Genomic DNA, 61,716 nt, shown 5'->3' on the forward strand with positions numbered 1-61,716 from the left:
ACTGATTTTCATTGTTACTTAAGTAACCATTTATTTTAGCATCGTTGCTATATCTACGTTTATTTATATAACATTTATTTTGGCTGTTTTAAACTTAATATTAAGGATTTTTATAAGTTTTTGTTTAAAAAAAAAGCATTTTTAATACAAGTTTTTTTCTGCTGACTGTACTTGAATTGTTATCATATACGAATTTTCAAGTTGGTACTATTAACCATTGAGGAGTTCCCTCCTGCGGCGGACGATCCTGGCAGGACCAACAAGAATGTCACTGCCAGATTATTGTATGTCACTAAATTTACATAAGTACGCCAAAAATTCAAGTCGATCGGACTACTGAAAATAGGTCAAATTAGCTTCCAAGATTTTGACCCAAAGAATCAAATAAATAAATAAACAAACAGGGGAATCTTTAAAAAGCTTGTAGTTTATTTATTATTGTGGAATCCTGGATCTTTACGGGTATGCCAACTTAAACGCACGCACTTTGTGATTCAGTTACAGTCACAAACCCAAATTCCGACGTTACAAGGCGTTTTTGAACGCAATACCTACTCGTTTTCTTTATATTTCTTTTGACGTTCCCCTACTAAATTGTGATAGTGACTGAACTATAAATGTGGAAATAATGGGAAACAAGGGCGAAAGGATCTTTCAGGTTACATTTTTCGTCGTAAACATAAACATAGTGTACAGTTACCAGCACCAATATCTGCACACAACAATGCGTGTGTTATATTTTAAGATTATATAATGTATTTATTGGTCAAATATAGTTAATGATCAACAGCAACAACTTTTATTTATTTATATTGTTACGTTCGTGGGGTGGGTTCGTGATTGAAAAGCACTTTTAACCACCGATGAATAAGAGTAGGATTTATTTCACACTGTTACTTTAACTTTACAAAACACTTAAAAAACAGTTCACAGTAATTTCGCACTCTAAAACTCACACAAGTCGCTTTGATTCTCTTCGATGTTTATCGCTCGGTATCGCATTCGAAAAACTGTCCTCCGCCCGTAACCTCACCCGGCTTATATACCCCCGGTGAATCGGTCCAACAAAGTTCGAGAACAGTCCAGCTAGGACGTCATACCTACATCTCGAATGTTCCGGAAACGAGTAGAGTGTCTGTCTCTTTCATGTGCTATCTCTCTCACACTGTTACTAGAAAATTCCGGAAACAGGATCATCAGTCTGTTTCTCTCACACATATAGGCTATCCTTGTCACACACCTTCTCGAATGTTCTCAGTATAGCTGTCTCTTTCTAATCGTGCTATCTCTTTCACTCCTATGGAAAAATTTCGCCATATACTGAAATGTACCTTAGAGGCCATAAGGGGTCCTGAAAACGCCTGAAAACGGGTTTTCAGGTTATGGCGTCATCGGATAGAGGGTGGCCTGAAACGGAACTGAAAACATGTTTCAGGCGCCTGAAAACAACGGCAACTTGGGTGAAATTTTGATAAACTAATATGTGATAGAGCATCCTCTGAAACGGCCTGAAACAGTATATTTCAGCCTGCTGAAAACGGCCTCCAAGGGGTCGAAAAACACGATCAAAGTGTAGCACCTAACCCACCGTCGTAACAATATCATACATACTTGTTACTGTTGTTGTATATGTGAACATGATCTATAAATTTACAGATCTTATAAAATCAACCTTGCGTGTACTTAGTGTACCTACCTACAGGCACAAATAGACTAAATTAAGTACTTAGATAACTTAGCATTGGAATGATGTTGGTAATTTTGTTCTTAAAATGAAAACAACATACCTATTACGGGTGATTTATTGACAAATACGACACACATACGATAACTCAATTTACTTTTGACAAACTATGTAAGAATTAAATAACACTTTCATGAGGCCAAAATATCATAGTAAATATTAATATGTACAGTCACCAGCATTAATATCTGCCACAGCCTAGAAATCCCGGCCCTAGAAATAGAGCTGTGTCAGATATTTATGCACGCTTGTATCAGATATTAGTGCTGGTGACTGTACGTATAGATAGGTGCCTATTTTAAACATAATGCTTTATTAAAATTATTAAAATTATAATTTAAATAGAACAATATAATATTAAAATGTAACAGGTATAAGGAAAATTGTAGAAGTCTGTACTTAACTTTATCAGATCCGTACTGCTCGGCTCTCAGCCCGAGAATGATCCCCGTACTGAGTGCCGGGCGGCTTTTATAGACCATCCTCACTCTCACTTCTTAATAACAAAGTTTTACGAAATATGTTATAACACGTACTTATTTTAACTGATAAAATCAACAAAGAATAATACATGAATTTTCAATTTATAATATGACTTAACTTATGTATGACTAATAGCAATATCAGAAAGACACGTAGTCTTACAATCAATTATCCATTATAACACAACATATTCTAATAATTTATAAACAATAAACAACTACTTTGCTCGCCCGCGACTTTACGATGGCTACATCTAATCTAACGTCTGGTATAATAAGGAACGATTGTGTCGCTTTGATGTGGAACTCTGGTTAAGTTCGAAATGCGTCAATGTAATGTGTTGATTCAGCTTGTGTGTTCTTACAGGTGGAGGAGTTGCACGAACTCACATTTTATTGCATAGACGTATCGTATCTTAAGGTAAATTAATTGTTTATAGTTCATTGATATGGACCTCGGCAAAGTAACGCCTAATTCAACAACTTTGGAGATACCCAAACATGTTTTCTTTGCAGGTACATTTTGCTTGTGCAACATTAAATCCTGTCCCTTGTTTTTGTGATGACATGCCGGTGGTACTCGTTGTACCAGGGTGCCAGAACTAGCAGGGGTTGGCACGGGGCCAACGATACAACTGCTAGCGACGTATCAACTGGCGCGGCGACGTGCGATCTTGAAATCGAATGCGATGGATGTTGTATGGTATCACGTTCGATTTATTGTTCATATTTTTAGGTTTTCCTTCGAGTGCTTTCAAAACCTTTCTATTCTTTAATTTTATTGCATGTCACTTTTTAAGTACTGTCAACTACAAAGAAATGGATACGGCCAAAGTTACAAAAATATGTATATGTCGGCGGCCGATATAAAAATCCGCCAGATCACGAAATTCCTAGGCATATCGTGAAATGCCGCCATTTCATGAATTGGCTAAGGGACATCCGCCATATCGTTCAAAACTCAACGTTTAACGCCGTGGTTCTTATTAGGTACAATGTCATTAATGTCTAATTTTGACAAAATAACGCGTCTTCGTGGATGGCACTAGGTATAATAAGTAAGTAATACATTACGCGCAATACAAAGATTATTCAAATTCCATTTAATAATTTCCACGTTGGGGTAATCCGTCACTTCATATGCTGGTAATCTCTCGTTAGAGATAAATCCTGCTTCGTCTAAAATTGAGATTAAGGAATTCTTGGCGTAGGATCTCATTCGTGACAGAAGCAGGAATATTTAAGTATTCAGTCGTTATTATTAGACCACTGATTTTTGTGGCAGTGACGTCACAATAGGGTAGTTTGGGGAGTAAATGGAACGGTTTTTAAATTTAATACCTATGTAAAAAATATATTACAAGTAATTACAACAAATCAAAAATTTCGTTAGTTTTAAGAAACCCGTTTTGGTTTTTGTGTCCGCTCGCTTGTTGTTGATGTTTTTTTTAACGTAGATGTTTTTGGACGGTGTGGTGGTCTTTGGGACCGTCTTCACACTCACATCATCAGCATCATCATCATTTACACAGCCGTATTAATTAACACCGTTCCATACCCTATTATGACGTCATTGCCACAAAAATCCGGGTCTAGTTATTGTACAATACGATATTTGACAATTTATTACTTACTAGCCGTTACCCGCGACTCACTATCCCGCTGGAACAATGCAAGCTTCCGCGATAAAACTATCCTATGTCCTTCACCGCAAACTATCTGTATACTGCATTTCATCTAAATCAGTTGAGCGGTATGTAGACATGATGAAGTAACAAACAAACAGACTTAGAAACTGTTGTATATATAACATTAGTGGGATTTTGTGGAGGACAATTTTGAAGGTGGCCATATCTCGCTTAGGGCAGTCCTTAAATCTGAGCAAAGGTCTCCCGACGTTTCTGTTAGAAAATTGACCACCTTGGCTGGGAAAAGCTAGCGGAAAATCGCACTGATTGGCGCAAACGTGTATTGGAGGGTCGCAAATCTTGCGATGAACTGGCTCAAGACACTTGCTCACAAGAGACAAAAACGACACCAAGGCGGGTCTGCACCAACCTCCGCAAACTTCTCTTGTCTGGCCTGTGGACGAACATGTCGCTCTCGCATCGGTCTAGTCAGCTACCAAGGATGTTGTGCACAGGCAACACGCCAAAAATTCGTCTGGGATAGACGCGTAGGCCTGGTCCCTTTACTACAAAAATTACGTGTTATTTATTTATGTATTTGGGTACAAACGGTACAATAAAACTTACATTATAAACAATGACATCTAACATTGATCAACAAAGTTGCCACAGGTTATTAGTTCCCAATAATAAAGTATAAAACGGGTATAAAAGTAACAAACACACAAAGAAAAGAAAAAGGCTACGACTTGCAAAAAAAAAAGAATGGCTATAACCGTATCCAAAAAATGGCATACACAACGACTTTACTTACTACTACTGAAAGAAGAAAGAAAGAAAGAAAGAAATATTTTATTCGGACCTCGCACATTACATAAAAAGCATAATTGAAATACATTAAAAAAAGAAAAAAGTAAAATAAAAAAGAAAAAACAACAATAATATTAAAATTAAAAGAAGTATTATGCATATGCCAGATCGCGAAGCGGCCCCAGCTCAGCATAGTGTTGGCCGTACCTACAGGCCAACGCTGGTCTTCCGCTGTGACCGCTTGGCGAATTCACGGATGGCGAATAAAAAAAAATTGAAAAAAAGACAACTGACAGTCTTATATTTACTTAGAGAAATGCTAAATATATCAATGTCAGAGAATTTGCTGTTATACATTTTACAAACTCGTTTAATGAATGAGTTCGCAGCATATTTGCGATGGGTAAAAGGTACATGAAGCATACAATTAAAATTTCTCGAATTCAGGCAAAATTGACAATGTTCTCTTAGTAAAATGTTACAATTTTGTTGAATTGTCGCACTTGTAACTTTTGTGGTACAGGGGGCTGATTGATTGTGGGAGAGAGGCTACAATATAGAAAATACAATAGAGAGATCACACGCGATGTAGGACTCCATCGGAGTTTTTATATTACGCTCACTAAATGGCGCTATGAGTCGATATAATTTGATAACAAAACACTGCTAAAATGGATATTTTACGGTTATATATAAGGTAGACAAAATTCATCAACAATATCATCATATTGGCCGTAGGACGACCACTGTTGTACACAGGCCTTCCTCAATAGACCTCCAGTTCCTTTTGGAAGCGACCTTTAACCAAACCATCCATCCCTCTCGTTACGACAGAAACAAATAGAAAAAAATAAAATCACCGGTGAGTTATGGCTGTCATTTTTTTTTGCTAGGTCTTATTCTGATCATGTTTTCAGAATCATTCTGTATAGGTAGTGAGATAAAGTGCGCATGTACTCGTAGTAAAGGGAAAAAATCCCCTTACGACATCGATTGCTGACCACGCGTTCGTATTCATAACAGTGAGTAAAACCCCACTTATTCCGTTCAAGTCCGAAGTGGCTCAGCCACAAAGCAATTATCACTGGAATTACCTACCTTTAGCTTATCTTTGACCATCATTTTTAGGGTTCTGTACCTACCTAAATATCTGTCCGTATGTCACACAGGTTATACAGCGAAACTGATAGAGCTAGTCTTGAAATTTTCACGGTATAAAATTTGCTGACTCAAAGCTTCCAAAAATTGCCAAAAAAAAATTTAAAAGGTCTCATACAGTTAAAGGGAAAGTGCGGATTTTTTCCCATCAAATAGAGTAATGTTGTTTAGAGCTCATTAAGTAAATAAATAATATTCTTTTAAAAAAATGGATAACGAAAAGGGAACAACCACCAAAGTCAGAACTTTTTACAAAATATTGTACTGACTTTTCTGACTTCCCATTAACCTTTTAATAATTACAGTAGCTTTTAAACTAACTTTCATTCAGCTTTTTAATTTTAAGGCTAACAAAATTCCCCTACTGTCGCCCCATATTTTCACCTCTTTTGGGGTTGACTTTACATAATCACAGAGACAATTTGCGATAATTTGAAAATAACACATTGACAACTTCTTAAATAGCCTCAGCACCAAATGGCGGTATTTTTGCTAGAGCGAAACCGCGTTTCATTCATCTCCTGTCATAAATACTTCGTGGTCTCTGTAGAAAAATGAAATAAATGCGCCTATCCCGCTCTAAAACCGGGACATTACTCACGCTCATCCCGGGATTTGCCGCTGCGGCCGGGAATCCCGTTACATCCCCGCTGAATTGTTTTTTACGAGAAAATAAATATTATAAGAACTCTCGACGGGTTCCTTGAGATTTGGCATTATTAAATTGGGATTGAATAGTAAACGAAAGCACTGCTGAAGTTTTTTTGTAATTTTACTTACTCATTTGGATTGAGATAACATTTTTGTTAATAAGTGGCAATATCAAAACTTACATCCAGGTTGAAAAAAAAATGAGATCTGGAAGGAAAATGCCTTAAATTTTTCAGTTAGCTCATTTTACTTAAAGGAAACATTATTTTATTTTTTGAAAGAAACACTACTGCATTCAAAGATTTTCTGAATTAGCTTGTTGAGACAACCGTTTTGCTTGTTGGGAACCGAGCCTGCTGAAATTTCGAAAAATGCACATTCACTATTTTATCATAATTCGATAGAATTATTGTTCAGGACACAATTCCTGTAATAAAAATTTGGTATTTAATATAAACACAACGTAAAATCTTTCATTAATTTATAAAAAAAATCTTTATATTAATTTATAAGCCAATATTTGTAACTGAACCCTAAAAAGTGCTTGTGTATTTACGAATCACGTTGACGACTAAGCTAAAGATAATACTGCGGTTTTTTCATATTTAGGTACTCTTATTTTAGTTATTTACATCATCATCATTCCAGCCTATATACGTCCCACTGCTGGGCACAGGCCTCCTCTCAGAACAAGAGAGCTTGGGCCGTAGTTCCCACGCGGGCCCAGTGCGGATTGGGAACTTCACACGCACCATTGAATTGCTTCGCAGGTTTGTGCAGGTTTCCTCACGATGTTTTCCTTCACCGCAAAGCTCGTGGTAAATTTCAAATGTAATTCCGCACATGAATTTGGAAAAACTCAGAGGTGCGAGCCGGGGTTTGAACCCACGACCCTCTGTTTGAGAGGCGATAGGTCAAACCACTAGGCCACCACGGCTTTATATTTACATACGTGCATGTTATACATACATTTTCGTGACAACTTGCAGTAAATGCGATCTTATTGTGCATGCCTTGCATTATTTTAACTTGACATTTTTATTCAAGAAGAAGGTAGTAAATAAACTGGCATACAAAAAACATAAAAGAAAAAATTTGAGTATTGAATACATGTTTATGTATGATGGTCTATTTTACTCTTTAATTTTACCTTAAAAGAGTTTTTAGTCAATGAGATTTCATTAATTTTTAATGATTTTTTAACGGTATGTCATACAGTAATTCTCGGTTTTCAAATACTTATTGTAAATGGCTTCTTTATAAGAGACCAATTAACCCCTTTTCTGCTTTACGGGTATTTTTGTTACACCGTGTAGACCTAATATTATATAGGGCAAACCTATGGCTTATCGGTGACGTGTGGTAATTCGGTAATACTAATTAACCTAACAGTGAGCTCACAATGGTGAAATGCAAGATATAAAATCGATGGCTGCTGTCACTTTTGATGCTTGCAATCGAGTCCGCAGTGATTTAATTGCTTGTATTTCACCAGGGTGAACTCAGCGTAAGATTATAACGCAGTATCACCGGAATTAACAAGTATCATCAATAAGCCATGTTTGCCTTGCTCGCTTAATAGGAAAGTAAACCACTGAAAAAAGCACAGCAACATTCGAATCGGCGAGCTCCCGTAGCACGTAGACCTGAAATTGCAATCAGCCTCCAAAGCTCGGACCCTGGACCGCGGCCAAAAGCTTTTGCCAATTCTAAAAGTCCATCTTTACTTATACTCGTAAGTAGGATATATAATTAATTTCGGAGTATGCCGCACTCGTATCGGTTTTTGCAGCTCGCAAAATTAAAAATAATACGAGTAGAAATGTGACCACAATTTTCTCCCACGTGCAATGTCGTCATTTTTCGCCTCTTCCGCTGTCAATAGACACGTTTTCGCGTGTTTTCAAAGGTTAGTAGATCACTACTTCATCCCAGCCTATATACGTCCCTAACGTAACGTAACGTAAGCTGAGATTTGAGGTGCATAGGGAAATTCGTGTCGGTACCGTTGACCATCAGTGGTGTAGCGGTATAGCACGCGGTACGGATTACCGAGGACCTGGGTTCGATTCCCAGTGATGGTCTTATTTTTCTGTTTTTTCTGTGCATCTATGTTTCAGTTTGTATTTTCAATTTCGGTTTTACGGGATGACCGTAAAAGTAAAAATTTGGAATTGAAATAAAAAATACAAAAAGATCCCAAAAAACCAATCTTATATACGTCCCACTGCTGGGCACAAGCCTCCTCTCAGAATGAGAGGGCTTGGACCGCAGTTCCCACGCGGGCCCAGTGCGGATTGGAAACTTCACACGTACACCATCGAATTGGTTCGCAGGTTTGTGTAGGTTCCCCAGGTTTGAAATGTAATTTCGCACATGAATTCTGAAAAACTTAAGAGGTGCGAGCCGGGGTTTGAACCCACGATCCTCTGCTTGAGAGGCCAAAGGTCAAACCACTCGGCCACCACGTTTTCTTGATGACCTCGATGATCACTTACCAATGATAAATTTAGTAAAAAAAACGAATAATAATTTTCTTATTTTTTAATCAATTTCACTGATTCTTGTATGTACATACGTTCCATATTTTCTTTAGTTTTGCCTTTGATTAGTAGTTTTATTTCGATTAATGTGTTGTAATGTTAAGCTTTTGAGTACTCTTAAGTAATTTATACGTTTCGTGTGCTCTGCCTACCACATTTGGGAATACAGGCGTGATGTTTGTGTGTGTGTTGTGTGTGTGTAAGTAATTTATTAGATTAAAGAATGATAAAACTACAACATTTAAAACTTAGAACATACCTAGCCTCACGTAAAATAAACTAGGTAAAACCGAACGGTATGAACAACATAAGAGCATATAAACCCGTTCAAGCTACTTACAGAATGCAGTGACTGCCTTCACATTAAATTGGTGCTCACGGCGTGTTTACAATTTACTTACCCTTTGGGATCTCTTTCAGAATGTAGCGTAGTATACAAGAATTAAGTTACAAAGGCTTGTGCAAAGCAAAAGCTTGTGCAAAAAATACTTCAAGTGCATTAAGTAAAATATTCGTCTAAGACCAAGGCAATTAGACGCCAAGAGCCACGAACAATAAGTTTGTTTATAAAATAAAGTTTTTTTTTTTTTGCCTCAACCTAATGTTTTAAAGGGTCTACAGAAATAGCAATGCATGAAAAATAAAAGGTCTTAAATAAACTTTTATTTGCACTGTTGATATTTAATTTCCTCATAGTCCAATTGAAAAGCAGAGTGTATAACTTGTTCATAAAACCTATTTTACCCTCGACTTATTTATGAACCTTCTCTTGCGGTTTGGTTGGACATAAATGGCTCAAGTAAAATGGCACGTTTGATGCACTGATTTTACAATCTACTATTTTTGTATAATTTAATCGAATTTTAACCAATGTGTGTTGCCAGTGATGACATATGGATCCGAGACGTGATGCTTTACTTTAGGCCTTATAAATAGGCTCAGAGTTGCTCAGCGAGCTATGGAGAGAGCTATGCTTGGGGTTTCTCTACGGGACCGAATCAGAAATGAGGAGATACGTAGAAGAACAAGGGTCACCGACATAGCCCAGCGAATAAGCTCGCTGAAGTGGCAATGGGCGGGCCATATAGCACGGAGAACGGATGGCCGTTGGGGCCGAAAAGTTCTCGAGTGGAGGCCGCGGATCGGCAAGCGCAGCGTAGGACGTCCACCAACAAGATGGACGGATGACCTGGTTAAAGCCGCAGTTCACGGTGGATGCAGGCCGCTGCCAACCAAAGCAACTGGAGGTCTGTGGGGGAGGCCTATGTCCAACAGTAGACGTCCTACGGCTGAGATGATGATGATGATGATGATGAATCGAATTTTATTTTTATAGCGTTTAAAATACCGGCTAAATGTGTAAGTACAAGTAGGAATCGCGCACTGAGGTTTCTTTATTAATTTTAAATTACACTTTGAAATTTTGCCATTAGACAGTTCTAACGGTGGTTTAGCACCTTCCACGCGCCAGTCTGATTCACATTAATTGATCTATTTTACAATTCGTCACCTATTAGTTTATCTTGACTACATTTAACTACATTTAACTGACTGTTAATTTATTTTAGAACCGCTTTATCCCACGGGACGGTGATTAGTGCAGTTTTAATGCAGTTCATAAGAAACTGCAAACTACGTATTTTTACTTGGCACGGGAAAGCCGGTAGTTAATAAATTATGGTACTAGGTATCAAAGTGAACTTTTCTTTTTACACAGAAAAAAGGTTCATTGATTACTTATCATCTCATCTCGGCTTATTATTATCCCCTACTGCTGGGTATAGGCACATGTTGAAAATGAGAGTGCTTGACTGCAGATGCTAGTTTTAATTTTTAAAGTTTAAAAATTATAGTCATTTGATTATAATTTTGTAAAAACCTTTATTCATTATTTACAAGTAAAGGTCAAGATCATTAAGCCAAATGTAAGTAAGGATTCATTTAACAACTTAGCCCACCTTTTTGGAATTCTTTGTCCTGTTTTGTTTTGTTTGAGGACTCGTTGTACAGACAATGAATTAAAAAAAAATGGACAAATGAATGATAAAAAATTTTTTGCTAACAAAAAAAATAGTTTGTCATTGAAATGAATTCAGTAAACTAAAATGACATGTAAGTTGGATAATGTTTTCATAGATGTGTTAGCTGTCTTTAAAACAGGCACAGTTTTGTAATTTCTATAAGATAAGTACTAAAAAATCGTTAAAATAGTAAACAAAACATTGCTCGACTTGGCTGTCAAAGCTTTTGGGGCATGGGTTTTCGCAGATTAACAAACTGTTTAACTGTGTTCTGCTTTTCATGAGTTAACAATTATTGTCTTGTTTGATCATTTCCGCAGCTTTTTCAGCTATCATTATGATAGGTGCATTAATGTTCCCACTGGTAATGTTAGGCATGGCGCTGCCGTCAGCTACGCGTAAACGCTGCACGCCGCGCACGCGTAGCCGAGAATCCAACACGCTGCCCATCGCGCATGTCCCGCTGTAGTGGTACATCGTTATCCTGGTACTCAGAACATGGCAGCGCCAGTACTCTCTACTCCCCACTTCCAAACCTCCACATTTCGGCAGTTTGTGATCCACAAACTCCCCATCTACACTCTTAAAGTAAGATGAAGTTCTTAGTTTGTCAAAATCTGCCAGAGCAAGAGCTAGTTTCTCCAAGTCTGCCTCATCTGAGAGCGCTGCAACAGTAACTAGAGGGGGATCTATAGGGTTAGTACTTTGCAATTCAACATTACCTCGTGATTTTGGGTGCAGAAGATTCACAACTGCAAACAGCATCTCTCGTCCTTTACCGGCTTCGTATATGGCTTGACAAATATCATATTCGAGGCCAAAATTAAAAGAACAGAATTGTAAGGGTCCATCAGAATCATTAGGAATAGCAAAAGGAATGGCTTGGTAATCTGGATAACTCTGATCTTTGTCAAAAGCCACAAAGCCATCTAACGGAGGAAGAGGAAACCGCGCATAGTTGGGCGGATGGGGAGGTTCATTTGCCTTTTTAAATTTGTATGCCACTAAAGTACCCGGGTGGTCCTGTAAATTCTGGCCAACTGGCAGATTTGATATAACTTTGATGCCTAATGAATTCAGATGTGCGTCGGGACCGATGCCTGAGTTTAGGAGCAGCTTCGGTGAGTTCAATGCACCGGCTGATAATATAACTTCCTTGTCGGCCATCAAAACCACTTTCTTGTGATCTTCTGTCAATGCCTCTACTCCGATAGCGTTTTTTGAATCATCAAACAGAATTTTAGTTGCAAAAGTATTTTTAAGAACGTCTAAATTATGTCGGTGTTTTACGGGTCTAAGGAAACTAAAACTTGTGCTCTGCCGAACACCTTTGGCTATAGTGTATGTCGGCTGGCCGTATCCAAGAGTTTCGTCACCGTTTACATCAGGAAGTATCTTGTGTCCTAGTTCTCGGAACATTTCTTCATAGTCGTGGACCGCATGATCTGGTTGCCTTGAAACATGTAAAAAGCCGCTTGTACCATGGAACTTACTGTATTTCGATTTAAGTAGACCAGGGTCGTCCATGTATTCACTTTTCTTGAATAACGGCAGAATATTGGAGTAGTTCCAGGACTGGTCGTCGACCGTATCAGCCCAGGTTTGGTAATCATGAGGATTTCCCCTGACGTAGAACATATAGTTCATGCTGCTACCTCCACCCAACATTTTAGCTTGAGTCAACGGCATGACAAGGTTTTTTTGATAAAGCTCCCGATTTTTGTCGTATTCTTCGGTGAAGTTCCAATCTTGGGCCGTTTCTGGTATGTAAGCCAATAATCCTGGAAGCTGAAGGTGATTTTATTACTTTAATTTATTAACATTTTATTATTTTAATTTCAAGATACAGAGCGATATTATTTGGATACCGATTATTAGATACCGCTACTAATTGAACTTAAACAATTAGAAACAACGCAAGGACCAATAATTAAACGAGTGCGATTAAATTTCCGTCACTTAATATCTAAAGTAATTTAGGAAAACGAGCATGAGAAAAATTGGTTATGTTAAATCAGTAAAGTTTTTTATTACGGTTTTATTTAGCTTGACCCCGTTATTTGTTTGTGCTAAATCTTGCAATAAGTTTTTCAACTACTTCTACGCAACTGATTCTTGGGAAACTTGCACGATTGTATGTGCAACTTTAAGTTCTCATGACAATACAATATGACGACAGAGGATCTAAAGCCGGAGTAAGGAGGTGAACAATAGAACTCTTCAATTCTTGATAGTAAACCCCCTCGTGTTTGAGCTGTTTTAGTAGGTTTTTCACATGTATTACAGACGCTAAGGAGAAATTATGTACATAGGTAAATATAGAGCATCACGTCGTATTAAGAAGTCAAGAGGATGTCTCAAAGGAGGAATGAGTGGAAGATACTCCACCGATAAGAGTTTAACGCATTCACTGCATCCTGACTTGACTTGAATGACCACAGGTGCCACCGACGCACATGTGCGTTCAAAATGTATGAATAATTATGACAGCGGCACTGGGGGGAAGTTTAAAAAAAGCATATATGCGTCGGTGGCAGTGAATGCGTTAACTCTTGAGTTAAAAATACCTCTCCTTGCAGTCGGGTAAGAAGAAGAAGATCGTACCATTGTTTCGAAGGGAGGGTCTCCGCCGGCTTCTATCAGGAGAACACGCACATGCGACGACTCGGACAGCCGGTTGGCCAGCACGCAGCCGGCTGAACCCCCACCCACTATTATGAAGTCGTAGCGATCTGTGATCATGCCATCTGTGTTCAAAAATATCAAATTATTGGATTTCAATAAGGTTATGATTGTTTTTTTGGGATTTTTTTTGTATTTTTTCATTTCAACTACAAATTAGTTACTTTTACGGGTATCCCGTGAAACCATAAGTAAGCGTAAGTAGCGTAGTAGAAATAAGCAACCTGAGATATGTATACATAGGAAAAAATCGTGTCTAGATTCCTGTACAGCGGCGGTGTAGGGGTTATAGCACGCAGCACGGATTACTGAGGACTTGGGTTCGATTCCCAGCGCCGGTCTCTTTTTCTGGTTCTTCTGTGAATCCATGTCTCAGTTTGTATTTTCGATATGCTTCAATAAGTAAAAAAAACAAGTCATATATTTTTTATTCTTTTCTAAATTAAAGATCACTCAAAAATCAGCCAAGAGCGTGTCGAACACGCCCAGCTGGGGCGTGCATTGAGGATAAGCAGCGGTAGAATGCTGTCTATCCTGCTGCAGTGGGGTGGTGCGTTACTAAAGGCGTGAACCAGGCTAAACCAGCAGCTGCATACCCTGGAATTGACTCACTGCACGCCAATGACTCCCAGGATAGGGTTCCATAGCCGAACAGAGAAACATGGCAAAATTGTAAGGGTTCCATTTTTTCCATTTGGCTACGGAATCCTAAAAACACTAAAGGTGTGTTCAATCAAACTAAGCTCTTGAAAATTCCGGTTTGATTTTATAACCTTAATAACTGTCTAACGGCTGTCCACCCGTTTAAGAGCTACGGTGCCACAGACAGACACACAGTAGCGGTCAAACTTATAACACCCCTCTTTTTGCGTCGGGGGTTAAAAACATCTGGTATCAAAACTAATAATTATAAATGTGAATGAGATGGTTTGTTTGTTTATTACGCTTTCACGCCTAAACATAGAAATAGTTTAACACCCTGGGTAGATAGTTTTTATTCCGACATAACCCTCCTTCGGGCAGTCGGGTAAAAAGATATGGCTAGATTTCTAGCGAGATAGCAATAGACGGATTCTTTGCAGACAAAGTCGCATACAAGAGCTACTTACTAGTCTAGTAAAACAAGTAAAATTTTATTTTAACAGCCGTACCAAATCAGTAACTTGTACTTTTGTCCTAATTAACATTCAGTTTAAAATTTAGTTTGTGATATTGACGTCAGAGTATGTTTTGAATAAGAATGTAAAATTTTGCGCACTTGTAATAACAGGAAAAGTCGAAAACAATATTTAGAAAACTATCTCCTTTTTCATTGTACGTAAATAGATAATACTTTAATATTATTAAAAGAACATGTAGTATATTGGTGTCAAGTGTCCCATGATATTTATTATTAATATACTAATTCAGGTTTTAAAATAGCGACATTATTTGCACTACACTTTAGCAACACATGACAGTAAAATGTAGAAAATGAGCTCCAATGAGCTCCAATGCATCTTGTAACAAACTCACATTATCGTCTTGCCTGAGGTCAAGTGGAGAGCGGAAGCGTGCCACACAACTGCTTATGCCTCGCCACAAAACAGCTGCTTTTCGTGCAGTTTCAGGTATGCAGCCACGAAATGCTGGAACAATATTCCGCCCCAATCCGAGACCTAAAATGCATACAAAATTTTAAATTAAAGCTAAAAAAATGATGTTTGAACACCAAATGATCAGGAGATGCAGAGCCATGATACGAGTGCAATCTGAGTATGTTTTGTTAATCGAATTTCTTGCCTCAAATGGAATAGGTACATACCTCGAGTTTTTGTCCCATTTGCATCGGAGCGGATGTAGCTGTTTTTGAAGTCATGAGCCTTTGAATGATGTTAGGTGCAGACACTTAACGGCTTTGAATCTTATTTTTCAATTTGTTTCAAGTATTTATTAACACTTGTCTTTTGTCTTTAAATATTAGTTTTTAAGGTTAGTCAAGCACAGTAGGTATCTAAAGCAGTAGCCAGTCTGTTCAGTGACACTGACATTCGGCATAGGCCACAGATGGGATATGACATGACAGTTGGCAGATTGTGCATATCGACGTCTGTGGTCTATGGATGGTTGAGTGGGTGTCGTCTCTTTCTTTTACTGTGATGTTTATAATTTATTCTTGTGCACGTGTCTTTTGTCTGGTTTTGCGTTCTGTTTGTTTTCATTATTGTTATTATTTTTATTTAAATTATTTTACTTTCTATTTGTTTCTTTTTAGATTTACTTTTGAATTTATGTCGCCTTCCGTGAAGTCGCCAAGCGGTCTCAGCGGAAGACCAGCGTTGGCCTCTACGGCCAACACTATGCTGTGCTGAGACGTTTCGCGATTTCGCAAATACTGTCGTTAATATTATTAGCGAATTAGCGAATAAACGTTTCTATTTCTATTATTTTTATTTATTTCTAAAATGGATAAAAGAGGAGAAAAAAAGGGGAAGAAGAGGATGGAAAATGAAATATTGTTGTCTTATGAAGATTCGATATCAAAATGTATCTATCAGTTACAAAGAAAGTAGCATTAATGTAGTGTGTGTGTGTGACAGAGAAAAAGAGATTAACACGTATTCGATACACAAAAAAAAAAATACCTATAGGTACACTGCAAAAAACTAATAGTAAAAATTGGGCCCTACTCAAGATAACGTTGCGGCAAACCGGAATAGTAAAAAATAATTTCACATATTCTTAACTCTAGGCGCGTATAATTTCCAATGAGAATTAGCATTCATCACATTATAATACGATACAATATAATAATACAATAGGAGAGGGCACCGGAAGAAGAAGGGGGTTCAGGTAAGGTAAATTACCTGGTACGACTGGAAGAACGGTCTGCTCCGGCCAGTGAATGGCTGTGAGCTGCAGCATCACCAGCACTTGGAAGGCACCCTGGACGGCTTTGACCCTCGCCACGGCTGCTGCTGCGTCCATAGCTCATGTATCTGTATTGGAGATTATTATAATCTACATCGAGTCCGAATCTGGAGACTAATGAATGACTTCTCATGGGTAAAATGGTTTTTTGAAGTATTAGGAGCGGAATAACAATAAGCATAATTTTACTAAAGACACACTGAAGGTATGAGTGCTTGCTAGAAAATGAACGACTTAATTCTTCGGTAGATCAACTGAACTAAAGGTCAAGAATGATAAATAATGTGATTATTACAGCAAGAAGTCGTTTTAAACACCATTTTAGGTACGATAAAAAGAATATTTTTTTCAAGAATCACTGAATTTAATGTCGCTTATAATGTGATTGAAGTGAATAATAACCGGCTTGAGAGATTCGTTTACAAAGTGACAATGTTCGTATTTTGCGACGCTAACAAACTTAGAAGATAACTAATTATAAAAACGTGTTCATCTAGGTAGATCTGCGTGGTTTAGAAATTGAAAATTTAGAAAATTAAACCATCAAAAAAACAGAACGAACCAATATAATGCCACCATTTGGCAAGTAACTTAAAAAATATCTCATGCCACTTAAAAAAATACAATCTTTTCTTACCGTACTAAAAAGCTTTTCAAAGGTAAAATAAAATTACGTCACGTTATAACTAGATATTCTAATTAACTGCCTTACCTTCTGATAAAACAGCCTGCTCCACTTGCATATTAATATGTTTAACCACCACTAATTGCCAAATAATTGGCCTTTTGTATGTTAATTACGCATGAAGAATGTAAACGTACGCGAGATATTTGTCTAAGTTTGTTTTTAGGGCTCCGTGTCTATAACGTGAAATTAGAAAGAAAAGAAGAAACTGTTGGGACCATCAAACACAAAACAACAATAGTATATTACTAATACAAGCATAATTTACACCGTAAGGTGATGACACCAATTGTTACCGAAGTGTTTTTGGTTCAGTTAGGTTAGGACAACAACGCACGAGCCGAGCGAGCGAAGCGAGCGTGCCGCTATAGCGGCCGGCGAGTGCTAAAAATGACTAAACTATGTAAAATAAATGTTATTAAGAGAATAGAGCCATTAATAAACCAGATTTTTATGTATTTAAATTTTCGATATTCAAATATGTAACCGGATCAATATTTAGAGCGAGCTATAAAAGTGGGAAAATAAATGAAGGAGGAATCAAAGTTAAAATAGCTTTATGAGAAAAAGGTCTTCAATCGCATTTATCTTAAGACTAGAGAAGTTTAAGTTTTCCGCTCCACTTTTTGTAGCGGAAAAGCAAGGTAGCAATAGTGTATGTAGTTCATTAATTGATTATGGACTTCCGTAAAGTAAGGCGTGAATCAATCAGTTACTAAAATAAAACATTCTAAGTTATTTTAACTGTAAAACGCTTCTCAATGGGTACCATGGTATATTTAATTAAAGAAAAGACTAACCTTCAAATTCGTCTAATAAAAAATACGTCTTCCTCACTGACTCACCTTCAGGCAAAATGCAGCTATATTATATGTAAATGTTTGTACAACATTTAATGACATTCGTATGTTAATTAGCTTTGTGTCTCGTTTGTAAAATGAAGAAAAATCGTCAGAAATTGGCGTTGAATTTTTGAAACGTTTTACAAATTCAAATAAAAAGGAGGAAAAATCTATAAATAATTGACCTTAGTTTTGCGTTTTGTTCAATACAACTGCGTCTGAGAGTCGTGTTTTTCTCTATGTGAATCATGAGACATTATTGGCGAAATGCGTAAGATACGGATTAAGAGGGCTTGTTTTGGCTTGGCTACAAAGTTATCTCATTGATAGAAAGCAGATATTGCAGATATTGATAGAAATTTAAGGCTATAGTATTTTTGTATTTTTTTAAATCAGCAGAATTTGTGCTTACTAAGACAGGTGAAATGAAATCAGCACTTTTTTAGTTCCCGCATACGACTTAAATTAAATTAAAACTGGGATAAATTAAAACTGAATTTATCCTACTTAACTAGTTGTTACATTACAAAATTGTAATGTGCAAATTCAAATTCAAATGATTTATTCAGTAAATAGGCCGCAATGGGCACTTTTACACGTCATTTTTTAAACTACCAGCGCTTTCGGGAAGACCATCATTGCCAAGAAGAATGCGCCGCAAGAAACTTGGCAGAAAGTCATTTTTTCATAATAATATATCGGCGCAACTACCACGAACATTAAATTGATTTTTAATCCTAAGTATTTACTGTTTTGCAATTAATGTTAATAAGAAGATAATTTGAACGTTATCAATATAGAATCTGTCAACAAGTAACTTTTAGTTCCCTTTTCATGCGCTGGCTCAGTGGCGCCATTTGATTATTACTTTAATTAAGAATCTGAATTGATTTATTCGAGATCAAGTTTTTAAAAGTAATTCATGTTTTATTGTTCGTCATTAACGCGAAATTCAATGTCAAATTACACAAACAAGGTGATAGTTAAATAAATAAAGATTGTCTGTTGAATTGTTATTTTGTGACGTTTGAACAAGACGACCAATCATAATGCTTGGTTTGTTGCAATTACCAATAAGAGCGCTGCAAACCAAGTGTCAGTTGGCTCCTGCTTTAAGGTTTCGTCTTATTGAAACGTAGGCCGGGTTGGGCACTTTTTGCTGAGCACCCGACCTGGACGGTTGTGTATCGGAGAATAAGGACGAAATACAAAGCTAAGTATTGCCATCGGTTTTTATTTATTTAGTTGGTCCAGTTTATCACTGATAGACTTCACTGCTCTGCTAAGTCCATACTAAGCAGATCAAGGCCTAGGTATGGATGACGCAGGTGGCGGTGGAGGTAGCGGCGTCAACCTGGGCGGCGATGCGAACCCTGGGAAGGCTCCTACCATTCCCTCGCCGTTATCAGAAGTGGGATCGCTTTTGGCCTCTGCCGAGCATCCTGAAAACCAAGTAAGTTCTGGCCCATCTAATGCTGGCAACACTGCGGGTAATCATTTACTGCAAAGTGTACCAATCGAGTTTTTCTCAAATATGATGCAGATGATGAAGCAAATGACTGACCAGATCGCCACTCATCGCGATGAGAAGGTAAGAATAAACGATATTTTTCTACCCTCCTTCGACCCGGATGCCAATGTGGGCATACGAGAATGGTGTCAACACGTATCCAAAGCGGTTGAAACCTATAAACTCAATGATTATGACGTCAGAATGAAGGTTGGTAGCTTGCTTAAAGGTCGTGCTAAGCTGTGGGTAGATAACTGGCTGGTGACCACATCGTCTTGGGATGAGTTGCGCGATAATTTAATAACTACGTTCGAGCCAGAAAATAGGTACTCGCGTGATATTGTAAAGTTTCGTGAGCATACCTATGACTCTTCAAAAGATATATCAGAGTTCTTGACACGATCGTGGGTTCTGTGGAAACGCATAACGAAAGACAGATTAAACAACGACGACGCTGTCGAAGCTGTTATAGGTTGCATTAACGATGAAAACCTTCGAATTAAATTACTTAGTGCCAAGGCATCGTCCGTACCCGAATTAATTTCAGTGGCATCGGCCATACGCGTTAAGCGCTCAAATCCTTATTCGCACACCGCGTTGACTAATAAGAAACCCCGTTTATCAGATTCTCAAATCCTACCATTTTGTCAAATCTGCAAGAAAAACGGACATATCTCGCGAGATTGTCGTTTTAAACAAAGTGACAGTTTACGACCACCGCTACCGGTACTACCAACTAACAAAACTGAGGTAACACAAAATAAACCTACCTGCACATTTTGCTCGAAGGTAGGTCATACATTTGAAACCTGCTTCAAACGTGAAAAGTCGGTAGTATCAAATGTAAATTGTGTTGGCAGCGACAAGTTGACACCGATGAAAGTCAGTATTGGCGATTTTACCGTCAACGCTGTTTTCGACAGCGGGGCGGAGTGTTCAGTGATGTGCGAGTCTGTAGCTGAGAAACTTCCAGGAAGGAGACTTCACACTGTCAACTATCTGAAAGGTATTGGACAGTTTCCTGTAATTTCCACTGTGACATTAAAAACCGTTTGCATGATCGACGAAACCCATGTCGAAATGCAATTCTTTATTGTGCCAGATTATAACATGGGTTCGAAGATTTTAATCGGGATAGATTTGATTAAAAATACTAACCTTGACGTCCTAGTGACCGCTCATGGCGCAAAACTCATCCGTGGGACTTCAATAATGCATATCCAATCTCGCAATGAGATTTTCGACAAATTTGACTGTGACCTCACTGACAGTAACGAAATAGATTTGTTGCGAATTCTACTAAATAAGTACTCCCACCTATTCATTCGAGGATTTCCAACTACACGTTTAAGACTGGTCAACTGGAGATCAGATTGAAAAATCCCGATAAATACGTTGAACGACGGCCATACCGTTTAAGCCCTGTAGAACGCGAAAAGGTTCGTAATATAATTAAGGAATTGCTAGAGCACAATATTATTCGGGAAAGTCAATCTCCATTCTCAAGTCCAATTATATTAGTGAAGAAAAAGAACGGTGACGATCGTTTATGTGTGGATTTTCGCGAGTTAAATTCGAATACACTTCGTGACCATTACCCTCTTCCACTAATATCTGACCAGATCGATCAACTTGCAAACGGACACTACTATACGACGTTTGACATGGCAGCAGGATTTCATCAGATCCCCATAGCTGAAGAGTCGATAGAGAAGACTGCATTCGTCACGCCCGACGGTTTGTATGAATATCTAACGATGCCGTTTGGACTCAGCAACGCGTGTTCGGTGTATCAACGGTGCATCAACAGGGCACTCTTCCCATTGCTGGGCAGCGCAGGCATCGCTCAGGTATATGTTGATGACGTTTTAAGCAAGGCTGCGGACTTCCAACAAGGTCTATCTAACATAGAGAGAATCTTAATTGCGCTACAGGAAGCTGGATTCTCTATCAACGTAGAAAAGTCTGCATTTTTCAAACGATCGATTGAGTACTTGGGTAATGTTATATCGGACGGTGAAGTTCGCCCCAGCCCCCGTAAAGTCGAGGCTCTTGTTAAGTCTCCAATCCCGAGCAATGTAAAGCAGGTAAGACAGCTAAACGGTCTTGCTGGTTATTTTCGACGATTTATCCCGAATTTCTCTCGGGTCATGATTCCTTTATATGAACTGACTAAACAAGGGGCAAAGTGGGAATGGAATCACAGGCACGAAGAGGCGCGTGACACTATTATTAAACATCTCACTGCTTCTCCTGTTTTAACCATATTCCAGGAGGACGCGCCTATTGAGCTGTATACGGACGCCAGCAGTCTGGGCTACGGTGCCGTGCTCGTGCAGGTGCTGGACGGCCGCCGCCATGCCGTCGCCTACATGAGTCTGCGCACCACAGATGTCGAGAGCAGGTACCACTCGTACGAGCTCGAGACGCTGGCTGTGGTACGAGCTATAAAACACTTCCGCCAATACTTGTATGGCCGCAAATTTAAGGTAATTACAGATTGTAATGCTCTTAAAGCTTCCAAACACAAAAAAGAACTCCTACCTCGCGTGTACCGCTGGTGGTCCTTTCTTCAGAATTACGACTTTGAGGTAGAGTATCGGAAGGGAGAGCGGCTGCAACACGCCGATTTTTTTAGTCGAAATCCAAGTTCGATGGAGGTCAATATTATGACTAGAAACCTTGACTGGCTAAAAGTAGAACAGCACCGAGATGACACTCTACGTCCTATAATAGATTCATTGGAGCGTAATGAGCGCGTAAGCAATTATAATATGGAGGACGGTATTCTGAAACGCTTGCAGTCTGTCCCTTTACTGGGAGAAATCAACACTGCAGTGGTTCCGAAAGCTTTTCAGTGGAGTCTCATTAACAGCTACCACAACTCTCTCAAGCACGCAGGATGGGAAAAGACGTTGCAAAAGGTGAGAGATTCTTATTGGTTTGATAAAATGAGCAAAATCATTCGTACCTTCGTGGATAATTGCATAGTGTGTAGGACTTCCAAAGGTCCTTCAGGAGCGGTACAAGCTGAGCTCCATCCCATCCAGAAGCCTACGGCAGCTTTCCAAGTCGTCCACATGGATATTACTGGTAAATTGGGCACTACCGGACAGCACGAATATGTGGTTGTTACCATAGATTCCTTCTCTAAGTATGTGTTACTTCATTACGTCACTAATAAAAACCCATCTAGCACACTGGCAGCACTGAAGCGAGCAGTACATTTGTTCGGGACCCCGGAACAAATAATAGTAGATGGAGGCCGCGAGTTTCTCGGAGACTTTAAAACCTACTGTGACAGGTATGGTATAAACATTCACGCTATATCGCCAGGAGTAAGCCGAGCTAATGGCCAGGTAGAGCGCGTAATGGCCACACTCAAAACTGCATTGGTAATTATTAACAATTACGAAACCGTACACTGGCACACGGCTCTGGACAGCCTCCAGCTTGCGATGAACTGTACACCGCACCGGGTCACTGGCGTTGCCCCACTCACGCTGCTCACCCGCCGCCAGCACTGCGTGCCCCAGAACTCCTAAACCTGGTCAACATCGAAGAACAATCAATCGACGCGGATCTGCTGCAACAGGCCGTGAGTCAGCGCATTACTGCCGCTGCACAAAAAGACAAAGAAAGGTTTGACAAGACAAAGGCAAAAATTTTTCATTTTCAAAGAGGGGACTACGTACTGTTAAAAAATAATCCCCGTAACCAGACTTGTCTAGATCTCAAATTTAGTGACCCTTATGAAATTATCAGAGTCCTGGAGCACGATCGCTACTTGGTGAAGAAGGTGGTCGGTGGTCGGTCGCGAGGGCGGCCGCGCAAAGTGGCACACGACCAGCTGCGCCGCGCCCCGCAGCCGGGCGAGCAGGCGGCCATATCGGCGCACGAAGAAGACTTCACATCCGCCGAGCTCCAATCCGCCGCGCACGCTCCACGGTCCCCGCAGCCCGGGTGCAGTCACACTCCACTCGGGCCACAGCAACCCACCGCAGATCTTATCCTTCGGACGGATTCATCTGACACCGAAAAATCTTAAAACACGTGAGTCTCCAAATTATTTATTTATCTGCTTCAACCCTATTTTTCCAGTATGGGTTCGATCCTTGTACCTACATAAAAGTTAGTAAATAATTAACCGTTTGCTCATTAGTTATTTAAAAGGTCATAAAACAAAAAGTTACGTTACAATGCAGAGTACGTACGTACGAGTATGTTACAATTTCTTACCATCCCAATTCTAGAGCCTCTGTGTACCACGGTCACGTGACCTAGAGCACAGCATCGACCCCACCTTTTCCTTAGAGCCTCTGTGTACCACGGCGTACGAGACCGCCCAGAGCACAGCACCGAACCTTATTCTTAAAACTATTTGCATAAATTATTTTACTCTAGAGCCTCTGTGTACCACGGTTTAATAAAAACCCAGAGCACAGCATCGACCTTTCACAACTTTCCTTTATCCCCTGCGTACCACGGCTTACAAGACAGCTCAGAGCGCAGCATCATTCCCTTATAAAGCATTGTTGTCGTAGTGAGACGCACAACAATGGTATAAAACAATGATTAAGATAATAATAATGTTGGACATGTGGAGATGTACTGACAGCAAAATTTATTTGAAATATCCTACGCATCATAAGTAGCACTACTAACGCTAAAGTAGTACGCACTATTACGAATACTGTGTGCAGGTGTGTATACTTGCCACAACTAATTCAAAATGCACACAATTTTGCTACCCTTCTCGTTCTGAGGCCTGTGCTCTACAGTGGCACGTTTACAGGCCGAGATGATGATGGTGTTGATAATGATGGTGATGATGATGATGTAACTACTAAGTAGCGCTTAATTTAGCTTCGCTTCCAGCTGAGTGACTCTACTTTACGTCGCTGCTTATATAGTCAAATAGACAGCTAGGTAGTGCCTGCTTACGGATACCTAGCTCAGATAACTTTTCTTTTTACAGACAATGTCCAGTGCAGTGCAGAGCGCGCACCGCCTGTCAGAACGGCCGTATCGGCGCAACTACCACGAACATTAAATTGATTTTTAATCCTAAGTATTTACTGTTTTGCAATTAATGTTAATAAGAAGATAATTTGAACGTTATCAATATAGAATCTGTCAACAAGTAACTTTTAGTTCCCTTTTCATGCGCTGGCTCAGTGGCGCCATTTGATTATTACTTTAATTAAGAATCTGAATTGATTTATTCGAGATCAAGTTTTAAAAGTAATTCATGTTTTATTGTTCGTCATTAACGCGAAATTCAATGTCAAATTACACAAACAAGGTGATAGTTAAATAAATAAAGATTGTCTGTTGAATTGTTATTTTGTGACGTTTGAACAAGACGACCAATCATAATGCTTGGTTTGTTGCAATTACCAATAAGAGCGCTGCAAACCAAGTGTCAGTTGGCTCCTGCTTTAAGGTTTCGTCTTATTGAAACGTAGGCCGGGTTGGGCACTTTTTGCTGAGCACCCGACCTGGACGGTTGTGTATCGGAGAATAAGGACGAAATACAAAGCTAAGTATTGCCATCGTTTTTATTTATTTAGTTGGTCCAGTTTATCACTGATAGACTTCACTGCTCTGCTAAGTCCATACTAAGCAGATCAAGGCCTAGGTATGGATGACGCAGGTGGCGGTGGAGGTAGCGGCGTCAACCTGGGCGGCGATGCGAACCCTGGGAAGGCTCCTACCATTCCCTCGCCGTTAAATATAATTACAAATAAAATACTTAAAAAACTATATTATACAATTTAGAAAAAAAAATACAAAAAAAATTATAATAAAAATACAGGAATGTATGGGGTCCCTTAGTTGCAATACTAAACACTAACTATATCTACGTTCAGTGGAAGTGTAGAATGCTTCCACCGTCATAAATTTATAAAAAAGTTACATAACACGTCTAGCAATCATAATTTAGGCCCCCCAAGACAGATCTTTACCTAGTTTGGGGGTAAGAATATTTTACCATTCCCGCGACTTCTCTGTACAAACTTTCCATACTCATTGAACATTGTATTTTGCTTCAAGTTGATTGTATAATAAATATTTTTTATTTTATTTATTTATACATTTTTGCGTCTAAAGTAACCAATTAAAAAATACTTCTACGAGGTATTTCGAAGTTCTTCAAGAATATTGGCTCATGGTGGGGTTTTCAGGATTTTAAAATCGTGTTTCACAAATATTTTTGTAATGGATCGATGTTCAAATTGTACTGCGTCAAAATCTCTGCGCACTTGGTCACTTTTTTTATTTTTTTTTTGGTCAAGGAAAACATTGCAGCTGCATGGAGGAGGAGCATTTGTTGGAGTCAGGGCCAAACCACTGGATTGAGCTTCACAATCCAAAATTCTGTCCACGGAACGTCATTTTTACTCAAGAATGGTACGTGAAGCAGTTGAAATAAAAAAGCATAAGAATTTCAACCGGGACGATGGGTATAAACTTTCATCTTCGTGGAATCCTGTTATTAATAAGTGTCGGCGTCGGGATGAATGTTCGGAGGGACGATCGGACGTTGTTAGTGTTGTGTGTCGGTGTGATAGGGTGACTAATAAAAGTGACCAAGTGCGGGTAGTTCGTGATACGAGTGCCGGCACTATTAGTGATCAAGTGCGGGTAGTTCAAAGAACTCGCGCTGCTAGGCAGACTTGACACCCCACACTTCAGTCTACTCGTGACCACGGCAACTGTAACGTTGCCGAAACGTTGAGGTAAATATTACTTGTGTAATAATAGCGTGATAAGTCCCGTTTCTGGTATTTTGACTATTTTTATTTTGGTTTTAATAAAAAAGTGTAAAAAGTGTTGGATGGTATGCTTGATAAGCGATTATGTTGCAATATGAAACTTCATGATGCTCAGTTTGGTTTCAATCATGGACTGTCTACCGAATCTGCGATTTATTGTCTCAAGCATACCATCCGTTACTACACTGACAGACAGACACCCGTATATGCTTGTTTCTTGACCTCTCCAAAGCGTTCGATATGGTATCCTATGACGTACTATGGAGGAAAATACGTTTAGAAACCACTTTGCCAGCAGAAAATCTCTTGCTTTTAAAGTATTGGTATGGGAACCAGACGAACATTGTGAGATGGGGGAGTAGCTTCTCTGCTGTGTACAGGCTGAATAACGGCGTGAGACAGGGAGGGTTGACTTCTCCCAAGTTATTCAATCTGTACATAAATGGCCTTATTGAGGAGCTCAGCAGTGCGCAGCGGTTATGGTTCAGTCGGTGGCCATGTCATCAATAATATCAGCTATGCGGATGATATGGTGTTGCTGAGTCCCTCGATTAGTGGTCTAAGGAAGCTAATCAGAATCTGTGAGCGGTATGCGGTGGCCATGGACTTAGATACAATACAAAGAAGAGTGAGTTGTTGCTTTTCAAGGCAGGCGTGAAAACGTATGAGACTGTTCCATCTATCGTACTTAACGGCGCTCCACTCAAACAGGTCAAAAGTTTAAGTATCTGGGTCACTGGGTCAGAATGCACTTACTGATGACATGGACATGGATCGAGAGCGCAGAGCGTTGACTGTCAGGTGCAATATGCTGGCCCGCAGGTTTGCTCGGTGTACAAATGAGGTCAAAGTAACTCTTTTTAAGGCCTACTGCCAGACTTCTACACCTGCAGCTTGTGGGTTCGCTTCGCACAAAAGTCATTCAATGCTCTAGGTCCAATATAAACAACACCTTCAGGATGCTGTTGCGGCTGCCCCCGTTCTGCAGTGCATCCGGCATGTTTGCGGAGGCGCGTACTGATAGTTTTGGAGCCGTGATACGCAAACGAATATCATCAGCCATGGATAGGATGAGGGGCAGCAGTAACAGCCTTCTATGTGCAATATCGGAGATGTATCTTGTCCGATATTGCACCATTGGACCAAAACACATGTTGTCAAAAAATGCCTGGTGACAAACTTTTAGAAATGTATTTCTTTTTTACGTCAAGTCTGATCTGTAATTGTAATTTAAGGTTTTATATATTTGACATTTGATATTAATTTTTATTTTTCAATTAATTTAAAACATGTCTAACTTAGTTTTTAAGTGTGTATGTATAACAAATGAATGGATCTATGTTGTCTGATAAATAAATAAATTATTATTAATAAATTGAGAAGGAAAATGTTTGTGTTCAATTTGCTTGGAAAATCGAATTGTGTACCTAAGCAAAATTCAGGTCGTATATTATTATACAAAATTCATATTTGACGTGTAAGCGCAATTAATATGCAAAAATATGGTGTATAACATTGCGGCTTATTGTTTATAGAGGTGTGCCAGTCTTTTTTCAGTTATTGTAAAATTATGTCGTAAATCGGCTTTTCAGGTAAGTTTTTTTTTTAAATAATAGTATAATTAGAAAAAAATATTTTTTGAATTTTTACATTTATAAACCTTTACTTAACACGTTCGCCGCCGGTACTTAGATTTTGAAGGTTACTAAAATGATGCTACACCGCAGTTATTGTATAGACACACTAAAAAAATACTGCGATAATCGTACTGTCAAATAGCATAGTTTGAATTTTATGGCCATAGCCGTTGTTAATGCTTGAGAACGTGTTTACATTGGACGTTTTGTGCAAATTAATTATAAAAAAATAACAATTCTTTAAAAATATATAAAGATAGTTACGAAATCAAGTTCTATGAAGTTCTTGACGAAAAAACTAAAGGTTTCGCTTTGCATGATGTCATTAACTACAAATGGGTTTGTCCAGTGCTCTCGAAGACATGGAGGCTGCAGCGGCGGTCACGAAGATCAGACGGATCCAGGGAGCATTCCAAGTCATAGCTCTTCTTCAGCTCACCGCCATACACTGGCCCCAGCAATGTGTTCTTGTACCAGGTCAAATTAATCACTAAACGATGCTTCTGGGGACCCAAGAATCGGCGCGTACTTATCCCAGCAGATCGCACTTGCGGTCCAAAGGGGTAATGCGGCCAGCGTCATGGGAATCCTGCCACAGGCAGATCTTTTGGACCGGGTGTTCTTTTCATACTTTTTATTGTTTAAGTCATAAAAGTTATATATTTAGTCAAGATATATTAGGTTGGTTCTTTTTGTTTTTATATGTCTTAACTCTTTAAACTTTAAAGTATTGTAGGTACTCATCAAATTAAATGAAATTAGTAAACTGTTAATTTAAGCCAAACGAGCGTATTTTTTTTTTAGTTGTGAGTTGCGTATTTTCGGTCGTGTACTTTCTGCTATTTCCGGTGTTATACAAAAGTCCAGTTTGTGTCACACGGCGACTCCAAATAAATTGCGTAGGTACATAGAGGGCTTTTGTGTGAAACCAAACTTACGCGACTGAAAACATGAGTAGGTATGTGACTCACAAAATACCTAAACTAAAACAAATGATTTAAGCCATACTTCTTAGGCAAAGTTCCGAAGGTTATAACAACGTTATTTATGTGCACAGATGACTCGGGTACGATTCGCTACGACTTCATAATAGTGGGTGGGGGTTCAGCCGGCTGCGTGCTGGCCAACCGGCTGTCAGAAGAACCTAACGTGCGCGTGCTCATGATCGAGGCAGGTGGAGACCCACCATTTGAGACCATGGTAATCTTAAAACCACATAACTAATAGTGATGTTTGTTGACAAACGATACAATGGGATAGTACTCCATAAAACAATAAATAAAAGACTCGTCTCTCGTAAAAAGAAACTTTATTATAGTGTCATTTCTTTTTATCAGCAATCGCTTAATGAAATCTATGATTTTTTCTTTGCTTTAAACACTAAATAAAAATGTATCACATCAGAAAATTCTATCTAAAATTTTCGCTTTCTGAATCCAAGATTTTCAGGTGGACATTGATAATCTTATTATTTTTTATAATATTGGAATCCTTAATTCCTATTCTTGAACAAAGGCTTGAACAAAAGCTCAAAAGTACAATAATTGTCCAGGCGTCGAGATTATTTTGCATATGAAGATTAATTTTGTAATTTGAACTAATTTCAGCTTCCAGGACTTCCACTTTACATACCTAATTCCGAGCAAGACTGGAACCACACCGCAGCCTTTGATAAGAATAGAAAAGAATATCAACAAGATACGGTTACCCCGTTACCTCAAGGTAAAATGCTCGGCGGAACAAGTACTATGAACTCTATGTTGTACGTAAGAGGAAATCCAAATGATTACCAAACCTGGGCAGACACAGTTAATGATGACTCATGGAATTATGAAAATATTCTGCCGTATTTTAAAAAGAGTGAATATATGGACGATCCAAGTATTCGACAGTCAAAATACAAAGATTTTCATGGCACTAATGGATTTCTTCATATAACAAAAGAGTCTCAAAAGGAGGAGAAAAAATATTTGGACGTTTTGAAAGAATTGGGGTACGATGTGGTCCTGGATGTAAATGGAAATGATACTCTTGGGTTTACCGAAGCCTCATTCACTGCAAGTAAAGGTGTCCGTCAGAGCGCAGCCTTCAGTTTTCTCAGGCCAGTCAAACACCGACACAATTTGGACGTGTTAAAAAATACCTTAGTGACTAAAATTCTTTTTGATGGGTCTAACAGTGCTATTGGTGTTCAAGCAATGACTGCAAATAACGAAAGTGTTACCATCATGGTTGAAAAGGAAGTAATTGTAACTGCAGGTGGATTCGGCTCAGCAAAACTACTCATGCTTTCTGGTATCGGTCCAGAAGGGCATCTGAAATCATTAGGAATAGAAACTTTATCCAATTTACCAGTTGGTGAGAATTTACAGGATCATGTGGGATGTGTAGTGGCGTACACGTTTAAAGAAGAGCATAAACCACCAAAGATTCCCAATTACGCACAGTGTAGTTCCACAATTATTGGTTTTGTAGCATTAGACAAGTCTCAAGTATTCCCCGATTATCAATGTGTCATGAGTGCACTTCCTAATGACTCAGAAAAATCATTGGAAAGCTGCCTTAGCCATGCTCTCGATTATGATATTTGCCAGAAACTACACGAGGCAAATAAAGGTAGAGAAATGATATACGTAACAATAAGTTTGCTCCATCCGAAATCACGAGGCGTAATTCAGTTGAAGAGTAGCGATCCCACAGATAAACCCTTAATATTTCTTAATTATTTCTCTGATGTAAATGATTTGGATAAACTTGTTGAGTCATTAAAAGACTTTGATAAAATAAGAACTTCTACGTATTTCAATCGTGTTGGCGGTGAATTTGTTGATCTTAGGCTGCCGAAATGTAGTGGTTTACCGATGGGTAGTAATGAGTACTGGCGGTGTCATGTTTTGAGTACTAGAGTGACGTCGAGCCATTTCAGCGGGGCCTGCGCGATGGGAAGCGTATTGGACGAGAGGCTGCGCGTGCGCGGCGTGCATCGCTTACGTGTAGCTGACAGTAGTGCTATGCCTAATATCACTAGTGGAAACCTCTACGCAGCCGTTATAATGCTGGCTGAAAAAGCTAGCGACATGATAAAGGAAGATAATGGTCTTGCAGTAACAAGTCCATAGAATAAATGCGTCAAAGGATTTTTAGTGTTATTTACTTCTTATCTATTTAAATCATCATGATGGCCATTTCTTCCATTACTTTGACAGCCCAAGGGCATGACTATTTTGAATTATGTTAGTAGTTTCTTACATAGTTTGACATCAACTGTAAATTATTATTTTTGCATTTAGTTACGGTAGTTAGAATTTTTTCTTATACTATAGGTGCTTAGTTTCACTACTGAAATAATATTTTTTACTAACACGATTTAAAAATTTACCAAAATGCTGCAATTTTCAATTTTATTTTAATTAACACCTGTAATGGCTGTTTGCATGTATTGTGTCCCATGAATCGTAATAGACAGACAGCTGATGTTTACATACAAAATGTATCTTTATTGCCATAACAGCAAAAACAAAATAAAATCATCAAGTTCGGTCCCCATATAAAGACTTTTTTTTCCCTTATTTCTTTACATTATAATGTTAAAATATACAAACATTGAACTTGGAATGATAATAGAGAATAATAAACTGCAAGACAACAATTAACAAAAACCAGACAAGCGTGAGTCGGTCACGGTTTAAAAAATACAGGGTATCTCTGACCATGGGGATTTAAATTCAAGGTTCGATTCTACTCACGAAACTAATCTTGTTTTGTTTTGTAACATTTTCAAAAACTTAAATTTAGGTCATTTATTGACCCTCAAAGTTTAATTTTTAAATCAGTGTATCAGACCCATGTAATACTTAAAATGAAATACTTAAATTTTGACAGCCAGTCATCCGAATTTACTTCAAATTTTTGACATGTTGGGCGCTGCGATCGTTTTCTGTACCCCCACCACCCGCTTCGCACATAACCAATAGTCAACTACGAAGATATCAAACTTTCTTATAACAGAAGAACAACGTTTATTTTAAAAAGTATTAGGCACATGAAGGGTACATGGCATTGTTGATGGCCAGTACCAAATTAGGTTCTGCCAAATGAAAAAGTTTTTATCAATAAAGTCATGTATACATATTATTTCTGTAACTGGCCGTATCGATCTCTTTATAGTTGTACTGTACGGTGAAGGACTTTAATTCATGAGCCATCATGGAACCATTTCACAGTAAAGGTCATAGTGACATCGCATTAATTAACAAGGAAAATCGTAATGACTTTTCCTTCGAAAAGGTTCCATGGTGGCTCATTAATTTTAGTCCTTGAATGTATAGTATATATATAGAAATAGGTATACAAGTTCGCGATTCGAATTAAAAATTAGCTGTGTAGGTGAAATGGATAAAATTACACCTAAAGGGGTAAAATGGTGGATAAAGTTTGTATGGATATTTTCTAATTTCTGGACTTAGAATTATGAAAATATGTATACTTACAGGGTCCTGATTTAAAATAAAAATGATCTGCGTAGGCAAAGATAAAGAAAGAAGAAGTAGCTTTCGACTTATTAGGGGGGAGTTTCTATGAGACTTCCTTATTTCTAGACTAAAAATATGGCTGGTCACAATTTAAAATGATCCGTATGGTGTTGGTGACTTCAATAGGGGAGGGGGGTTTCATGCAAAATGTACACATAAAATGTGGAAATTAAATTGATATTTAAAATGATATATGAAATAAATTTGCAAATAATTATGCATTATGCATTAACTTATATAGTAAGAAGAGTTCTAACAGACCATTATGGAATAATCGAGAAAAACTAACAAAAATGCAACGTTGCCAGCTCAGCAGGTATGAACGCTCTTAAGCCGACCACCGCACGCACTAAAGCAAATGAAATGTAGGACTTTTTACTTAAGACTTTGAGCAATATGTACTCCTTAAGACAGAATAACTTAACTCCAAGTCTCATTTTTAATACCCGTCTTTATGTTCGCTGCTGCCTCCAACATACCATAAGCATGTTTTGATAGCGAACACAAATTTCCTAATTTACTTCAAACAAAGTTAAATTCTCTTTAGAAAGTTTACCGAATAATGTATGCAACGAACGACTTATTTGCATACGGGATGTTTAAGAGCTATTTTATTTAGTACCTGGGCGACCGTGCTTCGCTCGGGCTAAAATTTGGTGACGAGCTTTTCTCAGAGGTAAGACCAAGCTTACATACCAAATTTGGTGACGAGCTTTTCTCAGAGGTAAGACCAAGCTTACATACCAAATTTGGTGACGAGCTTTTCTCAGAGGTAAGACCAAGCTTACTTACCAAATTTGGTGACGAGCTTTTCTCAGAGGTAAGACCAAGCTTACATACCAAATTTGGTGACGAGCTTTTCTCAGAGGTAAGACCAAGCTTACATACCAAATTTCATTTAAATCTTTAGAGCCGTTTCCGAAATCCCCGAAATATTATAAATGCGAAAGTGTGTTTGTGTGTTTGTCCGTCTTTCACGCCGTAACGGAGCGACGGATCGACGTTATTTTTGGCATAGACATAGTTTATGGGCCCGAGAGTGACATAGGCTACTTTTTATCCCGGAAAAATGCAGTTCCCGAGGGAACAGCGCGCCATAACCGAATACCACGCGGGCGGAGCCGCGGGCAAAAGCTAGTAAAGAATTGCTCGTTTAAAGATACAACAAGTATTGATTGTTTTAAGGTGTAAGGCCCAGTTTTCACCAGAGATGTGTGAGGATGCGTTGCAAGGAATGTAGTTTTTATGAAACACACTAGAAATAAATCAATATATAAAATCAATCAATATAATAGAATCGCTTCATTTACCTCGCCTCGCTCCGCTCAGCTGTTTCCACCAGAGATGTGCTGTGCGAGGACAGGTAAATGAAGCGTTTCTATTGGTTCATGAATCATCATCATCATCATGATCTCAGCCTATATATGTCCCACTGCTGGGCACAGGCCTCCTCTCAGAACAAGAGGGCTTGGGCCATAGTTCCCACGCGGGCAGTGCGGATTGGGAGCTTCACACGCACCATTGAATTGCTTCGCAGGTTTGTGCAGGTTTCCTCACGATGTTTTCCTTCACCGCAAAGCTCGTGGTAAACTTCAAATGTAATTCCGCACATGAATTTCGAAAAACTCAGAGGTGCGAGCCGGGGTTTGAACCCACGACCCTCTGCTTGAGAGGCGATAGGTCAAACCACTAGGCCACCACGGCTTATATGGGGTTCATGAATAAAAAAACATTAAAACATTAAAAAAAAATCCGACTGCCTTTAAAAACTAAAAGGAAGAAAATAAGTCTAGTGGTCTAGAACTCTGTCATGGCGCTCATTTAAGGTTCAACAGTCGGGACCCATGACGCCATATTGAAATATTATATAATACCCTATGTCACTCCGACAGCTATGACGAATCCAATGATACCTCATATGTTACAATCCATCCAGCCGTTTAGGCTGCAGCGAGGACCAAAGAAATGGACATACATACCCACATACATGTGGGATCGTTTGAAGGAAACAAACTTTTCGAAAATAAATAAGAAAAAGTTTATTAAAAATTGAAACTAGTGAATACGAAAAAGAAACAATGAAAACAGAAAAGACAACTTGCGCATAGGCTCACCCGATCGTAACTCAACTTAAATCACTTTCACTCACTCCCTCGTCTCATTCACTCCACAATAAGTCTTCATTCATTCGGTCGCTCGTTTACATCTAATCATTCTAACATTAATCCACCCTCATTCCCACATACATACATACATACGCTCGAAAAACATAACCCTCCTTCGGGCAGTCGGGTAAAAACACATTCCTCGGAATACATCCTCGCACGTCTTTGGTGGAAAACGCAGCCGCAACATCACCCTGTAGATCTAACTTTATGTTCAGTGACATGTCTAACCAGATATAAAGGCGTGAAATATTTTCAGAAATGTTTATTTTTCTGATAAATTAAATACATTAAGCCAGACAGGAAACATAGTGAATACAACTCTTTTATAAGGTACCTACGTACGGTCTATAATCTGAAAGAGAAAAGTTCATTTATTAGGGTTAATCTTGAAACAAGTTCATTTAATCAAAATGTTATTCATCATCTTCAGTTTTGAATTGTTCCTGCTGATAAATCTGAAACAGAAAATAGTGACACTGTTTATCATTGCCATTATCAATTTATCATAACTGTAATAATAAATTTTGCAGGTGGTAGGACCTTGTGCAAGGTCCGCCCGGATTGCTACCACCATCTTGCTCGCTAATCCTGCCGTGAAGCAGCAGTGCTTGCACTGTTGTGTTTCGGCGTGGAGAGTAAGACAGCCGGTGAAATAACTGGCACTTGAGGTATTCCATCTTAGGCCTCTAGGTTGGCAACGCATCTGCAATACCCTGGTGTTGCAGTTGTCTATGGGCGGCGGTGATCTCTTACCATCAGGAGACCCACTTGCTCGTTTGCCATCCAGTCGAATAAAAAAAAATAAAAAAAATAACTAATTTGACTTTGTTTCATAAAAGGGCTACAAGAAAATCTACCACGGAAAACTAGTTCCCATATGGTGTAAATGGTAAATTATTGAAATGTGTAGCGAAATTGGGTAGTCCTATCATTCAGTTTATATATAATATCATAGATATGATATAAAAACAAACTTTATCGTGTCTTTATAGTCCAAAAATTTACCAAGTGTGCCAGGGTACGCGCAGCGTGCGACGAAATACTTATTATTAATTAAGTTATGACCGACTATTAACTAGTTAAGTCCACTGATTCCACTAACCTCTCTATCAGAAGTATGGTGGTTGACAGGAAAAAGCCAAAGGCAAGCAGCATGAAGGCAGGTGCAGCCCCTCCAAGCGCTAGGGCTCGCGGAGAACTGCCTCCACAGGTTATTTCAGGACTACTGGTACCACGTTGTATACGGGAGATAATGCCAGTCTCGAAGAGACGAAGAAGGCTGAACAAGATAAGGTTCATGCTTAGAAACGAAAGGATTACCCGAATCGTGCCAAGTCGAGCAAAACAAAAACAAAGGCACGGCCGTACCATACTTTTCTCGAAGCCATTCAGGCTATTTTTAACATAATTATTACTAAGTCGATGAAGCGTTGGTAAATTTAAACTAAATGCTATATATCTATGCTATATATAATATGCTAAACATTTATTATTACTTACTTCCAATTGAAGAACTCTTTATACGGACTGTCCTTTGGTACAGCGGCGTAGAGTTCAGTCTTTTCCATGGACTCTAGCGAGCCAAGCTCACATAGCTCACTCTGCGAGAACGTCTTAGAGATAAGGCTATTAGCATTGTATACTTCGGTGTGGTAAGCAAATCCTGAAACAGATGGAGAGCAGAAGGATTTGGTTATATTTCTTAACGCCAGGGCGCTCGCGATTGCATACGCTATCACTTTCTGTTCAACTGACAACCGTGTGAGTGTGACAGAAAAAAGTAATGAAAACGATTGTGATTCCAAGTGTGTAAACAATAAGCTTTATTCTCAAAGTACAATACAAATATTCTTTATTATTTTTTATCTATCTGTCTGTGTTTTTATCTATCCGTCGGTGTTCTCTAGTTGAAACAAATAGAAACTGACATAAAACCACGAAATTTGCCCAAAAAGACCTCATATCACGGCCTATTGGGGCTTATGCCTTATTTACCACGTGGGATTGGAACCACACACACACACACACACACACACACACACACACACACACACACACACACACACACACACACGCACGCACGCACACACGCACGCACGCACGCACGCACGCACGCACGCACGCACGCACCCACACACACACACACACACACACACACACACACACACACACACATAATATGACGTTTTCCTTCACCGCAAAGCTCTTGTTAAATTTCAAACTGTAATTTCGCATACGACTTTACTAACTACTACAGAGTCTAACATTTGCACATAGCACAAGCCCATAGAAGCCGCCATTAACGAAAAATAAAGACTCGAACTTTAAGCATTAATTTTCTTCCAGTTCGAAACATAAGACTTACATTTAATTCGGCATAAAGAATCCCATTCATTATCCAACAGCAACGGAGACGTTCGCCCAATACTATTCACGAACACCAAAGCATTTTATTCAATAAAAACATCCGAGTATCCCGCCCAATTTAAACTTTGCACAATTTACTCGAAGTTCTCCATACAGGCCCTATTATACTAGGAAGTGCAAAATTCGAACTTCGTATCTTGCTGTCTCGCAGATGCTTATATTATTTAACACGAGAGTGAGAGGGACGGTATGATGCGAACTTCGATTTTCGAATTTCGTAGTAGCCCCACAGTTCTTTACAATTTACGGGCGAGGCGGGGCTTAGCAAAACTAGATTTAAATAACAGGTAATAAGGGCGTTTGTTAAATAAACCTACCTCCAGCTTTTACCATCTCGATGCCCTCGTCCAGAGGTATCAGCAAAGGCGCTCCCACTTTTTTATTGAATACTTTATATCTGCGTAATTTGTCTTCTGCTTCGGCGTTTTTCTTGTTGAAGTAATATGTTGGATTCTGGAATTTAAATATAAGCAAAATTAAGATTGAAAATACAAACTGAAATATAGATGCACAGAAAAACCAGAAAAATAAGACCATCACTGGGAATCGAACTCAGGTCCTCGGTATTCCGTACCGCGTGCTATACCGCTACACCACTGATGGTCAACGGTACAGACACGAATTTCCCCCATGCACCTCATATCTCAGCTTGTGTGTTTCTTATTTTAGCCACTTAAGCAGTGACGCTAGCGACATCTATACCGTAGCCAAATCGAGAAACTTTTTTCGGCACTCCATTGGAACTAACCGCTCACCCGGACAAGAGATGTCGTTACTAAGCAATCAAATTAAGATTGAAGAAAAGCAAAAATATTAAATTAATAACCAACAAAAAGTTGAAAAAACCCCGAATTAGTCACTTCAAAGTTCAATATCTCAAAAACGGCTAAACCGATTTTGATAAAACATGTCTAAGAACCATCGTTAGAAAACCTGCTATCAAATAAAAAAACTGCATTCAAATCGGTCCACCCGTTTAAGAGCTACGGTGCCACAGACAGACCGACAGACAGACACACACACACAGAGAGACACACAGAGAGACACACAGACATACAGACACACAAACACACATAGCGGTCACACTTATAACACCCCTCTTTTTATTTTTTTTATTCGACTGGATGGCAAGCGAGCAGGTGGGTCTCCTGATGGTAAGAGATCACCACCGCCCATAGACACCTGCAACACCAGGGGGATTGCAGATGCGTTGCCAACCTAGAGACCTAAGATGGGATACCTCAAGTGCCAGTAATTTCACCGGCTGTCTTACTCTCCACGCCGAAACACAACGAGGATTAGCGAGCAAGATGGTGGTAGCAATCCGGGTGGACCTTGCGCGAGGTCCTACCACCTGACTACCTCTTTTTGCGTCGGGGTTAAAAACAATGACGGTTACATCCGACCTTATGATAGCGACGTCTCTGCAACAAATGAGTGTTCATATATCTTCTCCACCTCCAAACTGTAAGAACACAAATCATACAAACCCAACTATCACCACGACCACTTGACATACACTGACCGTTACGAACTCAACCGGGTTCATCCTCAGAGCAGCACAAGCGTTCACCATGCTTCCAGATGTTAGATGAATTATTATTAGGTAATTTTTATGGAATAAATTATTGTCAAAATTATTACTTTTGCTTCTTTACAAGGCTTTATTTTACTTCAAATGTATTTGTAGCTATCCGATTGAGTTGAAATTTAGTATAGTCATGTAAATAACGAGTATATTAATGTGTCTGAGTATTTATGTGTTATGTAGCGTATGTTATGTTTTATGTATGTGTATGCTTGTAATTGCCTCTATGTGTGCCTGTTTTCCATATCGCTTAATATTGTGGTGTACAATAAAGAATCATTGTATTGTGACAATCAATACAATACAATACTATTAGCTCTTTATCATAATAATCTAATAAAGAAAATTCCATGGTAATATCGAGAAAAAAATTACCAATATATTATTTTATAGATCTAACTAACTGCATACGAAAACACACACACACACACATACAAATTTACAACATTAGCAGGATAAACGTTTTTGGGTCAATCAACTATTTTACCGACACTTTGGGCGTCTCCTGCGTTACCTAAATTTATTGTCTCTGGCGTTACCAAAAAATCGTACTTCCAACAAGATATTTCACTATTTAACAGCTTAAACTTACGTAGGATGGCATGTATTCATGTACACCATCCTTATTAAATTACAGAAAAAGCATGTTTACTTAGTACTTACAAAAAAAAAAATGAAAAATGTCGCGGACAGATTAGTGTCGGTAAAAAAGTTGATTGGCCTTTTAAACCTTTAAACTGTCTTTTATAAATATGCATAAGTACCTGCAACCATGAACGAGTGTATCCTATATCCTGAAATATTAGAGACAGGGAGCTCTCCAAGAGCTCCTCCAAGGAGTTGATGGAAGGTGGTGGTCCGTTCAGCAGCCAGCTGACCACGCTGCTGGTGTAGTAGTTGAAGATAAGAACACAGGATGCTCCGGTCACTAGCACAGCTAGCTGCCGAGCTGTGGAAGCAAAGACCAACATATAGTTTGACGACCAGATGGCGTAGTGGTTAGAGAACCTGACTACGAAGCTTGAGGTCCCGGTTCGATTCCGTGTCGGGCAGATATTTGTATGAAAAAATACGAATGTTTGTTCTCGGGTCTTGGGTGTTTAATATGTATTTAAGTATGTATCTATCTAAATAATTATATTTATCCGTTGCTTAGTACCCATAACACAAGCTTTGCTATAAGCTTACTTTGGGACTAGGTTAATTGGTGTTAATTGTCCCGTTATATTATTTATTTATTTATTTATTTATTTATTAGTGTAAGCTTTCCTAAATTGTACTTGTTCCTGAAGGGTACCCTATTTCGTGAAACTGCAGTTGCGATGCGAGTGATAGGAAACGGAACTACCTAACTACGAATCATACCAATTTTATTAATGCGAAAGTGTGTGTGTGTGTGTGTGTGTGTTACTCCTTTACGCTTAAACAGCTGACGGATTTGGATGAAATTTTGTATGTTGATAGCTGGACATCTGGAATAACACATAGGCTACTTTTTATCCCGATATTCCCACGGGATAAAATCTCAAAAAGAACCGCTGGGCTTAGTTATCAAATTTGGCATGGTTGTTTTTAATGCAACATCAATGAAACCACGATGTAAATTTGGGAATTCCCACGGGAATTTTGTGAAATCTGTGAATTTCAAGTGTAAGTGCCGGATCGAATAATTTACGCGTGCTAAGCCGCGGGTAAACATTAGTAAATAATAATTATTACTTAAGTATTATTTATTCGCAGTGTACTACTGTTTGCAATGTAACGTCGCTCCGGCAAAAAGTATTAAAAAAGTAAGTAATTTACCTGTTTTAGAGTAAAATTTTTGGTTGATTCATAAGGCTTAATACGCGAATTAATGTATGCCAATTCATTTTGATTGGCATGACAAATAAGTAAGATGAGCCTTTTGTCTTTGATGACTTATTTCTTAAGTGTTTTTATAATACACTATTTTTTATCCTCGGCTTCGCACGCGTAATTCATGATCCGCCAGCTGTTGAAATTCCGGATTGTTATTACGTATTCCTCTGGGAATTCCCAAAAAAATCACATGCTATGATCTGAATCCAGCGATTGTCGACATTCCTTTATATACATTATCGAATATCCGTCACACACGCACACACACACACACACACACGCACACACATATATATTCACAAACTTTCGCATCTATAATATTAGTAGGATTGTATAAGTAAGTAGTTCCTTCATTTAGATTTCTTCTTAGGTCTCATATTCATGAGAAGATTAAAATAACAGTCTATGATGTCACAGTTTGCTGGTGCCTTTAAATATTTAACTCCCTTAAATACGAACTGGCTTTAGTATCATTAAACCAAATTACTTATATGATATTCTATTAAAACTTTCATAGAACATCTTGTCACTATACCTGAAGATGGTCGTGTTAAACCTTCGTTTCCAATATTATCTTCATAAACTGAAAAAATAAAGGTTGAATTTGCCTTTAATAATGCACCTGTATGGTTTAAGGTACTTAAAAGACATAAAACAATGAGGGTTTTCACAGAGGCGATGTATCGCTAGATGGCGTTAGTATCGTGAGATCCATTTGACGTTTGACGTTTGCTTGCGATTGGCTCATTTAGTTATTTAACCAATCGCGAGCAAACGTCAAACGGACCTCACCATATAACGCCATCTAGCGATATTTCGCCTCTGTGAAAACCCTCATTGCAATAAACCACAAAAAAAAATTGCATACATTGCTGACAAAACGTAGCTATGACAGAGAACACCGCATACTGAATCGACGATGGACGTCGTTCCAACTTAGCTGTCAGGAAAAGCACGAAACAGCATAGGATAATGACTGCTGTCACGCATCCCCATGCCCCAGGGGTCAATGGCCGCAGGAATTGGTTCTCGAATTTTCCAGGGCCCGTAGTTGGGATCCGATAGTAATACCTTGTCCTGAAATAAAAATAGCAACTTGTACTTATTAAAAGAAAATTTTACAATTTTTTTTAGTTCATTACTACAGAGGCCGGGAAGTTAGGGGTTGCCGGACGAATACATGTAGACGGTTGAGCGTCGTAGAACTAAATCCCCGTTATACTTCGTTTTATTTAGCATTAGAAAAAGGGTAAACAATCTTGATAGTTATTTTTATTGAAAAACGTTTTTTAAAAAATAGGTAACTATTACTTATGATACCAAAAGCATCTTTGCTAATTGTTACTATTTGCTGTGACTTATTTTTCAAAAGTGTTTTTCAATAAAAGACACGTCAAGATCGCTTACTTTCTTTCTAATGCAAAAAAAAAACAAAATATAGACTCAGGCGGTTAGTTATTGTAAGATTTGCTGTCTAACTAGTCATAATGAACTGATTTAGTTGAGTGAGGGACGCGTTAAGCTATGCTAAGCTAACTTAGACAAGCTCTGTTTTTAAAAACGTCTAGCCGCTTAGGCTGCAGAGAGGATAAAACATACATACAAACATATATACAAGCACGAAAAACAGAGCCTTGTAAAAAAACCTTGTATAATAGCTTGTAATGGTACTAACTCGATGGACGTCAATGGTGGAAGTAACATGCCAACTCTTTGAAAGATCTCAGGAGTCACGCGGAGCAATGGCGTAAGATCTTGTTCCTTGAAGTACAAAGAATTAGCAACAACCTGAAACATATCAAACGCCGCAAATATACAGGGCTCTCTAAAGACTACATTATATTTGTAGCTTTTGCTGTTGAAACTTTGGGTCCGTGGAGCTCGGACGATCACAAACTTGTTGAACAAATAAAAATAAAAAAATCGAAATCACCAATGAACATAGGGCTGGTGAATTTCTCGTCCAACGTATTGGGATCGCGAACCAGCGCGACAAAGGAAGCCAGCCTCATGGGTGCTCTTCCTCAGGGACAAGATTTGGGGGAGTTGTATATAGGTATAGTTAAGTTAAAATAAAAAACATTTTAGGACATCGGAGTACTCCGTACCGTTATATTACCTTTATAAATGTGAAAGCGACTCTGGTGTCTGTCTGTTACCTCTTCACACTTAGGCAGTATTTCCACCGGATATTGTGCTAAGCGAGGATAGGTAAATGAAGGGTTTCTATTGGTTCATGAAAAACACATTCCTCGCACATCTCTGGTGGTCTCTGGTGGTCGCAGTCTCAACCGAGTTGATGAAATAGGTACGAAAATAGTGTAAAATTATTGAAAAGACAAAAAAATATAGTTTTAAGCCCGGATAATCGCGTAGTTTCCGCGAGATAGCGAGAAAAAAATTCTCACGCAGACAAAGTTGCGTGAAAAAGCTAGTAACTTATAAACAAAAAACAAAAAATAAGTGTTATGCAAACTATAATTAACTACGAAAAGATAAAAATATAGGAAATTAAAAATATCAATAACAAACCCTTGAGCTGTTTTTATTAAAATCGCCAATCCACCTGTCCACAATTGTGTAATTAAATCTGGAAAAAATAGCAATAAAACTGAAGTAACCAAATACTAAGTCGCGTTTAATAAATTACTAATAACTGCCCAATTATGTCTAATGCCATGTCTAAAGCAAAGCTGGTAGAAGCGTCGAAAGAAGGTTTATTGACAGGCAAAATATCGCTAAATGTCGTTGTCGCTAGATGTCGTTGTCCGTTTGACGTTAGGTACAGTCTATTTTGCCATTGGCTCATTTAGTTATTTAAATAATCACAAATGTCATATTGGTAATTTTTAATAACTAAATGAGCAAGACTGTAACGTCAAACTGACTTATCGCAAGTATTTCATAAAATTCCCGTGGCAATGAGGGCTTCATGATAGGCGAAGCGGTATTTCACCTATCACGAAACCCTGTTTGCCACGTGAATTTTGTTAAATTCAATTTAATCGCTAAATCCAATGGTTAATGCCAGCGATATCGCAGATAAAGGCTTGTCTAATTAACCTTCAAAATTAAAACCTGTCAATTACCTGATGTTGTGCAAATGTTTCAGTTCTTCTAATACCCTGAGGCTTGTTGTAGTTATGATGGCTACACCTGCCGCAGGATGGCTTCCGATAAGCATGTCAACGTTAAATATTTCAGGGGGAGTTGACATCTAAAATAACAGACGGTTAAATTAACATGATCATTTGTCTTCTTAGAGATTGATATTACATGATTCTCCCCGTTTAAATTTTTATTTTAAACAATGTTATTAGGATTCCGTCGTTCTACAAGGAACCCGTATAGTTTCACAATTTCTGTTCGTCTATCCGCAATTTAGCTTACGGAAGCGCTAGTGTTGTTTGTGTTAGAAAAATTGAATTCTATATGAGTATGTACAGAATGGAATTTTTAAACGCTGCCTGGATGTAAAAATCTCGCAATACTGAAGATTTGAAACATTAATGTGCTTATAAAAGTTTTTTTTATATTATTTTTAATTTTATTTTATTTACCATTTTGATAAAAGAGACTTGATCCTTATGGTCAATCTTATCTATTTCTGCCATTAAAGTGAAAGGTTGTGCTTTTTTGTTTTTTACTACATATATTCGATCCCTGGGTGTGGCAATTTGTGTTTGCAATAATTTTTGACAGATTTTTTTCTTTTCAATAGTAAGGTGACCCGGGGCTATTGTAAATAGTTGGGGGAATATTGTATATGATCTGTCTGATGGCGTCCTTACGTCGCCATGTTCATGTGTATTGTGAGAAGACAGTCTTCTGGCGAACACAACGTAAAATGGCCGAGAAGAACATGGCGTCGTAAGGACGCCATCAGACGGCTCAGATACAATATCCCCCCAGCTACAAACAGCCCCGGGTCACCTTACCAAATGAAATATTTCCTTTTAGTAAATTTTCCCATCTTCGGCATTTACATTTTTACTTTCAAGAACAGTTAAAAATTGCCAATGGAAATTAAATTTTGGAAAAAAAAATTTCTCCACTTTGCTTTAATTACATAAACTATTCTAATGTAGGTATACTTACAACCGCGACTACGTTTAAAGAAGATTGATTGAAATTCCACCGCCGATAGTATTTGTATCCGTTCAACTGAGATTCCAAAGCTTTAAAATACGAGTATACATGAAAATAAAGATGAAAATGTTTTAATCTAGACACTTTATAATAAACAACTTATTTCTGTCTAGCCTAGCCGGCTTTGTCTAAATTTTATATTACATGGATGTGTGAATCCTTCTGAATATTTGCTTGTTGTGCAGTTGATTTCTATTTTTTATTTATTTGTTTCGTGTGCTACGTTTTGTCACACTTCTGTATTTTTTTTTTGTTTTATTTAATTTTACATATTTTTTAAACCACTGCACTTTTATTATATGGTGCTGTATTATTGCAATTGAATATTGTAGTTTCTCAAAAATAAAGATTCTCTATTTCATAAAAAAATCCGCTTGAATTTATGGATTCTAATTTGAAGCAAAAATGACTCAAGTTTACCTAATTTATTGTTCCACGATCCAATTTTATTGATGATCGTATTTCCACCACGAATTTTCCCATAGCTGTAGACTTCGTAAATATTATTTTCAGGCCCTGTAAATATTGTAAAATTACCATAAAACCGTACTATGGTAAATATTTAGTAATAGGTTTTTTTTTGAAACAAATTTCTACGGCCAAAAACAAAATTCATAGTTCATTTTTACTTCTTACCTTTCTGCAAAGACAGAGTGACATCAGCATCTATGCTTAGGTTCAGCCTTTGGACTGCATTGCTCAGCCAGGATAAATTTCCGTTTGTTTCACATTCATAAGAATCACTTGTGATATTAGACATCCAGGCATCGTTGTCAACTATCAACCATTTGTGGTTTCCGTCAAAGTAACTGTTTTCGGAAGCCTTTAATATGAGAAATCAACGTATGAAAATATATTATTAAGTCCCCAGTACGCTCGCGTCCCCATACAAGTTGATTTCGTTCTAATTTACAAGCAGCACTACAGAGCAAAACGAAACTTTGCAACTAAAATGGGAGCAGCCAATGTAACGGAAAAAAACAATAACGAATTTGCATTTCACATACAAAATTCAAAATTGATGTGATTTTATTTTGTTACATTGAATATGAACGAAAACTAATTATAAGCATCAAAATAGCTGCTCCCATTATAGTCGCAAAGTTTTATTTTGTTCAGTGTGTTGTTTGTAAATTAGAACTACTTTTGTATGAGAATGCGATCAGCGGCGAGCGTACTGGCGGCTCATAAATTTCGGGTGAGAGAACTAATACAAAAAAAATACTTACGAATAACAAGACGTCTTCGAAAAGCGGACATTTCGTGTCTATGAAGACGCCAATGGCTGTGTATTTTTGTATCAAACATGCCCTTGCTGCATCAGAGTAATCTGATGATTCATCAATTGATACACTTGACATAGTAATTGATAATTTTGAAGCACTGCTAGCAAACTTTTGATCCCCTGAATTAGGATTAGTGATATAGGGTAGGGTATAGGGTAATTTTCACTTATATTTATTTCTTAACACACTTGGTAGTTAATAAATTACCTAATCACGACTTATTGCTAAAATAAAAGCTTGTAAAAATATTTGGATGGTTTGTCGCGAAGATTGCCACGTTGCAGCGGCCGCGGTCACGTGTAGGGATATAAATCGTTAATAAGTACAATTTGGTACTTAATGTTAATAATTTAATAATAAAAAAATATACATATAACCGAGCTGTTTTCAGGATTTTTGTAAATGTAATCTTTATAGAACGCAGTGGGTTAGTTTCTTCAGTTTAATTAAACACACACAAACATCACGCCTGTATTCCCAAATGGGGTAGGCAGAGCACACGAAACGTTACCGCTTCGGAGCCACTTTTAGCAATTTTAGGTTTTGGGTTTGAGTTTTCAGTTTAATAGCAAGTCGTAAAAAATATTGTACCAGAAGTAAAATCACTTTATTAGGAGAAATAAATATTTTGGAAAACGATACAATAAGCTACTTATATGTAATTCGAATAGAGAAAGTACCTGATGTGCTGTTAAATATAACATTAAAAATATTGATAAATTCATTTGTAAAGAAAACTCACAGGTCTTATTTCCACACGTGAGCAAACAAATAAATTTCACATCTTTTGTTGTGAAGAAATCTAAAGAAAAATCTATGAAATTTTGCTGTAATCCCCAAACTTTCGTGACAAAGAAAAGCAACAGAATGTTTGGAAGCATCTTCTTAGAAAGTTCTGAATGCTTTGACCGGATTCCTGATCCTATTGTCTTGTTATAGTTTCGTGTTATTACTTTATGATAGGTATTTTACGATGTTGTATCATCTATTCAAGTACAGTTTACTCCCAAAAAATACAGCTTTAATTTTTCACAGAAAATTAAGTTTTTAAACGACTGTCCGGAGATAGGACAGTATTATTTTTAGCTATTTTAAATTACAGCCTCGGAATTCATATTGTCGTAATAAAAAATGTCGCCAATAATGTAAGGTTACAATGAATTTGGAATAGGTATTTATTAATAGCTCATTATATTAAACGTTTGTCAATTTGTGGCTGTTTCTCTACTTTAGTACACAAAAGAGTTTACATACGTCTACTTACAAATTAAACGTTATATTTTTTTTTCAAGGTACATAAATATGTTAGCCCTAACGTGATGTAAATACATCAACAAATCAGGAGCAAATGCTCCTGACTATACCAGATACATCAATAATTTCCCCTTCAATTGTTTTGTCACAATCACTCAACCTGTCAAATTGAAACGGTATAAAGTGAAATGGTCCAATTTTCGAGACATTCCTTTCTTTGATGTTTTTATTATTGCTTCGTTAGGTACTTAGATGGATGAATAATTTAGTAATTAGACTGATTTGCTTTGCTTAGAGCAGGTGTACAAATCATATACGTTACATAATAATATGTCGTCTATTTATGTTTGCCAATCTGAAACTACAGATTGTCTTTCTAGATTTAATAACACAGAACGATTAGAGTTCAAATACAGAAGATTTAAAAATCAATGTTAAAACTATTGATGAAAGTTGATCAAAGTTGTAGAAAACAAAGACCATCCTAACTAGTTTTAAAACAGCATGTATCTCTAAATTAATAATCTTACAAAGAGATCTTTACTCAATTGGCCTCAAGGTTCAGTTTTAATTGTAGTAAGTAGCAATTTTATTTAACCTTCCACGGGTAGGTACTGCCTTTTCGCAACGTAACGTTTGGCAACCTGTTTCATTTCGTAACTTTTCATTTCGCAAACTCTAAAACAGTAAATATTTTAGGATTTATTTCAGGGCCATCGTGTATTTTAGGTTAGGTTAGGTTAGTTTTATAAAAATCCTGAAATATTTACAGTTTCAGAAATATTAAACAGTTGGGAAATGAAAAGTTGCGAAATGAAACAGGTTGCCAAACGTTATTTGCCGAAACATTAGTAAACCATTTTTCCATGTTGTCACGAATAAACATGTTCTTTCTTCTTTTTTTTTATGGGCGCCCTGGTCAATAGTAGTGATCTGGGTAATATTAACTGTAAAAATGGGTTTTTAACCTTAATATAAGTTGGTTTTAGTTTTATTTTTCTCGTCTTTTATGATAACCTATTTGATAATTTGTCTAAGTTGTCACGTTTAGCGGCTAGTGGGGTAGCTTGTAGGAGAGAAAGTAAACAATGAAGGCTCTGAAGTCACGATATGATCAATTGTTTAAAAAAATAGGCTCTTACAGTACGTGGCATGAGACTTCAGGGTGAAGGTTCGTACAAGTGGTATATTTTGGGTGTGAAGAAATGATACCTTATGAGAAAAAAAAATTTTTTTTCAAGTATGTACGGATACATGTTTTATTCGCGTTTTTATAGAGTACATATTCCCGTACACGTGGAACAAAGTTAGCACTTTTTAATGTTCAAGCCACGTCTTGACAGCTGTCAAACTGACCAAGGAGGGTTGCCCGCGAACCGGAGGGAGCCTTAATTTCGTGCAAAGTTTAATGTTAACAAGTTTAACGACACTGACATTCCATTTTCCGAGTGAAATTAATTAAAGGTACCCAGAAGGTGCGGGATGGAGGCGTGCCCTTGCATATTCCCGCCGCTAAAGCTTAGGGCTTGTAGCTTGGTCACGACTACGCGCGAGCGGCGTGCGAGCGTTTTACTCAGCGTAAAGGTGCTGACAAACTTAAGCATTCATTTCTAATGAGAGTTCAAGCGAATGTTAATTACAGGTAAAAGCTTTATAAAATAAAGTGCCTGGGCGACCGAGCTTTGCTTGGGCTAAAACTTGATAATAAGCGTTTTTCCAGAGATACGACCACCCACCCACGTTTTAGCAACTCCGCAATGGTTTTAATATACCTACCCAACGATACCCCACAATAAAGGGTTAGTCGAGAAAAAAAAAACACCCCAATTACAGCTTTCTAGTACTAACGGTCTCTGAGCTTACCAGCGGACAGACAGACGGACAGACATGGCGAAACTATAAGGGTTCCTAGTTGACTACGGAACCCTAAAAACAGCCATGTGCGAGACGGATTCGTGCAGCGCTACTGCAAAAATTGTAAACGGCCGTACTCATAAAATTCCGTGAGTTATTATATTGGTTGATGGCGATAACCTAAGTAGGTATTTAAAATGTATCTAATAAATAACTAATTTGTTACGTATTAACTGAAATAAATCTTTTATGAACATTACAAAGGTTAAGTAATTTATCATGGGAAAGTCTAGAGTTCCTTCGGGACACAGACGAAGTTATGAAGTCACATAGGTACCAAAGACATGCCGTGACTCTTCTGAGCTTTAATAGTAGATTATTGTCGTGGCCTGGAAGTAGGCAATTGCTGGCTGAGTATGAGTATTAAACGGACGAGCTTGCGAGTCCGTTTAACTAATACGAAGCCAGCAATTGCTATTCCAGCCAAGACTAATATAAAGCTTTTCTCAAAAATGGTGAATAATTCTGAAATAGAATAAACACTTTCTCAAAATATATTGTAAAGTTTAATTTTATTCCAATATTTTTCTTATGCTTTCCCGCCTTTTTTCATTAAAAATAAACTGCAGGTGTATTTTTCCACCGAAAACACCACAAGCTATTTCAGACCCAATAGAAAAAGTCCGGAGTTCCAACAAAATATCTGATACCGGCCATTAGACTTGGCTGTATACGACTTGTGCCAACATTAACATGGTCTTTTAAACTTAAAAAAAAATGTGACTGATTGCAGGCGCGCTAATTCATTATTGTCGAGGTAGCGCGCCTGCAATCTTTTTAACTTTTTAATTTTTAGCTGACCATAAATTATGCACTTCACCTTCTGATATGTAAAGAATAATGTCAACTTTTACGGACATTTTTGAGAAAAAATAATTAAATGCTTTACGATATAGCCGCATCCTTATTCAAAAGCTTTTCTCGACCGCGCGTTACGCTCTAGAACATATTTCACGTTTTTAGGGTCCTCTCAATTTATGGGAACCCTTGCATAATTATGTTATGATAGTCCTACGGACAAACCCCTTGGATGGTGCAATTTATGAAAATAAAAGGGAACAAGTTTAACGAAGTGAAAGTCTTGTGTAAAGTTTAGTTTATTTCCACATTATGGCTATTTAGCAATAATTATATTAGAATTACCCGTGTGGTGCCGGGTAAGAATAGCACCTCCCCCTTTCTTCCTGTGGGTGTCGTAAGAGTTGACTAAGGGAACAGGGTTGAAGTGTGTTGTGGGCGATGGGCTAGCAACCTGTCACTGCGATATCACATTTTGTCCATCTTTTATACCCACATTTATGCTAAAAGTGGTACTGGAACACAAGTTTCACGTGCTCTGCCTACCCCTTTTAGGGATAAAGGCGTGAATGTATGTATGTAAATTCAATAAATTAGATAATATCTAGGTTTTTTTTTTATTCGACTGGATGGAAAACCAGCAAGTGGGTCTCCTGATGGCAAGAGATCACCAACGCCCATTTAACAGATGAATCAGAATCAGAATATTTTTATTGCATAACTGTGTAACTTAGATGGTACATAGTACATAGATGCAAGAGTTCGTATCCGTCGTGTCTTATTACGTGACCCAGATAGGCAACTATAGCGTTGACCTAAAATAATTTCTTTGCTCACCCGTGACCAAAGAACAAACCGTGAACCGTGAGCAAAGAAATACTTTTAGTTCATTGATATGAACCTCCGCAAAGTATCGCTTGATTCAATAAAACTATATACCGTTTTTAACCCCCTACGCAAAAAGAGGGGTGTTATAAGTTTGACCGCTATGTGTATCTGTCTGTGGCTCCGTAGCTCTAAAACAGGTGGACCGATTCGAATGCTGTTTTTTATTTGAAATTTGGTTTTCTAGCAATGGTCTTAGACATGTTTCACCAAAATCGGTTTAGATAGATAAGACTAATAATTAATATGACTAACCTTGTTTTGGATTGTAAGACAAAGCAGCAAGACTCGTTACGAGTACAAAGGCCCAAATAGTTAGTAGAATGCCGATTCATCGCATTGCTAGATCGATTGTACGGTGACCACGACTAACGGGGTTAGGGGAGAGTCTCCTTTAAACAGATATAATGGAACATTTGGAAATATCTTTAACATACCGTAAAACAGGGTTACTTTAAAATGCAGGAGGGTACTTTGGAAAACAGTTTTTACGCCATGTCCTTATTTTTTTAGACCATATTATTATGTGGCAGTGAAATACCTTCCTTCATAAATTACCTAAGTTATACTTCATCTTCTCAATCGAGGTAGGAATATTTGCGTTTTTATAACGATTCTAAATCTATCAAAGTAGCCCCATTTTTTTTAAAGTAACCCCGGTTAACATTAAGTGCCTTCATTTATAGTCGTTTAAAATCCATAACATTTTACCTAAAATTACTTGTTTTTTTATAAAGACATGTCGGTTTTCCGTTGCCTTTCACACTGCAGTGCTAGAGTCCAAATGTCATAGTTCGCAACAGAGACCTCTGCTGCCCTCTCTCACTTCACTATTATATAACTCAGAGCTGTCAGTTAACGGCCTGGAAATGTCAAAGATGCACAAAAACATCCTTTTACGAACGACAAAGCTTTTATTTATTCAGTCCCATAAGACACTCCGAAAGCAAGTATACACGATTGACCAAATATTCTGATTATGTCAGCGTTTACGATATTTTTCGAAGTCACCGATCCTACCTTTTTTGTAATCTGTCCTTTTGTAACATTCTTTACCTCTTTGAAAAGAAACCGAGAAGATATATTATAATGTCATATAGATTTTCGAACCATGGTGTCCTTACCTATGATCTCTCAAGCAGAGTAGTTCTAATGTTCGAATCCGGGTTCATACTTACTCTGAGTTTTTGCAGTTTTTTTGTGCGGTAACACTTTAAACCGCTCACCGGATAAGCAAACTGAAGTGGCAGTGGGCCGGCCATATCAGTCGAAGAACTGATAACCGCTGGGGCAAACGAGTTCACGAGTGGAGACCGCGAATCGGCAAGCGTGGCGTAGGACGCCCTCAGACTAGGTGGAGCGATGATCTTCGCAGGTTAGCTGGCAAGAACTGGATGAGACTGGCCGAGGATCGTGCTCAGTGGCGTGCAACTGGAGAGGCCTATGTCCAGCAGTGGACTAAGATAGGCCGATGATGATGATGATGATGAACGCTTTAAACGCCGGCATTTGGAGTCAATAGTGACACCGACCTCAATAGATGCTTAACGTAAATATTTAGTTTATACATTCTATTATGCACTTCTCTTATTATATAATTAGCATGTGTGGCTTGACTGTAAGTGTTAATTATGAGATTAAATAAATAAATAAATAAATAAATTGAGCCATGAAATTTTCGGTGTAGTAAAATATCACATCCTTGCTATCAAACGAAGCAATTCAATGGTGTATGTGAATTTCAAAATTCACACTGAATATTTCATAATTCGTAAGCCGTATTTCATAAGCCGTGGTGGCCTAGTGGTTTGACCTATAGCCTCTCAAGCAGAGGGTCGTGGGTTCAAACCCCGGCTCGCACCTATGCGTTTTTCAAATTCATGTGCGGAATTACATTTGAAATTTACCACGAGCTTTGCGGTGAAGGAAAACATCGTGAGGAAACCTGCACAAACCTGCGAAGCAATTCAATGGTGCGTGTGAAGTTCCAATCCGCACTGGGCCGCGCGGGAACTATGGCCCAAGCCCTCTTGTTTCTGAGAGGGGCCTGTGCCCAGCAGTGGGACGTATATAGGCTGGGATGATGATGATGATTTCATAATTTGAGAGCAGACACTTGTACAGCATTATACTACTATGTACCATTAGCCAAATATATCGTCTACCAACTAAAGCTGGTAATCATTTGCATGTGCTAGCCTTACTGTAACCACTTGCTGGCTGCAGTACGAATGGGCCGGCTCGACCGGGTTAGTACCACACTCCCACAGAATACCGGCGTGAAATAGTGGGAGATATGAGTGGGAGATCCGGAGGCCCAACTCCACCCCCTTTCCCCCTTCCTCCCCCCTTTAGCCCACTAGGCCGGCAACGCACCCGCTGTCCTAATTATGCTGTAGGTGTTCATGGGTGGTGGTGATCGCTTACAATCAGGTGACCCGCGTGCTCGTTTGCCAGCTATTTGACATTAAAAAATGTCATAAAACAATACCTTATGCCAATAGACGTCTGTCAACTTGAAAAAAGTTCGACATTTGCGACATATTCATTTGATAGGAATTTGTAGGAATTTGTTTAAAAATTGATAGACCTCTTATTTGACTGATGTTCATGTTACAAATACAATACAGTCAAGGGAAAAGATATCGACACGGCCAAAGTTGCAAAAATATGTAGGTATACAAGACTTTATGCACTTAACATTAAGGCCGTGTATACATATTTTTGCAACTTTGGCCGTGTCGATATCTTTGCTCATGACTGTACAACACCATGACTCTTTATTGTTCACCACAAATAGTACACGGAATAAAAAAAATACAAGATAAACAAAAGGCGGCCATATCGCTCAAAATACATACTCACATACCCGTAAAACTCCTCCACTGATTTAATAATCTCTAACATACAAAGTGAAGCTGAAATTTGAAACAAAAACCTTCGTAAACACGTTTTATACCGTTTTATTTTTATGCTTTGATGCTTTTCGGGGTTTCAAAAAATGTTGAACATTATCGTTAAAAATCATGATGTCATAAAAACTAAATTATGAAGCAAGATTAAAATTGCCGTTGGTTCTAAAATGGTGGTTCAAATTATAATTTACAGGCAAATTATACGAGTATTATATAATTTATTATATCTTGTATAGTAGTACTTAGTTTTGAAAATCGGTTAAGTACGTGTCGGGTTAAGCACAGTTAAGGACCCTTTACCCTTTACCCTAAAGGATTGATAAGATTCAATATTTAGGTAATAAGTTCCAAAGTACTACTTAATATTTCGCAAAGGAATCCTTGAATAAAAAAAATTGTTTCCGCAAACGTATAATATTTTTATAATCCTTATCTAACGATATTCTTCACACCATGTGGTAAATTTTTTTTGGTCATTTTGTTGGTGTGTTTTATGTACAGCCGAACAATTTGAATCATGACCCAGGGTGGAAAATCAATTTCACTGTGATTTCTTTGACAAAAGTATAAGATGTGTCAATATGACATTTGTACCTAGCACAAAGGGGCCACCCTGGATCATGATTCAAAAAAATTCTTCATGGCAATTTTGAATGGCAAACGAGCAAGTGGGTCTTCTGATGGTAAGAGATCACCATCGCCCATAGACACCACCATCGCCCATAGGTAAGAGATCACATCGCACATAGGGGGGATTGCAGATGCGTTGCCAGCCTAGAGGCCTAAGATGGTATACCTCAAGTGGCAGTAATTTCACCGGCTGTCTTACTCTCCACGCCGAAACACAACATTGCAAGCACTGCTGTTTCACGGCAGGATTAGCGAGCAAGATGGTGGTAGTAATCCGGGCGGACCTTGCATCCCTTCGTTGCTGTAAATTGACTGTGTGTATTTTTTTAAAAATAATTAATGAATATTCCGATTCGAAAACTAAATAATCAAAAATTGTGGTAACCCCACTAAAACGCCACATCAGAGCTTCCCGTACATTCCAAACCTAATTGAATGAGTTTAAGTGCGAATTCCCTCCCTCACAAAACATTGCAATTAAGTTTTTACCCTCCTCTGGAAAGGGGTAAATTCTTTGATCGGCTTAGAATTACATAACTGTAAAAACCGGAAATTAGAACTGATATTTAGTGAGTGATTCTACTGACAAAGTAGATCGGAGTCATGCGGAAACGATCATACCACCTTAGTTGAAATCCACGTTGTAACAATACGGCCTATGGTCCGTAATGTTTCGCCTTATGTGAACATAGGTTTATTAGGAGAGGCTAAACTAATTTATTAATTTTATTAAATAAAGGTAAATTATGAACAAATAAAGCTAATCTACCCATAAATATGCGAACGAGATTATTGGCAACATTAAACTATCCAGTACGAACGTGGAAATAGCGCGGCAGAGCCTTTCCTGCCCGACGCAATGGCCGCGGCCTGTTTCTACTATCGGTCGCCATTGTCGCCATTGTGATTGTCGCCGGAATTGGGGTATAAATAGGAGCGCGCGAACGAGGGGGATTCTTTTCTTCGACACGGACTCGAGAGGTTCTCTCTGGGACACTTGGATTTATTTCTATCGTATTTTTAAATTGTTTTGTGTTATTTTTATAGTGAATTGGTGTGTGGTTTCCCTGCTTTGTGTATCTCTTGGTACCGAAGGCTTTTGGTATTAGGGTATCCATTGCTGGGAATTGCGTATTAATTCATTATGGGGTTTGGGGATCACAATCAGTTGTGATTTTGAATATTTCTGGAATAGTAGAGGACTTATCGAGTTTCGGCTCAGTAAAAGCCGATTCTTAGGGAATGGGAGCCAGGTCACCTAGCGGTGGTAACGGACAGGCTGACTTTCCTGAGGAACGTTCTTCAGTGTCAGTGTACGCCTATGGAGTAAGGGCGGGTCTTGTATTATACCGGAAGAGACAGGCCTAATTTTCTCCTGGGTTTTGGAGGGTTTGGGATGCCATACCGGTGTCCTAAATCAACCAAGATCTTGTCCTCCTTATCTATTTATTTATCTATTCACACACTTATTCTTCGGCATCGGTATTTGTCTTTCCCAATCCTAACACGACAGATACGGTGAGCACACGGGTGATAGGCGTAGGAAACAGAGCCACCCACTCGACGTAGGGGTAATTTAGAATAGGCTCTCTCACTGCACCTTGAGAGAGACCCGCGAGTAATCTAAATGTGGAGCCCGGGCTTCTAGTTTGCTGTATCGTGTAGATTAGTTGGGTTAGTTTAGAAGTAGGACTAGGAATATGGTAGGCTTGAATTGTGTTTACTTCCACTTGGTAAGGTGGAGGTTGTATTTGCTCTATTTTACTTAATTTGACTTTTACTTGTGTGTGTTAATTGTGTTTTTCTTTCCAATAACTATACAGCTACTTACCAATTTGCCTAAGGCTGCTTTAAAGCTTGCCTGCTACATTCAGAACCTAGCCATACTCATGGCGACATACTTACATAAATATAGACAATAAATGACTGACCTTGACGTCCGACGAATGAAGGGTTTCGGCGTTTCACTTTTCATTCAATGTCCTAAGTTACAAACGCTAGTAGCCTCAAATACAAGTGAGACAAAATAATTCAACAACTCACAATGGAATAATATTTTTTTTGCTGAAAGTAGAATCTCCTTTGAAGACTGTGGTCGTTCCTGGCAATGGACCTTGGATTGTATGAACTGTAGTGGCTATTAATATCAACTATTTCAATAAGTAATAAGGCTCTATTTTTCTTCTGTAAACTTACAATGTACATATTGATTAAGACTAAGGCAGAGCAAGTCAGTGGTTAGCCGGTACCAGGTGATCCGGAAACTACTCATTAATCAATATAATAAAGCACTATAACTTATCTCTACATTCTGCTGAAGTTGGGTTTGTTACTACAGGAGTATTGTGATCACGGGTTTGATCCAGGAACAGCCTCAGGCTATAATTGACTTCCTTTGAAATGTCCTCTCTTATAACATAAAGATATGTTTTATTTCCTAACAAGGAAGAGGTAGTATGCTCCTTCAGGGCTAACGCAGAGGAGGCGTGTCCAGTACGGGGCGAAGGCCACTTTCAGAGGCGGGGAGTGGGCCTCTGAACTTTAGCTGCGAAATAAAATACCTTCTTCCACACGAACATATCATAGACTATTGACAGACTACTTAAACAATTAACTACATTCTTCATTTGTTCTTTTTATCTTTCTTTTATTATTTAGTTATATTATATAATAAGTGAGCTCTTTTCCCATTATACTAAACGTACTAAAGGGTTACTTTCTAGGACACAACGTAGGTTCCTTATACTAGAACCGCTAGCGATCACTTGGCCAATTTTATGACTTAATAAGGTAAATCAACTTTGTTAGGTCTAATATTTGTAGGTTGAGAACCCATAATAAGGTAATAATAAATAAATTCGGTTTGTAGGCATCGGAGTAAGCTTTAGGTTAAGAGTTTAAATCTAGTTTAGGTAGGATTCGTTACAATTTTGGTGCCGTAGTAACCAGGATAATATGTATATTTTAGTAATTATTACCATTTACTTTATTTATTATGCTTTGCTAAGTTTTTATTTTTCCATTTTGTTTCACTGGGTCCTCAAATAATCATTTCTCTGCTAAATCAATTATTAGTTAAATTCAATTATGTTACATTGCTTTAAGATATGATATTAAGTTGATTTTGCCTTGTTTAGGTCGAGTGTTGTTATAATCTATTGTCATGTGACAATTGGTTATAGCAACAATTTTGTTGACGTGAAAAAGGAAAAGTATAAGTGGGAAATAGGAGCTCATAATAGGTAGTTGTATTGTTCTAAAGCAGCTTGTAGTCTTTTCTTATCGGTGCGGCATTCTTGTACACGTTGCCCTGGAAAAAAAAAAATGTTCATTTTAGCGACTATTAGTAACAGTGTTTGAATAAAAGGCCGAAGTCAGTGATGTTGTGATTTATTAAATAAAGGGTGAAGAAAAATAAGTTGATTACATTAAGTATAGTAGTAATCAGTAATAGTTTGAGTATGAAGTAATAATACGTTAGTGACTCGAGTTGTGTAAATCAAGTAAAACGGTTCGACCCCATGAACATAGCAAGCCTAGGAAGTCCAAGCACATTGAGTATAGTTATAGGTAGTAGCGGGCTGTTTTCCAACTCCACGTCTGGGTGCGCGGGCCTATTTTTCCACATTATATCATTACATTATGGTAGCATATAAGCACTTTAATCAATATATTGTTTAGTGGTCGAAGTCGAGAATATTGCTCGTGTGTTTGGGCGTGATAGGTCCTGTTTGTGGTATTTTAACATTACAGAGATCATAAGTTGAATAGTGAGAACTAGAGTTTACCTGAAGTTAGGAGGGTAATAACAATGAAAATTAGGAAAGGCAAGTCAACCAGGCCCATCGTTAAAGAATGTAGGAATACTGTCAGATATGTATAGAATAGAAAACCTGAAATTAGCTTATCTTATTAGATGGTTACAGACAAACTGTAATAAAGAATTAATAAAAAAACCTGAAATTGGCTAGGTTATTAGATGGTTGCAGACAGTGGGGGCACAAACGAATAAAATTAATGCTTGAAATAAAGAGATGATATCTACAGAGTCCCTCACTCTAACATCATTTATTTATTATTTATTAATTAATATAAGAAAAAAAATACAATTAATTATTTATTGCATTGTTAAACCGCATCACGGTTTGTATTGATGCTGCGTTGTTTCTGCATTCATTCTAACACATTGAAGTAGTTTACTTTATTTATTCATTCAATATAAATTACATTATAATTACATAAATGTCAGTCAAGTATAAGAATTTATATTGAAATCATCAAGAGAAAAAAAAAAAAAAAAGATAAAAAAATGAAATACGAATCATGTCATGATGTGGAAAATAATAATTAAAATAAGACCGGGTCTCCTTCAGAGATTGTCATAGTAGTAGGAGCAATGTTGGTTTGGTTAACTAAATAGTTCATTGAGAATAGCTGACACCAACCGAGGCCACTGGATTGTGCGGGGGACTTGTGTTCATCCGTGGCTGTCCTGTGGCTGATGTGATGATGATGATGATGATGATGGGAGTGGAAGCAAAGAGTATTCTGAGTAAAAAGACAATAGAGTAATAGTAGTTAACTAGGGCTGGACTGGTAGGAAAGATGGGTTTTCTAAAACAAATGAAAGAAGAAAATTAATTAAGTAATATGAGTCTGCATATAACTTCATTTGTATAGAATAATTTATAGATAAGGTAGGTAAGTTTATGCAGGGTCGGCAACGGCAGTGATACTTCGGGTGTTGCAAGCGTTCCTAGGCGGCGGTAATTGCTTAACATCAGGCGGGCCGCATGCCTGTTTGCCACCGACGTGGTATAAAAAAAAAAAGGTAGTATATAGGTAGTTAAGTTACTGTACCTTAATAAATGATGCTCAGCAGTGTTCGGGTACATCAGCATAGCAAGGGCCTAGTGTGTGTAAACCACCAGGACAAAAGCAAGAGTTTTCCCCGGGCCAGGTCACCTGAATATATTTTAGTATGGTTATAAATAAACTCATAATGTGAAGAACATTAATAAATTTTAAGAGTACATAGTATGACAGATTTCTGGAACATAATGAAGATAATTAGAAAACATTTATAGCATACTTTACTACCATTCTAATGAATGTTCTCCTTAGCTCTCAGGACTGTGACTAAAAATAAATACTCAGCGCTGAAACAAAGTAAAAATCAAAATCAAAATCTAAGCATCAAAAATCTGGTTCTAGTTGTTGACTATTTATAGACTAAGTAGTGTGTAAGCAGTTAGTCTAAGTAGTGTAACTACATTTAAGAATAAAAAAATATAGATATATTTTATTCTGGGTCTAAGTTCGGTGGAAGTAAATTTATTCTCGGTCAAAGATCGATTCATTCACTTTAAAATGTTAATGACATCAGGTTAGTTTTATTAATTGGGAATTATTTAAGTAATAGCCACATTGACAAACATATCTACATTCAATTAAATATAATGATTAGAAAAAGCCCTATCTACTAACTAAATGATTGCAAGTGATCTTACTACAGCATCAATATTGATAAAAATTAGGTTTATAACTGAGCAAACTTTAACCTTATTTTACCTTATGAACTTGTGCCTCCTTGATAAATCATTAACCCTTAAATTGGCAAGAGTAAAAAAATACAAAAAACAAGTGATACAGTATCATACCTTTATTTAATACCGTCTTAGGGTCTACAGAAAAATGAAAAAAAAAATCTAGCATTATGGTTTTTCAGAAAATCTATGTACATCACCATGCACGTTGCCAATTCTATAAGAAAAAGTAACATTATTTTGTGTACACGCTGGTTACCGCTGCCAATGAGGCAGTAAACTTTTATATAAAAAAACCTAAATTATTTAAAAAAAACATCATTTATACTTGGTTTTGGTATATTTGGTATAGGTATTTTAACTAAATGTAAACAAAACACCGTCAATTGGTGTCTTAAATATTTGAAATTTCCCATTAAACTATCTAAACATACTATCTGTATTGAAATACACTAGTCTAGTTAGTATTACAATGATAGACAAGTAAAATGTTTAAATCCTTGAATGTGACAAATCTAGCAACTGAAGTTTGTTTACATTTAGTTAAATACTCGTACCTATCCAAATCAAATATAGTGTGGAACTGTCGAAAGCAATTTCGTGTTTTCCAACAGCGAAAAAGGGGCATATATGAGTTGCTCTGAAGATGAGCTCTGGTTGAGTTCGAAACGCGCTCAAGTGTAGATGGCGTGGCTATGGATTGCATAGAGTTTAATGTGGGCAAAGCATCATATTAACTGTGGATGGCCAGGGCAGAACTTTTTCTCTAATGGGTGAAAGAAGCATCGTGCATGCTTTCAGAATTCAATCGGTTTTGGATATACATACATTATATTTATCAACCTCATGCTCATCCCAAGCAGAATAGCAAATTCAAACGTTCCAAAGAAGAGTTTAGAGAAGGTGCATCAGAGCTATCATCAGAATCGAATTGTGGCGGTGCGTGCGGTTTAATTTCCTCGTCCGGATTAGAGCCACAATCTAAAATCTTATGCGGTCGACTTTATGTTAAGCACTGCAGACAAAGAAAGAAAAGCATACTGTTTTAAAAGATTTAAAATAAACAAGGGGACGTAAAATCGTTAATTTGAAATCAAAAAAATGTACAGGGAACTTGGTAATGTACACCGTGGTTACCGAAGTTAATTCACCTTGTAGTTGGCAACGTACATGGTGGTTACCGTAGTTGAATGTAAGTACTTCTTCACAAACTTGGCGACGGTAACCGTGGTGTACGTTCTAATTTAACAGTGATTATCGTTGTTATGATGCTGAATGTACACAAAGAACCAATTGTTCGTATACTTTAGCCTTTTCTTTAAACACAAAACATAATAAGCATAACTTGCATAGAAAAAAGTTGAAATTTTTTTAATAAAACTTCCCTAGGTACTAGAATGCGACGCCGCGTTGAACTTATTTTTGACACTGACGTTAATTTGAAATTATTGCCAAGTCACATATTTTTTCAACCATTCATCATAAAATTATTTAGTAGTTTTTAGTCATAAAAGTTTAAAAAATATATTATTTGATGATAGGATTTTTATTAACTAACGTACACGGTGATGCACAGTGCCAATTTAAGGGTTAACCAATAACAGAAGGAAGAATATATAAATTGGTTGTGGACTTTAGGTATTATCCGGAAATAAATGGTTAAGTTAGATTGTTTGCTTGAT

The 61,716-nt window shown here is 37.9% G+C and overlaps 3 protein-coding genes across 8 annotated transcripts; 1 reads left to right on the plus strand and 2 right to left on the minus strand.

The window, feature by feature from the left end:
* Positions 1-11,062: 11,062 nt before the first annotated feature.
* On the minus strand, positions 11,063-18,167 carry LOC141428834 (ecdysone oxidase-like). 4 transcript variants are annotated; one of them, XM_074088862.1, is made up of 4 exons: positions 18,115-18,167; positions 16,566-16,697; positions 13,642-13,784; positions 11,063-12,825 (listed from the first exon to the last, which is right to left on the minus strand). In XM_074088862.1, the coding sequence occupies exons 2-4, from the start codon at positions 16,684-16,686 to the stop codon at positions 11,323-11,325; spliced, it is 1,767 nt and encodes a 588-aa protein (XP_073944963.1). In that variant the 5' UTR covers positions 16,687-16,697; positions 18,115-18,167; the 3' UTR covers positions 11,063-11,322. The 4 variants fall into 4 exon arrangements, with proteins under 4 accessions (XP_073944963.1, XP_073944964.1, XP_073944962.1 ...); XM_074088863.1 differs by lacking the exon at positions 18,115-18,167 and adding an exon at positions 17,342-17,565; XM_074088861.1 differs by lacking the exon at positions 18,115-18,167 and adding an exon at positions 17,267-17,338.
* A 9,805-nt stretch (positions 18,168-27,972) lies between these two features.
* LOC141428837 (ecdysone oxidase-like) lies at positions 27,973-31,649 on the plus strand. Its single transcript, XM_074088869.1, has 4 exons — positions 27,973-28,037; positions 28,432-28,559; positions 29,140-29,282; positions 29,690-31,649. Exons 2-4 carry the CDS (start codon positions 28,445-28,447, stop codon positions 31,199-31,201), a joined length of 1,770 nt encoding a protein of 589 aa, XP_073944970.1. The 5' UTR covers positions 27,973-28,037; positions 28,432-28,444; the 3' UTR covers positions 31,202-31,649.
* Positions 31,650-35,029: 3,380 nt separating this feature from the next.
* Positions 35,030-46,991, minus strand: LOC141428836 (ionotropic receptor 75a-like). 3 transcript variants are annotated; one of them, XM_074088868.1, is made up of 15 exons: positions 46,835-46,991; positions 46,036-46,136; positions 45,443-45,629; positions 45,227-45,322; positions 44,756-44,835; positions 43,747-43,874; positions 43,190-43,247; positions 42,333-42,445; positions 41,526-41,734; positions 41,193-41,240; positions 39,562-39,746; positions 37,527-37,662; positions 36,283-36,445; positions 35,885-36,061; positions 35,030-35,237 (listed from the first exon to the last, which is right to left on the minus strand). In XM_074088868.1, the coding sequence occupies exons 1-15, from the start codon at positions 46,971-46,973 to the stop codon at positions 35,180-35,182; spliced, it is 1,878 nt and encodes a 625-aa protein (XP_073944969.1). In that variant the 5' UTR covers positions 46,974-46,991; the 3' UTR covers positions 35,030-35,179. The 3 variants fall into 3 exon arrangements, with proteins under 3 accessions (XP_073944969.1, XP_073944966.1, XP_073944968.1); XM_074088865.1 differs by having other exon boundaries at positions 46,036-46,211; XM_074088867.1 differs by lacking the exon at positions 41,193-41,240 and having other exon boundaries at positions 46,036-46,211.
* Between the last annotated feature and the right edge of the window lie 14,725 nt (positions 46,992-61,716).

The sequence above is a fragment of the Choristoneura fumiferana genome, chromosome 6, assembly GCF_025370935.1.
Source record: "Choristoneura fumiferana chromosome 6, NRCan_CFum_1, whole genome shotgun sequence".
Taxonomy (NCBI): domain Eukaryota; kingdom Metazoa; phylum Arthropoda; class Insecta; order Lepidoptera; family Tortricidae; genus Choristoneura; species Choristoneura fumiferana.

Excerpts from the sequence above, each read along its gene's own strand:
- LOC141428834 (XM_074088862.1), bottom strand. The coding sequence starts at position 16,686 with ATGGACGCAGCAGCAGCCGTGGCGAGGGTCAAAGCCGTCCAGGGTGCC. Across the intron at positions 13,785-16,565 it reads CGTTCTTCCAGTCGTACCAG|ATGGCATGATCACAGATCGC; the intron begins GTAATTTACCTT and ends TTTTGAACACAG. Across the intron at positions 12,826-13,641 it reads ACCCTCCCTTCGAAACAATG|CTTCCAGGATTATTGGCTTA; the intron begins GTACGATCTTCT and ends AATCACCTTCAG.
- LOC141428837 (XM_074088869.1), top strand. The coding sequence starts at position 28,445 with ATGGAGGCTGCAGCGGCGGTCACGAAGATCAGACGGATCCAGGGAGCA. Across the intron at positions 28,560-29,139 it reads GCAATGTGTTCTTGTACCAG|ATGACTCGGGTACGATTCGC; the intron begins GTCAAATTAATC and ends TTATGTGCACAG. Across the intron at positions 29,283-29,689 it reads ACCCACCATTTGAGACCATG|CTTCCAGGACTTCCACTTTA; the intron begins GTAATCTTAAAA and ends AACTAATTTCAG.
- LOC141428836 (XM_074088865.1), bottom strand. The coding sequence starts at position 46,973 with ATGCTTCCAAACATTCTGTTGCTTTTCTTTGTCACGAAAGTTTGGGGA. Across the intron at positions 36,446-37,526 it reads CGAGATGGTAAAAGCTGGAG|GATTTGCTTACCACACCGAA; the intron begins GTAGGTTTATTT and ends CATCTGTTTCAG. Across the intron at positions 35,238-35,884 it reads ACCATACTTCTGATAGAGAG|ATTTATCAGCAGGAACAATT; the intron begins GTTAGTGGAATC and ends TTTCTGTTTCAG.